Raw genomic sequence first — 72,089 nt, forward strand, 5'->3', positions numbered from 1 at the left:
CTCCCCACTCATGCTCTCTCTCTCCTCTCTCTCTCTCTCAATAAATAAATAAATAAATAAATAAATAAATAAATAAATAAATAAAATCTTTTAAAAAAAAAGACCGGAAAGAGGCTTAACCTCTCCATAGACTACTCACAACATGGTGGATTATTTCTCAAAGTCTGAGAGTGTGTGTGTATGTTAGAGAGAGAGAGACATTAAGAGAGGGAGATTGAGAGATTCTTTTTATAACCTAACTCTAACTGATATTCCATCACTTTTGCTGAATTGCAAGGAGTACTAGGTCCATTGCATACTGAGAGGGAGGATATTACATAGGAACATCAATGCCAAAACACTGGGATTGCTTAGAATCCATCTACTACAGAGTTATTGTAAAAAGTGTTCTTGAATCGGTTAGCAGTTTATATTGGCTCATGGGTAAATTTAAGTGCTAGTACTTTTTATTAAATTTGTCATTGAAATAGGACATGGAAAAGGTTTTTAATTATATTTAAGACACATTTTCAGAATAACCCGTATCCTAGTAGGGTCATTTGCATCCAGAAAGACTCAACAATTTGAGTATGCCAGTTACATTCCTTTCTTCTTTCCTTCTTTCATTCATTCAGCAAATACTTGCTGAGTACCTACCATGCTAAATGTTAAGTAATGAAAATATATTGAAGAAGAAAAAGATGGAAGTGTCCAGATTCATGGAAGTTAATAATAGTGGGAGAGAATCACATTAATCAAATGTTTAATTGCATTTAGACTTTTCTGGATAAACCCATTGGAACCTTCTTCTGCTCCTGCTGTGGCTGCTGCTGCAGCTTCTCTAATTCCACAGATTCAGATACACCAAGGGGTTAAATTGTGTCTTTAAAACATATTGATAATGCAGAGTGAAATCACATCTAAACTTGGTTAGTTTATAAGTGAATGATAGATGCTTTTCTTGGACATTCACATTATTAAGATGTTACATTGTATCATAGTATGTATTTATTGCACTGGTAAATGAACAACAAAACAAGCTGTGGTAGATAACATTTACTCCATATTGGTTCGTGACTAAATGTTTTTGATGGGCTATGAGTCTCAGTTCATGGATTCAAAGTATAGCAACATCAAATAGCCTTGAGGCTCATATAAAGCATCATCAAAATTCATGGTAAACATAGCAGGAGAGACTGTAGATATGTTTAAACTCATTGTCAAAAAAGTATTGCCATCTTGCCTGAAATTGATAAGACTCATATAAGCAGATCAAGGAAAAGCTCTTTCCATTTGCTTCATTTATTTATTTTATTTTTTTTAAAGCTTACAGCATATGTGGGGGAATAAATCTTCAGATACAAAGAAGTGTGAATCGCTGATAGTTATTCAGCAGGCATCCTATGACTTATAACTTACAGCTTTGTAAATTTCAGAGTATGTTATTTCTTATCATCATTGCTTGTGTTGTCTTTTCCCTTAGCCAATTTTCTAGCATATTCCCAGTGGAATCGATGAAACTAGCCTGCTTGAACTTTTTCTGTGATGTGTTTGACAGAAACTTTTGTCTTTCAAAGAAAAGTAAACAATTGTGGAGGGATTGATCATATTTCCAGGCTCATTACCATGCATATTATGGACTGAAAGAATGACCTAAGAGGTCTTTCAATTGCTTATATTTTTAATAAAAGGGGTCTTCATTTTTTAAAATGTTTAATGACTTGGGATTTCATTTACACCAAATAATGAGAGCCTGTGTGAGACTGCAAATTGTATTTTGGGTGTTGTCATGCACTGCTGCACTTGATAGATAATTTATTCAGAGGCCTGGAAGAGAGCTTCTTAGAAATAACTGACTTTGAGGATGCCAATAAACATTGATGCCATGCATGTGCCAGCTGTGAAGTCATTAGTAGGTGAAACACCCTACAGTGCTTACAGCTTCAAACCGATTTGAAGAGGGATATATTTTAGCCAAAAGCATAAATGAATTCATAAATTTGTCTTGCTTTTAGTTCCCTATCTCAGTTCTGTCTTTTAAAAATTATATTTATTCTTTTTTGTTGTTGGCATAGGTTGCTGGATAAAGCAGAGTGTTCTATTCTTTCATATTTCTTAACAGATGATTGTTATTAGTCTATTAATGAAAGATTAACATTAGAAATCTGCCTTTCTATCTAGGTGGTAAATGAGAAGGCTGGTTGGAATATTGCTTAAAACTTTTTATTAAGACAAGATGAGATTATAGGAAGCCTATTCCTACATATTGGTACTAGTTTGTTATGAGAAATATACACACACGTATTATTTCATTTCTGCTATAATTAACCACGAGGAAGGAAAAGAATGAACTTGGTCTACATATCTGCAAGGATGAAAACAAGACCTAGGGAAACAAAGTAAAATATCTCAGATTTTGAATAACAAAATATTTCTAAAAATTTATCTGACCAAAGGGTTTCCATAACCAGTGAATTTCCTGTCCCTGAAATATTCCAATATATGCTGGATAGCCACTTGGTAGCAATGCTGTACTGGGAATGTACATTTCCAATAGCAAGGATATTTTGCCAGATGACTTTAGTATACTTCCCAACTTTGATTTTTATCATGTTTCCACACAGAAAATTTCCTCCAGGCGAATTTTAGCTCTATAGTTTTGGATGAAGTAAAATAAAATATTATGGCAGACAGAAATGCAAAATAGAATTCTCCACACTGTAATTGATGGTACTTAATTTCCTTTCTTTATATTCTATAACAAAATCTGCCAGAAAAAAGGAAAGAATACTGAGAAAACAACTATGAATACTGGATTATTCTTGCAGTTAAGAACAGTGCCCACTCAACATGTCATTTATTTTAATTAATTATGATTTCTATTCCTTCTCTTATTTTCCATTTCTTTTCAGAAGTGCCCAAATAAGCAAATGATAATTTTTAAGATTCATGTTTGTGGAACCACAATATTATCAGCTAAATGCAACCAATTTCACAGTTAATAGTACACTAATTAGCATTTGATTATATTAAGCATTTTAAAACATTTAATACTGCAAGTGAGGCCAGGAAATGTAGAGAAGTATTTGGCTGTTGTTCAGTGAGCTGTGAATATATCTCCTGAAAGTACACAGATACTGAGAAATGAAGCCTGAAGATCCATATGTAAAAATGTCTGTAGAGGAAGCACTGTTTCTGTAAGTTGAAAGGCCGATGTGATTATGATGGAGGCAAAGCATCCATTTAAAAATAAAATCTGAATTTATAAATATGCACTTGGTACAATATAAAAAATATTAAACTTGTCATGAATATTCTATATTGTACTTGACATTCCAGAGCATACTCCAAAATGAGACTTGAGCATTCTTATCTTCAGTTTCAGTATTTGTTTAAAAAAGAATGATAATTAGTATTTCAATTATGGAAATGTAATTCACCATAAAAAGATAAATATTGTGAATATATAATGATTCTATATAAAATTAATTTTAGGAACAATTTTTGCAGTACTTAGTTGCTCTATTATTATCTGAGCAAAAATAATATCAGGTTAGGAACAAAACTTGTGAAACTGGAAAGAACATAGTGGTAGGAACTATTTTATTAGAAATCAATGTTGTATGTGACAAATAACTTCCCAAAATTTCAGAGTCTAAACACATATCTAATTTTTAAAACCCAAAGTGAACATTTCCATTTGAAATATTCTAAGTTTAGTAAGTACTAGGAGAGATAACTATTTTTATTAAGGTTGTAATAACACATTGGAAAGAATTCTAGATCTATGATTTAAAAAGATCACAAGAAAACAACAAGGCCATTAAAACTATGTCTGAGAAAAAAAATAAAATAAAATAAAACTATGTCTGAGGAATAGAACATTCACGCATTGCTCTGATTTCATAGAAAAATCAAAGTGTTTTAGAACAAAAATTGGACGTTGGAGAAAAATTATAGCAATCCAATTTCATTCTATATTTAGAGAAGTGAATTGCAAATAAATAATCTTTGGAGAAACCATAGAGAATATTGTATCATCAAATGTAAGGCATAAGATGGCATTTCTATATCTTAGTAACTGAGATTTTTAAAATATTTCACCTGATGAAAAATGTGCTTTGTTTAAAACAGAAATTAAGCAAAAAATACAGAGTTATATGTAAGCATACATTCCCCAATTATGAAACATTTCTTAAACAATGTTATTGTATATATAAATAGTTGTCTTCTTTGATTTTTCCTCAGGGAAAACTTTTTTACATAGATAGAGATATATATTTGTGCCTTACATACAAGTTATTTTTAAGTGGTCTTTTGAATTATAAAGAATGTCATCTATTGACAGTTTATATCAATTTTGCAGTGCTGGATTTTTGCAACAAATTTATCAGACTATTACTTTTAAGAGAACGTATGCATGCCAGTGTAAATGCAAAGGGCTTTTTAATTGTGTCTTTTTGTTTTGTTTTTTACTTTTATTATTTATTTATTTATTTATTTTAATTTTTATACATATATATTTTTTATTGGAGTTCGATTTGCCAACTTATAGCATAATAGCCAGTGCTTATCCTGCCTAGTGCCCTTCTCAGTGCCCATCATCCAGTCACCCCAACTCCCCGCCCACCTCCCCTTCCACTACTTCTTGTTCATTTCCTAGAGTTAGGAGTCTCTCATGTTTTGTCACCCTCTCTCATCTTTCCTCACTCATTTTCTCTCCTTTCCCCTATAATCCCTTTCACTATTTCTTATATTCCCTGTATGAGTGAAACCATATAATGATCGTCTTTCTCCACCTGACTTACTTCCTCAACATAATACCCTCCAGTTCCATCCACGTCGAAGCAAATGGTGGGTATTACGTCGTTTCTAATGGCTGAGTAATATTCCATTGTATATATATATACACCACATCTTCCCTATCCATTCATCTGTCAAAGGACATCCTGGCTCCTTCCACAGTTTGGCTATTGTTGACATTGCTGCTATGAACATTGGGGTGCAGGTGTCCTGCCGTTTCACTACATCTGTATCTTTGGGGTAAATCCTCAGCAGTGCAATTGCTGGGTAGCTCTATTTTTAACTCTTTGAGGAGCTTCCACACAGTTTTCCAGAGTGGCTGCATCAGTTTATATTCCCACCAACAGTGCAAGAGGATTCCCCTTTCTCCACAACCTCTCCAACATTTGTTGTTTCCTGTCTTGTTAATTTTTACCATTCTCACTGGTGTGAATTGTATCTCATTGTGGTCTTGATTTGTATTTCCCTGATGGTAAGTGATGTGGACCATTTTCTCGTGTGCTTGCTGGCCATGTGTATGTCTTCTTTGGTGAAATGTCTGTTCAGGTCTTCTGCCCATTTCATGATTGGATTGTTTGTTTTTTGGGTGTTGAGTTTAATAAGTTCTTTATAGATCTTGGATACTAGCCCATTATCTGATAGGTCATTTGCAAATATCTTCTCCCATTCTGTACGTTGTCTTATAGTTTTGTTGACTGTTTCCTTTGTTGTGCAGAAGCTTTTTATCTTGATTAAGTCTCAATAACTCATTTTTGTTTTTGTTTCCCTTGCCTTCACAGATATATCTTGCAAGAAGTTGCTGTGGCCAAGTTTTAAAAAGGTGTGCCTATGTTTTCCTCTAGGATTATGATGGATTCTGCCTCACATTTAGATCTTTCATCCAAGATCCATATGATCCTCTCAATAGATGCAGAGAAAGCATTTGACAAAATATGGCATCCATTCCTGATCAATACTCTTCAGAGTGTAGGGATAGAGGGAATATTCCTCAGCATCTTAAAAGCCATCTATGAAAGCCCACAGCAAATATCATTCTCAATGAGGAAACACTGGAAGCCTTTCCCCTAAGATCAGGAACAAGACAGGGATGTCCACTCTTACCACTGCTATTCAACTTAGTTCTAGAAGTCCTACCCCCAGCAATCGACAACAAAAAGAAATAAAAGGCATTCAAATTGGCAAAGAAGAAATCAAACTCTCCCCCCTAACAGATGACATGATACTGTACATAGAAAACCCAAAAGCCTCCACCCCAAGATTACTAGAACTCATATAGCAATTTGGCAATGTGGCTGGATACAAAATCAATGCCCAGAAATCAGTGGCATTTCTATACACTGACAATGAGACTGAAGGAAAAGAAATTAAGGAGTCCATCCCATTTACAATTGCACCCAAAAGCATAAGATACCTAGGAATAAACCTAACCAAAGAGGTAAGGGATCTATACCCTAAAAACTACAGAACACCTCTGAAAGAAATTGAGGAAGACACAAAGAGACAGAAAAATATTCCATGCTCATGGATTGGAAGAATTAATATTGTTAAAATGTCTATGCTACCCAGGGTGATTTACATATTCAATGCAATCCCTATCAAAATACGGGGATCCCTGGGTGGCGCAGCGGTTTGGCGCCTGCCTTTGGCCCAGGGCGCGATCCTGGAGACCCGGGATCGAATCCCACGTCGGGCTCCCGGTGCATGGAGCCTGCTTCTCCCTCTGCCTGTGTCTCTGCCTCTCTCTCTCTCTGTGACTATCATAAATAAATAAAAAATTTAAAAAAAAAAATTTATAAATAAAAAAAAAAAAAAAAAAAAAAAAAAAAAAAAAAAAAAAAAAAAAAAAAAAAATACCATGGACTTTCTTCAGGCAGCTGGAACAAATAATCTCAAGATTTGTGTGGAGTCCGAAAAGGCCCAGAATAGCCAGGGGAATATTGAAAAAACAAATCCAGAGCCAGGGCATTACAATGCTGAATTTCAAGCCATACTACAAAGCTGAGATCATCAAGACAGTGTGGTACTGGCACAAAAATAGACACATAGGTCAATGGAACAGAATAGAGAACCCAGAAATGGGCCCTCAACTCTATGGTCAACTAATATTTGACAAAACAGGAAAGACTATTCACTGGTAAAAGAACAGTCTCTTCAATAAATGGTGCTGGGAAAATTGGACAGCCACATGCAGAAGAATGAAACTGGACCATTCTCTTACACCAGACACAAAGATAATTGTGTCTTGATTAAACTAGAGAATGTGTTTCCCATAACCCCCTTTCTTACATAGTTCTGAGTTAGACTTGGCCACAATAACATCTCGTGAGAGAGTATAAATTTAGTGCTCAAGTCTAGTATGATTTCTACCCCAAATTGCACCTCTTTGCAGTAATTTCCAAGGATAATGATAACCAGAAAGACTCTGGTATATGGACTCTGAATTAATCCATGTAGTTGAATCCAGACTCTACTACCTGTCTGTGGTAGTCAGAATAATACCTCCAAAGATATGCATATCTTAATTCCCAGAACTTGTGAATAAATTATATGGCAAAATGAACTTTGAAGATGTAACCAAGTTAAGGATTTTGAGATGGGAAGATTATCCTGAATTATTCAGGTGAGCCCAATAAAATCAAAAGGAATCTCATAAGAGAATGAGGGAGGCAACAGTGTCAGAATCAGTCAGAAAAGGAGTTGTGCTTCATGTAAAATTATCCGATGGCTTCCCATCCCGCTAAAATAAACCCCACCCATTTACCCTAATATATCTGGGTCTCTTCTGACTCTCCTAGTCTTTTTTTTTTTAAGATTTTATTTATTTATTCATGAGAATACACAGAGAGGAGAAAGAGTCAGAGACACAGGCAGAGGGAGAAGCAGGCTCCGTGCAGGGAGCCTGATGTGGGACTCGATCCCGGGTCTCCAGGATCACGCCCTGGGCTGAAGGTGGTGTAAACCGCTGAACTCCCTGGCCTGCCCTCACAGTCTTTTTAATACCACTCCTTTCTGAAGAATCACACTGTAGGCACACCAGTCTTCTTCATGCTCCTGAATCCATTGAGTTTATTCCTACTTAGGTTCCTTGTATTTCTCTCCCTCTCTATTGAAAGGTCTTTTCTCATTTTCTAAAGGTATAGCTTCCTTTTTTTAGTCATTCATTTCTCAGCTTAAATATTCCTCTTTTATATATCTGAATATTTGTAATCCCACCTAGGTTCATTGGCTATCTGAGGGCAATGCTCTGAGGAGGGAAGAGGGTGACTTCCCCTCTATTTCTTTAGACAAACATTTTCTCCATTCCTGTGGCTGAGGATCCTCAAATTCTGGCAATGTTCCTGGATTTTTTTTCCTACCAACAAACAGCCCTTCCTCATCTTCTCTGATTTAAAATTTGTTTTTTCCATGTGAAATGTATTCCTGAGGGTAGACTATGTATGGGAATCACCCTTCCTTTATGGCTATGGCATAGAAATCTTGTATTTTCTAGGTCATCGTATACACACTGTCTTTCTCAAAGATATTCTACTCTTTTGTTTCCCCTTTTCCAATTATTGATCACCATCTCATATTTTCTTTGTATGTTAACTTAACTATCATCCTTGCTCTGTCACAATAATGTAAGCTCCAGGAAGCAAAGGCATGATCTTTCTTATTTACTGTTGTGTTCTGTGTGCCTGATACAAGAGATAGAGCATTAAGTGTTTGTTAAATAAATAAGTGTGCATGTCAATTTAGTTGATTAGACCTCTTCTGAATCAAGTTGCATAAGGATATTATAGCTGAGAGAGGATGACAAAGTTGTTTAGCCTGAGGATAGTTCATTAAAAAAAAAACACAAAAGCAAAAACAAAAAAACAAATAGCCAAGCTTCGCAGAACTTGTGTACAATCTCTAGAGAGAGAAGACGCTTCATGAAGAAAATGAATACATTATAGGGGTGGCAGGCTGTCAGTTGTGATCTCTCAGATATGGGAGCAAAACAGTGTTAACTTGGTGCACGATTTGACATAAAAGTAGGAATAGGTGTTCTCCTTGGATATAAAGTTGAATGACTGTAATGGCTGCTCTGTGGGTAAAATCTGGAGAGATGACACTTTCAGTGAATGCCAGTATTGTCACTAATGAGAATTTATCACGGCAGAATGCAACTCTACCTAAAGGTCATGTGAGGAGTAAGGGAATACAGGTGAAAGTGAATGAGAGGGCCACACAACACTGCATGTGAAAAGAATGCTAACTGAAAAGCACTGATGTGACAACGTGTTTAAAATCTACATTTAACTCTGATTTGTGCTCTTGCTTTCAATACATTTGAATAAAGAGAATAATGGTCTTTTTTCCTTGATGCCATCACTCTAAGTTCCAAATTACTTTGTGTGGTGTGGTAACATATTTCAATATCTAAGATGTTTGAATAGATGATATAAAGTTAATTGTTGATTCTTATTAATTTTCTGTCACTGCAGGATGCTTTTATGCCTCTTCATGTAAATGATTGACTTTCATAATTGCTTGTGTGTCCAAGTACTGCTTTTAGAGAGATGACATCAATGAATTTTAAGATTTTATTTGAGATTGCCTTTCAAAATGATTTCAAATACCGTTTTATATATAATTATTCTGCTTATGCTGAACAAAAGTGGGCAAAATTTATGCTAAGAATTATGACACTTTATTTCTTTGACAATGTATACTACTATAAAGAATTTCTTTTTTGTATCTAGCTTTCTATCATAATTTTCTTTAGGGGGAACAAATGCATTATTCTATTCACTTACTAATCTATTCATCCACCTACCCACCCACCCACCCATTTATTCAGCCATAAGTTTTGGAGAATTATCTTTGTAGCAGACACTGAGGTTTGCATGGTGATTCCAATTATGAATAACACATGGTCTCTTCTTTGGAGAGGTCAGAGGTAGTGAAGATGTGAGAGACAGATAAATAATTTGAAAACAATATGATAATTATTATAAACTATATTATACACACAGTCCTCTGCCCAGTTCTTTGGTTTTTCTTAATGCTTGTAAAGCTTTATGCAAAATGAGGTGCCCTCGATATTGGACATTAATTGGACACTCTGGAAGTCTAGGGGACGTTAGATAATTAAAGGAAAATAAAACACATGTGTATGTATTTATTAAAACGGCTATTAACATTTCGGAGAAAAAATCTTGAAGTTTATTATCATGCTCACCACTCTTATAAAGCTTCATAAAATATGCTCTACTATCTAAGACCATTATAATGAGAGAGAGAGAGGGAAGATTAGTTAAAGGAAGGGAAGAAATTTGATAGTAAAATGTATATTAAAAAGAAAATGCAACTGAATATAGATGAACTCTATCAGTACAAGAAAATGATAGCTTTCCACCATAATTTACTTTGGCAAACACTTGCATGTATGCAATGGGAATATAATCTAAACACCTTATTAGAATATGTATCTCTTTGCTGCAGCTTGCTTTATCATACGAACAGATATATAATGCTTCCAGGAATAATTTGTCGGTAAATGTGTTTTGTTAGCTGTTACTAAGAAAACTGAAGGGAGAAATACATTTGCCAAAGTACTTAGAATATGATTTCTTAAAAAAATACTCATATTTAGGAGACCCACATTGATAATTTACATTACTAATTTTCTATCAGCATCATATGTGATGAAAACAAATTAATGATTTCTACAACAAAAAAAGATTAAATAATAGCTTTAATCAAGATACTTTTGTTGAATGCATTAGTCCCATTAGAAAGTAGTCAATGACATACATATGCAAACAGAAATTGTGTGACTATGACCCTTCGTCATATAGGTAATACAGTTAAAATTATACTATGTTCTTAATATTATCTAAGATGGAAAAAAATTGATGAAAACAATTCTGCATTTCTCATTAGGACAGTACGTTCTAATAAAATAATGTAGCAGTCATTTCTTTTATACAAAATTTCTAGATTTTGGATTTCTGTGTTTTAAAAACAGTTTCTTTGACATAAATATTCATGTGAAATTCAATGACAAAGAGAGGCAGCCTTTAAAATGAATGCATTATATTTCTCTTGTCATTTCTCTGCCATCCTGTTCTCATCAGGGTGATCAGCTATCTATCCATCTCTATTTATTTTAGCACTCCTGTAGGGTCACTTCTCTATGGACCACATTCTTAAACTCTACTCCTTGCCAGTCATTTTACATGTATTTTATGAGTTAATGAATATCTATCTGTAGTCATTACCATCAGCAAGGTCCTCCAGTACCTTGTCAGTGACTGGAGGTAAAAAAAGAAATACTTTGATGGGAGATTTTGTCCAATATGTAGAGTTCACAGCCTGGAAGCATTTCAGGATTCATGTTGATTTATAGTTAGCATTATAAACAATGAGATTCTGCTAATTTGGAAAATGTTACATAGTAACAATAATTTCATTTTGGAAATCAACCAAATTAGTTGGAACAGAGTTTCTCAAGCTAGAGTCTACATAGAGTTTGGAAACTGTGGTGTTAATGTTACTTGCAATGGTATATGTTTTGTAGATTTATATGTGATTTACATGTTTGACTTAGCTTGCTAATTGTGTAACAGTAAATATATCGAACTATACCAGATAAACTAGTTACACCTAGTTTCATATATCTAAATATTTGCATTACATTATTATAAGAATAGATATTCTAGGTGTCCAGGGTAATCTATGCATTTCAGATTTTGAATTAAGAAAATGCTTCTAGGATGCCTGGGTGGCTCAGTGGTTGAGCATCTGCCTTAAGCTCAGGATGTGATCCTGGAGTTCCAGATAGAGTCCCGTATTGGGCTCCTGCATGGATCCTACTTCTCCTCCCTCTGCCTATGTCTCTGTCTCTCTCTGTGTCTCTCGTGAATAAGTAAATAAAATCTTAAAAAAAAAAAAAAAGAAAAGAAAAGAAAATGCTTCAGGAGCAGCTGGGTGGCTCACTGGTTGAACATCTGCCTTTGATTCAGGTTATGATCCCAGGATCCCAAATGGAGTCCCACATCAGGCTCCTTGCAGGGAGTCTGCTTCTCCTTCTGCCTATGTCCCTGCTACTCTCTCTGTGTCTCTCGTGAATAAACAAATAAAATCTTTTGCTTAATTTATATCAAAAAGCAATTATCACTTATTGTTTACTTTCAAAATTTGACCCTTTAATATGTATCAACAAGAATAGACTATTTTTAAAATCACACACACCTTAGAAATTTGGTTTCAGAATCACTTTGTTGTTGCTAGCAAGATTTGTTTGTTTGTTCTTAATACTGTTTTTGTTTGTTTGTTTGTTTGTTTGTTTGTTTTAGAGCAGCTTTAGGTTCTCAGAAAAATTGAGAGGAAGGGACATCTACCCTCTATGTAAACCCACATATCCCCTGCTTCCATGCATGCAAAGCCTCCTCCCTTTATCAACATCATTCACCAAACAGGTATACTTATTATAGTTGTTGAACCTACACTGACAAGTTATAAACACTCCAAGTCCATAGTTCACATTATAGTTCCATCTTGTGGTGCACATTCTTTGGGGTTGGACAAACTTGCTCACAATTTTTTGAGTTCATAATTCAGGGAAGGTTTGGCTGGATGGGTTTTGTCTAATTTATGCATCATAAACTTGAATGCCTTAAAGTAAAAGGTCCATTTTCATTATTATTTCTTCCTTTACATATCTAGTGCTTTGGTGAACATGACTGAAAGGTTGAACTGAGCTGGACAACTTTCTTTGTCAATGTCCTTTTCAGGTTTTTCCATATTTTCTCTTACATGGTAGATAAGGTCTCCAAGATCCCAATGCTGAAGCTACTAGTCCTTTTCAAAACTAGCCTGCAATTGATATGGTGTCTTTGTCACCAAACTATTAAATATAACAGTTAGGGGAAGATCACCTTTATTCATAGAAGTAGTGGCAAAGAATTTGTGGCTATCAGTAGAAAAATCTCAATTTTTATTTCAAGTTATAAAGTTTGGTAGATATTCTGTTGAATAAAATAAGATAAAATGTATATAAAATCTAAATATAGTTAAAAGAATTTATCCTGTGCTATGATTAGAGATAACTTTATTATCCAGAAAGTTAACCTCATTTATAATTTTTTTTCTCTTTTATTTTAACTTAATAATGTCATTGGAAAGATTTATCTCATGGTGTTTACCAGAGACTGCATTCACATACCTATGGTGTTGTCATGGCCACTTATACATGCTTATCAATAGTCACACAGACAGGCAAAGTACAGAGGGAACATTTTGCCTCATTATAAATATATCTAAAAATAAATTCATTAAAATATTTCAGAATATGTCAAAGTTTTGATGTCAAAACAGTTATAAAATTATAGATTCCGAAGTTCAAGGAAATTTAGAATTATTTTAGTAAAAGATAGGCTGCCTCATTATCTTTAAAGAATTTAGGCATTGCTTTTTTTAAGTAAATAATAATACATTAGGATTTGGACTATTATTTCCCCAAAACTTAGATATTAAATATAACACATTTTATTAATCACCAATAACAAGTAATTGATCATTGTAAGATTATTTAAGTCATTCATACATAGCAACAATTAATTGAATGGTATTATGTACCAGGTACTCAAATATGTACGCTACATACATTATCTTATTTAGCCCTTTTACTCTATAAGATATGCATCATTTTCTTCTTTATTAATACATTTTGAAATCACTAAGATTAGCTTAAAGTTGCTGCTAGAAAGTAATTTCTCTGTTTAAACAAGAAAGTATGTGGTTCCTAACCATGGAGGAAAATAAATTATATTCGTACTGGAGGGAAATGTAAAACATGAAAACCCAATAGCACTGTGCAATTATTTTTTTCTGTCTTTCAACCCGGAAGGACTTTCTTAAAACACCAAATAACAATAACAAAAAAGATAAAGACTAAATTATAAAGGAAAATATGGGTAGATTCTACTGCCATATAATAAAAATCCTACAGACAATAGAGACCAGAACAAATATAACTAAAAACAAAACAAAACAAACTTAAGGAAACACACTAAATGCAAAGAACAGGAAAAACAAAAACAAAAAGTTGAATATACCATTCTCACCCCCCATTCCTCCCCTCCTACCCATACAAATGCTGAAGCTTAGGGACATAGTAACACCTAAACAGGGACTTTAGGTGTGTACAAATGTCCAAACAGTTAGGCAGAGCAAAAATATATTTTGATTTCGGTTTTAACTGATACCAAATCCATTGTTCTTTCTAATTAGAGCTCAATGCTTCTCTAATATGCAGCTCTCTCTATGTCTAGCCCATCTGTTTGAATATTGATTCAATAGTGATAAATGGCTACATTTTGAAAGTTCTTTAGTATTCAGTCATTTTTCTTTCCTAAAGTTTTCATTTTATTACTTTTCTCCCCCAGTAAAGGAAAACTTGCTAAGATACGGAGGAGGCAGTAGAGAGAGGGACAACAAACATAAATATAATCATGATGATGATGATGATGATGATGATGATGATAGTCTTAAGTTTACTCACCCACTCATGATATTTTATCTTTCCAGAGATTATTGTGAGTGTATGCATATGTGATGCTGTAATACTGCTTAACGATTTTTTTACTTGATATTATATCATAAATGTATTTACAAATATTAAAGATTTAATTGTCATCTATACCTATCTATATATATTAATTATTAGGAAGTTCCTCTGCATACCCTTTATTTTGTTTCTTTTGTCTTATTGAATTGGAAAAGCTATTTACATATGAAAGCTTTATCATGTTACCTGCCATATCTTTTGCAATTATCTGTATTCAGTTTGTAATTTTCATCTTTAATATTATTTCATGGTATTTAAAATTTTATGAACAAAAATATGAGTTTTTATAAGGTATATCAACTTTTTCCTTTATTCCTTTGGTACTATTTCTCCAGCTACTCAATGTGTAATAAGGGTGATAGTACTAAAATGAAATCAAATGCACATGAATGCATTTAGCATAAGGATTTAGTGCTTCTAGTTACATGTAAACTCAGGGAGTGATTCTTAACTGCACTTATTTTGGTTTGTGGATTGATCCTGAATTGGCAGTGATAATCTTGCAATATGACCTTTCTTTTCTTTTCCCTTCCTTCCACACATATTTATTGATAACTTTCTGCATAGTAAGCATTTATAAAATCAGAAGATAAATGGGACATATCCTCTAAATTTAATGAACATACAATATTAAATTGGTATTATATTATCACTCTTCCTTTTGATGTCAAAGTATGATGGCACTGAATGACAGTTATTTATTTATTTATTTATTTATGTATTTATTTATTTATGATTTATTTATTCATGAGAGACACAGAGAGGCAGAGACACAAGCAGGGGGAGAAGCAGGCTCCCATGCAGGAAGCCTGATGTGGGACTTGATCCCGGACTCCAGGATCACACCCTGGGCGGAAGGCAGGCACTCAACCACTGAGCCACCCAGGGATCCCCTGAATGGCAGTTTTAAATTATATGTGTCTGCTAAATATATTGAGTTCTAGTTGACTATTCTGGAAAAAGTTATAGATGACATCAAATACCCTGACTGGGTATTTGACTCTTGGTCGGGCTTTTAACTTCTGTGTATCTACTTACAAATTTGGAAAATATGAGGATTCTTTATATTTTAAATCACTACAACTAAATTTTACAGTGCTTAGACTACTATGAAGTAGTAGCTGGCACAGCATACTCTTATTAGACTGAAATACAATATCTCTTCATGTTTTCTATTAATCATTCAGTCATCACCATATAATCTTGTTAGAAGTCCTCACAATGAAAATTATCTAAAAATACCAGAACTTACTTTGATGATGGTCTTAGTCTAGCATCTAATTTCCAAATGTAGAGAGTAAAGTTTTATTAATATCCTTGGTCCTGGTTTTAGATGCTTTCATATTTATGGTACTCTCATTTTTGTTGTTGAAAACTTGGTACTAACAACCTCTGACTCATCTCTGTTCTTTTCCCTCCTTATTCTTGCTCAGACCTTAGGGATCCCAAGGTTTGAAGTGTTCTTAATTTACACACTCATGCTCAGCATGTATTCCCAAACCTTTAACTCAGTGACAGTATATCTGGATGTTGAAGGTGTTCTACCTCAACCTCTGTGGGCTGGATCTAGCTCTTTCCTATAGACCTCTAAGCTTGGAATCTTGTTTTATTTTATTTTATTTCATTTATTTTATTTTAATTCAATTTGCCAACATATAACACCCAGTGCTCCTCTCATCACATGACCTCCTTAGTGCTCAACACCAGTTACCCCACCTCCCCTTTTGTAACTCTTTGTTTCCTAGAGTTAGGAGTCTCTCATGGTTTGTTTTCCTCTCTAGTTTGCCCATTCAGTTCCCCTCCCCTTTATAGTCCCTTTCACTATTTCTTTATAGTCCATATATGAGTGAAACCATATAATGATTGTCCTTCTCTGATTGACTTATTTCATTCAGCGAAATAGCCTCCAGTTCTATCCACATCAATGTAAATGGTAGGTATTCATCCTTTCTGATGGCCTAATAATATCCCATTGTATAATAGACCACATCATCTTTATCCATTTATCTGTCAAAGGACACTGTGGCTTCTTCCACATTTTGGCTATTGTGAACATTACTACTATGAACATTGGGGTGCAGGTGTCCCGTCATTTCACTACATATGTATGTAAATGACGGTAAATTATGATTTACCGGTGTATGATTTCGGGTAAATCCCCAGCAGTGCAATTGCTGAGTCATAGGGTAGCTCTATTTTTAACTCCTTGTGGATGGAATCCTGTTTAAAGTCAGTATACATAATTTTCTTTCTTGGTATGCCCTGTTTGAGATTTTTTAATTCTTTCTTGCTAATACTCACCAGTTGGAACCACTTCAATTCATCTGAGTCTGCAGTAGTAATATTAAAGCTTAAAAAGGAAATGATTTTAATTATTCCTCGGAGACAACTCCAAGTTTGGCTGCCTCCAAACTGTGCCCCTCTCCTTCTCAGTGAACAGTCAGCATATAATTTATAATTGCTAACTCCACAAGAAGTTATGATAGCCTTTTCTTCAGGAATGCTATGACGACTACTGTGCTTACCTTTGCAAGATTAAAAGTTGCTTTTCAGAGAACTCTAAAGGAAAATTCTAGAGAAAGCTTGTCTACATAAACAAAAGTACATCTGGAAGTAACTTTGGGGAAAAATGACTTCTCTGGGACTCCAGCTACATACAGAAGGTGAAATTGTTTCATATGAAATTGTCTCATATTTCATATGATTTTAAAAGCACATACATGCAATTTGCATCTTCATACACACTAATTTTTTTCATGAATTAGTAAGTATAAATTAAACAAAATTATTCTTCTGTTTGTGTAAATTTTTCTCTCCACTTGTACGAGGAAATTTTATAATTTATATGCATAATTAAAAATTGTGATTAAATTGTTCTTTAGAGTTGGTACATAAAAGAACTGAAAAAAAAATCTACATGAAACTGGGAGCTGATATATGACTTTGGTTCTGAGGATTTTAAATTTTATACTCTATCATCATGTACTGATATTTTCCTCATTTAAATTGTTTCTTACCTGTGATTACTGCCTCTATCAATCCCAGTCACCCTCAGCTTTACATCAGCAGAGCACCTAGGTATAACTGTAAAATTAAAGTTTTTATGTGAATTATTAAACTATGATTTCCCAGCTCTAAATGTATCTTTCTAAACTCTGCTTTGTCATGCTGGCACTGGCATCTACAAATGCCATCTCTTAGCAGTTGGCTTCCTACTAGGGTCTGCGGTCAAGGAGGAAGATTGAGGTCAAAGAGGGAGATTGGAGGCTGAAAAAGTGTCTCTGACTCTGTTGTCATTGCCCTAGTGAAAACCTTCTCCCTGACAGCAGTACTTTGCCCTAGTGTTGTTTCTTTTCATTCTAACAGAGCTAGTCAGTGACCTGCATTCCCAGAGGCACCAAGAGCATCACTGCAGTGTTGCCATCTAGATGCCTAAGTTCCAGTTTGGGAACCCCTTCCTCCAAACTCCACAGGTAGCCACACAGCACCCTTCAGAGATTTGATTTGCAACATACAGGTCTCTTTCTCCAGTCTTCTAGATTCAAATACCACAACCCTATCTCCTTTGTGCTCTTGAACTTATGGGAAATGGACCTTTGGGAAATGGCTACTTTTTTGCAGTTACTACTTCTATAAATTCAGTCTTTTGCCTTTTTCAATTCTCCATGTCCTGCTTAATAAATTTCTATTTTTATATTCTCTTAATTGAAAAAACTATAGTAGTTTATTTCTCCCCCATGGAAGCCTGATCAAATACTTTTTACTGTAAATCTCATTAATAGCTGTATTCCCTGTCACAGAGAGAGATAAACCTTGGTAACCTTGTGTGCATGGGGCAGCAAAGTCATGTGGTTAGCCATAAATTAGTCCCAAGACTCTATAAAATCTTCCACGAACATGAATTGGTCATAAAGAGGAAATATTCTTGGACAGCTTTAACTTTTTCTGTGAGAATTGGCTCTCTGCTCTATTACTTTTCCTTCTCTTTGTTGGGAAGTATTATGTAAATTATTTCAGAAATTGGCAGGAGATTGTTTATTAATATTTCATGTAGAAAACAAAAGTTTGGAGTTAATTGAATCCTAAATTGATGAGCTTTAAGATTTTATCATTTTGATTGCATGATAAACTAGAATAATTTTAAAGTAAATTTTATCAATTAAAAAAGTGTTTTTTCCCCATTTTAAGACGAATAAGGCAATAATCCTGTTATATTTTAAAATGCTTAATTCATCCAGCTATTCTAATGGGGCCTGGCAATTTCCTGATTATGCTTATGTAGACTTCATGCCAACCACAGATTGGATTAGAAAGAGATCAACAATTCAGATCAATATTTTTTTTATTCTATAACAAGAGATTGAATGTGAATGATGAGGTTTGATAGTAATTGCCTGATAATTTTAAGGCACTAAAACCCCTGCCATAACCATTTTATAAAACATAGATTTGCCTTGTATTGTGCACTATAATAGGCAATAAAGAAAAAAATACATGAAGAATAGATACTCTCACTGAGAGTTTAAAATATATTCAGAGAAACAAAAAAAATGCAAAGTGTGTTTAAAATGGCAATATTATGATATTGCTAATAATAACTGTCACTGAGGATTTAATAAAATTAAAAGAATGGATAAGAGTACTAAAAGATAAAGCAAAATAACTGAAATAATAAGACACATGACAAAATATCTATTGTGTTATTTTTTTTAACCTATAAAAACTCCCAAGGAAGGATTGCAGAAAAATGTTGTAAGTGATGAAGAAAAACATGAAAACTATTTGAGGGCAGAATTGTGAAATATGAGGGTGGTGAACAGTATGAATTGTTGGGGAAAGGTTTGTTAAAATAAAGAGTGAACCAAGGTCAATGGAATGTGATTTTGAAAGTTTATTAATCATAAAACATCTCAAGTTGAGATAGTTACCAATGATGAGAAACATCTGGGGTGGACTTTGGTATGTTGAAATCAGAAAGTTTCAAATTAATATGCCATTTAGAAATAAGATCTCTAAAAAAAAAATGCAAGTTTGTGAGAAAATGACCTACCAATGGGAATTTTTTCCTTGGTGTCTGTGACAAAATGTGAAGCCAAGTAAAAAAATACAGATTATGGATATAAATTGTCTATATAGGTATAGTAGAGGACAAAATTATTTTCTATTATGACTCTTTCTTCTAGGGTATCTATATAAGCATATAAGCAGTTAACATGATTTAAAAATAAAATATCAAGTTCTAATATCCAATATTACATTTAACTTTTTATATTTACACTCACAAAATATTGGAATTGATGAGACTTGTGAGCACAGATATAAGCAAAAATTATGTATATGTATATGCACATATATAAACATATATAGCATACACATGTATATGAGATTATATATATATACACATGTGGACTTTATAGTTTACACACACAGGCACACAATCACATAAAATAACCTGTAAGCAAGCATTAAATTTAAAAAAAGATGATAAATAACAGGTAGCACAGGAAAAGGAAACACTAGATGATCCAGATTGTTTTTGCAAGTAAATACAAAACATATTTTAGATATCCCTAGCTGCCAAATGCAAAATAATTCTAATAATTTGTAACAAAAGATGCATAAACTAATTAAATAGACCTATAAATTTAGCTTTGAAATACTTTTCTACTTTTGTGCAGATAATATAATTAAAATTCTAATTTTGTACATTAAATTCTATTATAAAATACACATAAAGAAAAGCAAAATCAGAGTGACTGGGGAAAATGAAATTACTTTATTAATATTTTTATATTAATTCTAAGCACATTTTTTAAATACCAAACTAAATTGTACCGAATGCAGGGGGAACTGACATGTTACATTACAGGTATATAAATTTCTGATGCCCTTATTTGATACAGCAATTATGGATGAAACTCTAGAGAAATTAAATGAAAGCATTTTCACTTATATAAGTTTAATATAAGTCGTTTCAGTCAAGCTGAGGGGTGTTATTAGGTAATACAGAATTCCAAACAGGTGATTGAAAGCAAAGGTGTTTGCTTTACACATTAGCCACATGGTTGACCAAGTTATCATTTTTCTGTATAATTAAGGTTTCAAATACCATTCAAAATGAAAATTAATATACAGTGGTCTCATAAAACAAAGTATAAAGCCTTAAAAACATAAAATTGAACAAATACTTTTTCTGCACCTATTGAGAAGATCATATGGTTATTTCCCTTTATTTTATTACTGTAGTGTATCACAGCATCCTTTCTGGATTATAACTCTTCACAGTGTACAGATAGAGGGAACATACCTCAATATCATAAGAGCCATATATGAAAACCCCACAGCAAATATCATTCTCAGTTGGGAAAAACTGAGAGCTTTTCCCCTAAGGTCAGGAATACCACAGTGATGTCCACTATCAACACTGTTGTTCAACATAGTACTAGAAGTCTTAGCTTCAGCAGACAACAAAAAGAAATAAAAGGCTTCTGAATAAGAGAAACAAAAAACTCTCTTCATAGACATCATGATACTTTATGTTGAAAACCCTAAAGAGTCCACCTCATAATTGTTAGAACTCGTACAGAATTCAACAAAGTAGCAGGATATAAAGTCAACGGACAGAAATCAGTTGCATTTCTATACACTAACGATGAAGCAGAAGAAAGAGAAATTAATGAGTCCATCCCATTTTTACAATTGCACCAAAAACCATAAGATACCTAGAAATAAACCTAAGCAAAGAGGCAAAGGACCTGTACTCAGAAAACTATAAAAAAAAAAAAACTCATGAAAGAAATTGAGAAAGACACAAAGAAATGGAAAAATATTCCATGTTTATGGATTGGAAGAACAAATGTTGTTAAAGTGTCTATGGTCCCTAGAGCAATCTATACATTCGATGAAATCCCTATCAAAATACCATCAACTTATTTCACAGAGCTGGGACAAAGAATCCTAAAATTTGTATGGAACCAGAAAAGACCCCAAAGAGTCAAAGTGATGTTGAAAAAGAAAATCAAAACTGGTGGCATCACAATCCTGGACTCCAAGCTCTATTACACAACTGTAATAATCAATGCAGTATGGTACTGGCACAAAAACAAACACATAGATCAATGGAACAGAATAGAGAACCCACGAACAGACCCTCAATTCTATGACCAACTAATCTTCAACAAAGTAGGAAAGAATGTCTAATAGAAAAAAGTCTCTTCAACAAATGATGTTGGGAAAATTGGACAGTAACATGCAGAAGAATGAAAGTGGACCATTTCCTTACACCATATGCAAAAATAGACTAAAAATGAATGAAAGATATAAATGTAAGACAGAAATCTATCAAAATCCTAGAGAAGAACACAGGCAGCAACTTCTATGACCTTGGCCACAGCCACTTCTTGCTAGAAACGCCTCCAAAGGCAAGAAAACAGAGGCAAAAATGAACTATTGGGACTTCAACAAGATAAAAAGCTTTTGCACAGCAATGGAAACAGTTGACAAAATCAAAAGACAACTGACAGAATGGGAGAAGATATTTCCAAATGTCTTGTCAGATAAAGGACTACTATCTAAAGTCTTTAGAGAACTTATCAAACGCATCACCCAAAAAACAAAGAATCCAATCAAGAAATAGGCAGAAGACATGAACAGACGTTTCTCCAAGGAAGATATACAAACGGCCAAGACACATGAAAAAATGCTCAACATCACTCAGCATCAGGGAAATCAAATCATAACTACGAGATGCCACTTCACACCAGTCAGAATGGCTAACATTACAAGTCAGGAAATGACAGATGTTGGCAAGGATCCTGATAAAGGGGAAACCTCTTGCACTATTGGTGGGAATGCAAGCTTGTGCAGCCACTCTGGAAAATAGTAGGAAGGTTCCTCAGAAACTTGAAAGTAGTGCTACACTATGACCCAGCAATTGCACTACTAGGAATTTACCCCAGTGCTACAAATGTGGTGATCCAAAGGGGAACCTGCACCCCAAAGTTTATAGCAGCAATGTCCACAATTGTTAAACTATGGAAAAAGCCCAGATGCCCATTGGCAGATGAATTGATAAAGAAGATGTGGTATATATATACAATGGAACACCACTCAGCCATCAAAAAGAAAAGAAAAAGAAATTTGCCTTTTGCAATTATGTGGATGTAACTAGAGGGTATTGTTAAGTGAAATAAGTCATTCAGAAAAAGACAATTATCATGTTATCTCACTCTTATGTGGAATTTAAGAAATAAAACAAAGCAGCTTAGGAGAAAGAGAAAAAGATAAGACAAAATCGGGAGAGAGACAAATCATGAGACTCTTAATCATAGGAGATAGAGAGTTGCTACAGGGGAGAGGAGGGAGGGGATAGGGTAACTAGATGATGGATATTATGGAGGCCACATGATGTAATGAACACTAGTGCTATATAAGACGATGAATCACTGACCTCTACCTCTGAAACTAACAATACATCATATGTCAAATAATAGAATTTATTTTTTTAAGATTTTATTTATTTATTCATGAGAGACACAGAGAGAGAGAGGCAGAGACACAGGCAGAGGGAGAAGCAGGCTCCATGCAGGGAGCTGGCGTGGGACTTGATCCCGGGACTCCAGGATCACTCCATGGGCCAGAGGCAGGCGCTAAACCGCTGAGCCACCCAGGGATCCTAAATAATTGAATTTAAATACAAAAAGAAGAATAAATTAAAAAAAAATAAAGTTGAACAAATAAAACACCTTCTAATACAAACCATATGTGTCCACTTATATAAAGTTTCCAAAACAAGTAAAATTATATGTAGTATTAAGAAATGTAAACATGGATGCTATTTAAGAAAAAAGAAATAATGATACTCATAAAACCAGGACAATGCCTATTTTTAGGGTGGTGAAAAGGAACTGTCGCTGGGAAAAATATTGAGAGTCCTTTGGGATCTTGGGAAAGTGCTATTCCAGACTTAAATGATAGATAACACCAGTGTGTACAATTATTTTTAATCATTTTTGCATTATATTTACACCATTTAACAAATAAAAAAGTTTTAATTGTATTCTCTGCACAAAAAAACATAACCATTTCAAAGCAAAGCCAAAGCTTTTGTGATCTATTTAAGTTTTGGAACATATACTCAAACAAAACTTCAGAATCTGTTTCAGAAAGTATAGAGGAGAAAATTCCAGTGCCATTTGATGCCAATGCTTAGGTAGAGATGCTAAAAATAATTTTAATATGATGTTAAGTAATAATGTAAAAATAATGTAATGTGCATAACTTTTTGCGCACAAATTGATCTGTACTTTAAAATTTATATATTAACTTCATGAAATGTGTTAACAATGAGCAAATTGGATGTTGCAGCAAATCAGTAAGAGCAGTGACATATACTTCAGCAATGCTACTATTAAGCTCTTCTACTTGGTACTGTTTGACCAAAACAAACAATTTGTTTCCTGAAGGCAACTATAGAATACAACCATAAAACTTACCACAATAGATGGGCGCCTCTGTGGCTTAGCTGGTTGAGCATCTGACTCTTGATTTCTACACTCAAGTCATGATCTCATGGTCATGGGATCAAGCCCCAAGTTGGGCTCTGCTTAGCAGAGACTCTGTTTGAGATTCTCTCTCTCCTCTCCCTGTGTCCCTCCTGCTCGCACCCACCCTCCCCCTCAAATAAAGAAATAAATCTTTAAAAATAAAAAAAAATAAAATATACCACACTAGAGGATTTTTTTCTTGTTCTCCCATTTCATGCAAGAATGTGGAAAAAATGAGACCCTAGTTTACCTAAATTCTGAGACTATCTTTGAGCATAGGTCTTTGTACTTCTTGTCATTTAATAGTGAAAAATCTTTTCTTAAGAATCCTGGTGACCCACTTACTTTATCAAGATGTTACAGGAAAAAAAAATCCTGAAAAAACATTTAAAGCTTTGGCTTTACATATCTGCACAATGCATTCTGCCCATAAGTGTTACAATCTGAGAAATCATAAAAAAATCCAATAAATGCTGTAAAGAGTTTAAAATTGTTCTAATAGGGTTTTTAATTAGATGAAACTGAGCATAGCCATAGTCAATTAGAAAAAAACCTGCAACTAGAACTGCCTGTTCCTCATAGAGTTATTGGAGACTCAGCCATGCAGTTTATTGAGGAAAGGAAGCAAGGTGATTTGAATGGATATAGATTATTTGAAACTCTTTATTATGTGTGTGAGAGCAAGTATACACTTGGAAAAATATTAATATTAAATTGACTTTGTATCTCTCAACCCCTAAAATTTTGTTAAAAGCATGACATTTATTTGTAAGAAAAAATAAATAGTAATGTAAATGATTTATTTTCTTTCATGAAATGTGAATGTTGTTTATGCTAAGTTGCTTTGGAAAAGTAGGTATTATCTGTTAGTTATTTATTCCTCAAATAAGGTCTAATTTACTGTTTGGTAATATTGATATGTGATGTTTTAGAAAACTCCTTCTTAAAAATATATTTAAAACCTAAGTTTCTACTCTTATTTTTTTAAAGATTTATTCATTTATTTTAGAGAGGGAGAGAGAGAGAGTGAGAGAGAGCATGCAAGCATGGGGTGGGGGGTGCGAAGGGATAGAGAGAATCTCAAGCATACTAACTCCTAATGAAGAGCCTGACTCCGGGCTCAGTCTCATGACCCTTGAAACCATGAGTCATAAATCATGAGCCTAAATCAAGAGTCAGACACTTAACCGAATGAACCACCTAGGCACCCACCCCTCTTTTCTTATTTTTATTACAGGAAAAATAAATTATTTATAACAATTCATAATTCTTAAGGGGTCATTGTTTTAACCACTTGACTTTTGAATTCACTTATACTCATCGTGATTGTATGTTTCACATTTTTTCTATAATTTTTAATGAAATAAAATCATTACATACATACTTTTGGTAACTTTCAACTTTCATTCAACATTAAAATATATATATGATATATATATGTATCTTACTTCCATCTATTTAAAGCTTATTTTTTCATATGTTCCCTCACTGGATAGATTTTGAAATTATTGTTAGGTACTACATATATTATTGAACATACTGCTAACACACTTAAAATTCAGCATTCTTTAGTGATTGTTATTTGGAGGAGTCTATCATAAATTACTCCTGAAATAAGTACTCTTCACGTTTGATTGCACTATATGAGCATGTGTTAAGTTTCATTGGCTTTAAATAATCATCAGATGAATGAAGTTTCTGAATAAATAACTCCAGGTATCATAAGAGTATGATGATTTTATAATACTGCTTGAAATTGAAATCCAAATAAAATCTGTGTGAACTATATGTTACTTTAATTGAACTACACAATGCAGGGTGAATGTGAAGCTAAGTGGAACCCTATGCTTCTCCTCTGACAACTTTACCTCAATGTTCTTTGTCCTTTTATAGAATCTCTAGGTTACTACTAAAGAAAGGTGGAAGCAGTTAAAAGATAATTGTAATATTTACTTTAATCACTGGATTTAGTAATCATACATCAACCTGATATTGATGTTGTTTGTACAAGTTGTACATATTTACAATATATAGGGCTCAATTAAGGAAACAAAAGCCATTCTAAGTACTTCTAGTAGAGAGAGATTTAATACAGCATAGGGAATGAGAGGAATACTCAAGAGTTGGAAGGGTTCTGGAAAACAAATATCAGGAGGCACTTTTAGGAGATTCCTAAGTCCAAGCGTTGCCAGAAAGCTTCCACCACGGTCTACAATAGAAAATCTGCAGCCAATTTTCAGAGGACTCCATGGCTGGAAGCAACAGTCAACGATCTTAGCTACCTGCTGAAAATGAATTAATGCATTATCCTTCTCTTCTAACTTCCAAATTGTGTGCAATTTTCCAGATGGCAACACCTAACCAGGAAGGATAGAATTAAAGGGATTTCTGGGAAATATAATTCAAAGTTCTCGCCTGAAATAAGGAGAAAAAATTTATAAGGGACAAAAAGTACAAAATAGAAAATACAGATCAGCTTTCAAATATTGTAAATCTAAAATGATTATTTTTTTCCTGGAGGTACATTTTTATTGCATCTTAAAGTTGATTAATTGGGATTACTGCTTAATTCAGCAGCTGAAAATAAAATTGTATAATGTTTAAGCATGTAACAGGGACACTTCTTCCATAGCAACATTTTAAAAGATAATAAAAAATGATGTGAGAGTGACATATTACATAATTGCTGTATATATATATATATATGTGTGTGTGTGTGTGCGTGTATTTTAATTATTTGTAGCTGAATATAAGTCACTGACATAATGTTCTTAGAAGAGTATATACTTGTATTGAATTTTACTGTGATATGAGATAGATGAATGTATCCTGTTCATTTTCTCGTGGAATTAAAAGATGTGATGTTTTACTGGTGAACAAAAAAATTTATTTTAATTTAGTCAGCATAAATGAATTTTTTATGAACCTGAAGTAATCCTCTGATTTCAAGATGGTGAACTAAGTATATATTGCAGTCTTTCTGCTTTACGTCACATCCTAGAAATTACATAAAATAAATAAAAAATAAAGAAATGGATACACTAGAAATAAAAAAAGAAGCTTTTAAAAGCCAGAAATTGTGAGTCATTCTTAAAAGGCCATTTTAAAACTGACCATTTGTAATAGAAACCATAGGACAGGGCAAACATTTTAGTTTTCTGCCACATAATGTAGGTTCAACAGCAAGGGAGTTCTGACTGTGGAGGTGATGAAACATAAAATCAGGATGGGTGGAAAAAAATTAAAAAGCCCAATAAGTTACTTAGTTTGGTTACAGTAATGGGAGGCATTAATAAAAAGGAAGGAGGTCTGTCACCACACACAAACAGTGACAAGGAGGTTGGTTGAAAGAACTAGAATGAAGCTAACAGGTGACTGGTAACACATTTCTTTTTATGAAATTGAGATAGGGGATGTCTTCTTAGCAAGATAATTGAAATTGTGGACTTGTGGGCATGGATATTTGTGCTTTTCCCCCACTGGGATTGTCAGTGAATTCCATACAGTCTAACAATTGATCTTAAAATTTCAAAAGCAAGAGGCACAAACTCATAAGAAAAAGTTAATACTGTGAAAAACAGAACAGGCTCAAAAATTGAAGGGTACACTTTAGAAACAGAAATAATAAACAATCAGAAGAGAACATAAAAATAAATTATTATCAGAAAGAGATAAAGATATATTGCACATATCACAGAATAATAGATGCATAAGAAATAAAGGATATATATATGTATATAATATATGAAACTAGATATCATAGGCATTGTATATACAATTTATAAAATAGATACAGCTAAAGTAGAGATCAAAGGTTAGGTGGAATAATTCACTTAGAAAGCAATACTAAAAGGAAAAAATAAGAAAATGTTTTAAAAGGGAGTTAACAGACAAATATTTGGCATCTTTAAGGTTGTCCAATAATCAGTTTCCCTTTTCTCTCTCTCTGAATACAAAACAATTGAGAAATGAAACTAGGAATAAAGTTGATGAAGGCCATATGTTTACCTTTTTCACTGATAATAACTGGGATGGATATGGAATTTAATGTGCAAGCCAGCTGTAATTGCTATGAGAACATTAGAGTCAGGCCTCTTATGCACCCAGACACAGGGGACACTGACTGCTGGCCATCTCCTGTAACCTCAGCTTCGTTGACAGTTTATGGTACCTTGAGAGTATCAAAGAACATGTTTTCTGCAGTCAGATTAAATGCCAAGTAGAAAGAGAAGAGATTACCAGGTCTTTTCTAAAACTAACATATCAGGTAAACTGCTCCTGAGAGAAGTGTTGAAGGTGTCCAGGCACATCCCAAAAATTTAGTCCCTTCAACATGGCAATATATATCAAAGTTTTGGAGAAATATCTTCTCCAATCAATATAGTCTAGATATTTAAAAACAGCAATCTTATAGGACTTCCAGAGAAGACAATATACAGAATAGATGAAAAGTAATATTTGAATAAGTATAGCCAAGTATATTCTGGGCCCCAAAAACAAGCAGTAGTACAGATAAATGCAAATATAGACATCCACATGCATGTGTGTGTGAAGATGTGTATATATATACATATATATATGTATATATACACATACATATACATATGCATGAGTATATACAAACTCACGTGCATATAAATCCTAAATATCCTAAATATATCCCACATGCATATATATATGTCCTATGTACACACATACACACACAAGCATTCGTTGACACCCACAGTAAATGATAGTTCAATTTCAGATCATCAGGAAAGAAAGCAAAATGTTAAAAATTGCCAGGGGAATGCATGTGGGGGAAGATTGCCTACAAACATATGATGGCTTCATTATCAATGAATAACACAAGGTGAGAATGAAATAGCATCTTTAAAGTTGAGGGGAAATTATTTTGAACATAGGTTACTAAATTTAAAAAAGCAATCACTGCAACAAGAGGACAAAATAATCATTTTTTATAGAAATTAGGAAATCAAAGAGCATTACCTGAAATCTTTGTTTGAAAGAATTATTGTGAATGTTCTCCAGCCAGAAGAAAAAATAACCCGAAAAATCTTTCCAAATATGGTATTGAGACAGATAATTTCTTTGAAGTTCATCTCTAGTCTTCCTAAGTGGTACAAAAATCTCAGGCTAGAGGCTTTCAGAATATTCTTACTACCTTGGTCTCTATATTTCTAGGAGTATGATTTGCCTTATAAATTTAATTTTAAATAGAATTTTCTGTTAAGTGTTAGCAATCACATACTCTCTCATAAATAGGATTGTACTGATTCTGCATCATTGTATTTAGATTAATGCATTGTTGTTAGTGCTTAGTATTAAAACTGTGTGCAAGAAAATATATTGCGAAATACAAATTCATATCCTAAATAAGATATTTTTTAATATCTGGCAAAATAAGCCATTAGTGGATAGCAGGGGAAAGTAATGATATAGAAATGTTACCTTTTTTCTTATTTGAGGACTTATCATTTAAATATTCACATGGCCATTCATATTTTATCAATATTGTGTTGAGGTCCAATGCCACACAATGGTTAGACCATTGCTTTAGTGGTAGCTATATCTGAGTTCTAGTCAGATTTATAATTTCCTTGGACTAGTGACTCAACCTTGCTGAATTCAATGCTTTTTCCTAAGAAAGATATTTCAGATATGCATCCCTCAGTCTTATCCCAAGTTATCATTATTCTTTTACCCTTGCTTTATTCTTCTTCTTAGTAATTTTGACCAGACACTTTAGGAAACACTTGTCACTTTGCTTATTGTTTCTCTCTCTAGAATGTAAATTCCATGGGACAAGGACTTTGTCTTGCTCATTTCTGTATCCTGGGACCAATTAGTAGCTGAAGCATAGAAATCACTCACTCATTATTTAGCAAAGGGGTGTATGCATTCATAAATATTCCAAAAAAAGGGGTTAAAAGAAATCATTTCTCCTGTTCCTAGAAACAGATAAATGCAAACATACAAAGATTGATCATTTCTTTTTTGTGGAACTTGAAGAAAATTCCTCTATACAAAAATAACACATTACACTTTTGAATTGGTCTCGTTACATGTTTTAGTTAATATAAACCCTTCACACAGGATCTGAGGCAGAAAGCGATTATGTGTTTTACTTTGTAAAAACTGATTCTCAGAAAAGTAAAATAGGGGTATGTGTGCATGTGTGAGAGTATATGTGTCTGCATCTATGTTTAGAGATAAATACATAGAGACATAGGTAAAGATACAGATATTCAGGAGGAGTTCAACCCAGAAGTGAATACCAGGACCCTTTAATCTGAGCATATATTCCTCCTTTAAGTTATCTTTAAAATAAAATTTGTTTTCTTTCCTACATTGCTTAATTGTAAAAATTGAAACATAAGATAGTTTTGCCAGGCAACAGCTGAAGCCATGGCAGGAGGAGCATTATCTTAATTATACCACTGGTCTGACTGGTAGAGACCAGTGGTGGCCAGAGTCATAGGAACATTTGGTTATGCCATCTTCCCAGGCCATCTGTATCCTAATGAGGGTGGTGATGCCAGCACCAGGCTAATGGCAATCAGAGTTCTGCAAGTAATAACGCTTTGGGCTGATCTTTTGGGTAGAGTTATTTACAGAATATGCAAATCATAAAGTCCTTAATTAGCATTCTTGAATTCTCTTTTCTCCTCTCTATGTAATCCTTCAGCATCATTGTTCCCTCTTGAATATTCACATGTAATTCTTCCAATATTTTTTCCCCAAAACAACTCTCGGAAGTAATTCATATTTAGGGTTCTTAATCACGGAAGGATTTTATTTTTGTGTGATTGCAGGGATGACACCAACAGGGCAGACTCTCTAAAGCAACTACTTTCAAACAGCTACAACTCAGCAGGACATAGGGTGAATACATTTGATAATGAAAGATTTTGTAATTTACAAATCATTTGTTAAATTGACAATCTCTAAGAGGTTTTCTATTGCCACTCTTCACTCCTTCTCCTCATTTTATTATTTTAGCAATTAACCTTATTTTGTTAAATTTAAAGGAAAGAAAATCAATCTGCATGTTTCTCATGTTTCTATTCTTGAGAGAGGGGATGGATTTTGAAATATTTGGTTCCTACAACAATAGAGATTTGTCCTGGCTATGCTTCTGAAAGGTACATTCGAGAAACATAAAAATTATGATACAATGATTATCTTACTAACATAAATTTGTGACCCGTGTTCAGTCCCATGTTAAATAGAGACAAAAAAAAAAAAAAAAGGAATAGAAGACATTGGATAAGAGAGACTAAAAGCAGTAATTTTGAACCTATGATCATTTAAATGTATTGAGTATGGCCTCATAATAATTAAAATCATTTTATATACAATGGATTATTTAAAATTTTAATTTATATTTCAAAGTTCAAATTAATTTTTACTGGAATGAATATCATACTATACTCTCATACAGCCATAAAATTGTGTTTTTGCAGTAAGCTAAGAAAATTTTTTTCAAGCCATAAAGGAGACATTTAGTAAAGAAACAAATAAATTTACCTATTTTATTTTATTCTGTAGAATATTTTATTTATTTATTCATGAGAGAAACAGAGAAAGGCAGAGACATAGGCAGAGGGAGAAGCAGGTTTCCTGTGGGGAGCCAGATGTGCTTGATCCGGGGACTCGAGGATTACGCCCTGAGCTGAAGGCAGATACTCAACCACTGAGCCACCCAGGCATCCCAAAATTTATCTATTTTAGAAACAATTTTTTTTTAAGATTTTGTGTATTTAGTCATGAGAAACGCAGAAAGAGGCAGAGACATAGGCTGAGGGAGAAGCAAGCTCCCCACAAGGAGCCTGATGTGGGACTCGAGCCCAGGATTGTGGGATCACAACCTGAGCCAATGGCAGATGCTAAACCATGGAGTCACCCAGCATCCCTAGAAGCAAAATTGTTTACAGGTAAAATTATTTGTAAATTCTTTGCAAATTATATCCTCTCTCTTTGTGATTTTAGCCATCATACATAAACAGACAAATACTTAATATCAGTAGTTTCCAGAAATGCAACAACCTATTTATTAATGCCATAATAAACTTAACAAATAAATAAATAAACAAATAAACTACTTTTTCTGTAACTTGCCCCTAATGGGCATCCATGCTCTCTTCACAATTTTCTGAATATCAGTTGTTTTTATCAGCCACCATCAGAGTCTGATGATGAAGTTGTTTGTTTGTTTGTTTGTTTCTTTTAGTAACAATTTCAGCCTTACTCCAAGGATCATATGTCAAAAGATGTTTTGTGGTAAGTATGTGGTATTTTTGTAAAGTGGATAATAACTCTGTTCTGATTTTTAAGCAACTGAATTTTCTAATATTGGATTTTTATTGTAGGTTACTCTTCACAAGATAGTAGTTTAATGTCACATGTTGACACAGACTTGAGGCACATATTTTAAACTCTTCTTTTCACTTCGAATATTAAATAAGTTATATTCCTTCTTTTTCAAATCTATCATTGTAAACCACACATATTCCCTTTCTTCTATTTGTTCTATGAAAATAAGGTCCAAAAAAGTCCTTATTTTTTATATTTGGAGAATATTAGTATAATTTTGCAAGTTTCTTTTAGAATTTATGGCTTATAGGGGTGCCTGGGTGGCTCAGTTGGTTAGGTGTCTGCCTTCAGCTCAGGTCATGATTCCAGGGTCCTGGGATTAAGCCTCGTGTCCATCTCTGTCCAGATAGGGATCCTGCTTCTCCTTCTCCCTCTGCCTGCTGCTCCACTTGCTTGTGTCAAACAAATAAATACAAAACCTTAAAAACAAAAATATTTTATGATGTATAAAAAACTAAATTTCAAGTAATGAATATACTCATATAAAAAAACACATACTATTCTATGCAAAGATGTCTTATACTATTCTATGTCAAGATATATATGTACACCATTACCTGGATTGAACTAAGGTATTGGTTCATTTAGAAATATTCTCAGGCTACCATCATCTCCTTCAACATGGTTCACACTAAGAATATCATTAGTAAACTGTAGTATCATGCTTCATTCTGTTGTATTAAATACGTTGGTCAACATGAATAATCATCTCATACAATTGTAGGGAAAAGAGTCACGAACAGCAAACATTTCATAGTTTTCATACTTGTCTTTCATTTGAAAAGTTTGTGACAGTATATAAGAAAATCTGAATATTTCCTCCTGTACATTACCTGTAGAATCCGCAGTGAATGTTGTTGACCTTGAAAAAAAAGCAGAAACTAGTGATCATGAATGTAGCATAAACCTGTCATCAGATAACACTAAGGGAATTTAAGAAAGAAAACAGATGAATATATGCGAAGGGAGGAAAGAAAAAAGAGAGAGGGAAATAGGTCATAAGTGACTCTTAAGGACAGAAAACAAACTGAGGGTTGATGGAGGGAGATGGGTAGGGGGTGGGCTAGATAGGTGATGGGTATTAAGGAGCACACTTATTATGATGAACACTGGGGGTTGTATGTAAGTAATGAATCGCTGAATTCTACTCCAGAAACCAATATTGCACTGTATGTCAACCACCTAAAATTTAAATTAAAAAAATAATGAAAAAACCCACTAAAGGCATCCAGTTTCATAAATGAATGACTTGTAATCAATAGCATTGCCTGATGCAAAATGGATTCTATATGCTCTTCAGAGGTTTGTTTTCCAAACTCCTCTTAACTAAAAACTACATTGTTAAACACTGTCTTCACAGGCTTTATCAGAGTGCCTCAAAGAGGATATATGTAGATAGTTAATGAATATAAGTTGTTGATGGTATTGGAAAAGTCCATTCAAATCATCCCCACTTTCCCCTTCCCCCAACCATGTAAAAATATTTGGTCTGATTTATTTATAGGATGAATTAATTTCTGTATTTCTGTTTAGAATTATAGTTAATTCTATTTGTTTAGTAAATTCATTTGCAGGTTCTTAGGGGAGGATCTTTTCAGCTCTGTAGAATTTGTAAGTAATTTTAGTGTATTATGATTTAAGGTAATAGTCATTTTGTATTGAGCCACTTTATTTAAAAAATTTTTTTAAGAATCCTTTTTTTAATATTTATTTATTTATTTATTCATGAGAGATAGAGAGAGAGAGAGAGACGCAGAGACACAGGCAGAGGGAGAAGCAGGCTCCACTCAGGAAGTCTGACATGGGACTCGATTATGGGTCTCCAGGATCATGCCCTGGGCTGAAGGCAGGCGCTAAACTGCTGAGCCACCCAGGGATCCCCTACTTAAAATTTTGAAGTCAAAATATTTTTACCTGCACAAGAAAAATTTAGGAATGGTGATAAATAATTTTAACAGCTTCTATATTAACACTTCTAAATTCCCATAATATATGCTAATACAAAAAATTAAATAGATATTTTAGGTACTTCCAGATAAGGAAGTAAAATTATAATGATATAAATTGTTGAATTTTAAATCATAAGGGATGCTAGCATTTTGCTAAATAGATATTAAGTCATAGATTTTGACAATTAAAAATATTTATGCTAGGAGTACCTGAGTGACTCAGTCAGATAAATGTCTGACTCTTGGTTTTTGGCTCAGGTCATGATCTCAGGGTCATAGGATAGAGCCCGGTGTCAGGCTTCATGCTCAGCTTGGAGTCTGCTTGGGATTCTCTGCCTCTCCCTCTGCTCTTCCCCTCACTTGCACTCTCTCTCTCAAATATTTTTTTTTTAAAGAAAAATATTTATGCTACCTGGAATGAGTAAGTTAACATTCAAATCCTATTTGAGATTATAAGCAGAGAGAAATTGTGTACTAATCTAACTAGTGCTGCAAGATGCATTACATTTGATAATGTGATTTTTCTTCTTTAGTGAAGATGAGCTTTATTCATGAAAATATATGTATTACTTCCAGATAGCTCCAAACTTGAAAACTGGTTTAGGTATTCAAGTTAAATTAATATAGGAATTAATGTATTTCAATATACTATATGCACAGAACATATTTTAGGTCAAAATTTGTTCCACAGAATACCAACATCAGAAACATTTTTGATTCTTCTTTAAAAAGCAAATTCTTGGAAATTTTCCCAGAAATAATTAACAAAATCTATATATGAGGGCCCAGGAAACATTTTAAATGTTTCCCTACATTTTTTTAAATAAAGTTTAAAAATTTCTGACCCCTTTTGTTTTTTGGTTATTCTTTATATTCTTTCAATTTTACACATATATGTACTTAGGCATAGTTGTTTTTTATTTACATGAAAGCAAGTAAAATTATGACTACATTCATTAATCAGAAATAATTATAACAGTTGTTATTAGGTGTCTAACTGAGCTTAATATTCTATATACATTATCTTAAATGTCCATAGCAATTTTAAAGAGGTTAAAAGGGTTAACAAACAGAGCCCAGGGTCACATGGAAATACAGTGGTGAACCAAATCCCCAACAGATCCATTAATGTAGATGGTGAGTACTCCTCAAACCTATAATATGAAATGTAAAAATGTCCTCTCCCAACATTCCATAATATGCTATTTCTCAATTTCAATCTTTTTCATAATTTTAGTAAGGACATATTTTCTTCAATATAACACTGATACCTTCTTGTCTCAATATAACTTGGAATTTAACTACATAAAACCCTCATCAGTTTGGATCTTTTAATAAACAGGTGCCAAGTTGTCATTAAACAAACACAATATTTATTGGTAGAATTGGTTTTGAAAAATAAAGGGGAGGAGACAGAGTGAGTCAGGTAAGACTTCAGACAGTGATGTATGGAGGAAAGGAAAAATGAAGGAGAAAATGTTAAAAGTAATCTTACTCTGTTAGGCAGCTCCGTGGGATTTCTTCCCAGGTCCATGGGAAGCCCCAGAAAAAAAAGATTTCCAGTTACATGATTCCTGCATTCAGCAGACATAACCCAGTTCTGTTAACCCACCATCCTTGTTCATTGGCTGGGGCATCCATGGAAGACTATGGCCTTAAAATGAAGCATAGTGGATCCAACGGTCCTACTAGCTGGAGAGTACATGCCAACTTACACACCACATAGCAGATTCTCTTGATGAGAAGGATGTGTGGTACACCTCCATGACCTCCTCAATAGCATTCTGGAAAACCCTTGACTTCATTACACTTTGGCATATTCAAGAGCATGGGTGAAATACTATTTTCTTTGCATATCCAAATCCTACGAGATGTGATGAATAGAGTTCACAAATACATGTTTATTGGCAAACACATATTTCTAGAAAGAGGATTTGAAATAGAAAGGATATCTTCATTTTTTAAGGCAGGTTTGATTTAAACTACATGGTGCATAAATTAAAATTAGAGGGAAATAATCAGAAAATATTACTTGATTTTAAAAAGAAAGGAATCTAAAAATATGAAGATGACTTAATTTCTCATTTTATGATGTATTTGGAAGTAAAGAAAGTATTTTAAAAGATCCTTTATTATTGAGATTATTGATGTATTCTTCCAACAAGAATAAGAGAATAAATAAGGTCACCTCTAAAGAAGAATCATCACTAGTTAAAAGAATATAAATCTAGTATCTACCACTAGAATTAAGTTTTAAATGATCACAATTCTGAAACAATGTTCCTATTATGAATAACACTAGAGACATGGATAAAACAATATAATTGCATAATTTAAATTTTTCATGAGTCAGCAGTTTCTGGAATTCTGACCCATAGCCTAAACCACTGCCAATTTCTTCCTTTGTATCCTGATCATTTTATGTTTGACATGTTCAAAAAATATTTTTTTGACACATGAATAGCGCTTAGCAGTAGGTAACCAAAATGAGGTTATAAGGCTTCTTTAATGCAATAAAACTCAGTGGAGAAATAACCAAAGAGCAGGAATGAAACCATTATTCTGTTACTGTGAGCATAAAAACAAATTAAAAGTTTGAAGCACCAGTAACTTTCAAATTCTCTTAGTATAACACCATATGCTCATATCTCAAAAATATAATCTGGAATATAATTGGGCATGTAAGAAAATCTACACATATATATTATTATAAAAAAAAAGATTTGCTTTCATTGAAGTTCACAGCGTTATAGTCAATGTTATAAATTCTATTTACAAAAATATTTATTAAGTAGGTATTAAAAATATCCAATTGAGGTAATTTACAGAAAAAAGAGTTCTATGGAGAATTGAAAATTGAAATAATTTAATACTGAAAAATACTAATTTATAAAAATGTGACTATTCACCTAGCATGCTATAGTACATGGAAATAAGTAGCAAGCTTTATCATATGCTTTGTTGTTAAGTCTCTCCAGAGCTAAGACATATTTTAACTTTAATAATAAGTTATATTTCTGTAGAAGAATGAACAGCATTGTCATTCTGTACATCTTCCCTTCTATTTTAGAAATAAATAAATCAGAAGTATGGTCTTTACTGGGATACTTTTTTTTTAAACTATGGCAATTACATATATAATAATGGCCATATATCATATATTTTCACATACATATATGATAAAACATATATTATACTAATAAGATCTGAAGACCTAAGTGTTTCATATTTATTTTTACATCGACCCATGCATTAAAAAAATTGTATTTTGGATACCTTAAAACATAATGAAGAGCAACGCTTATTACCCTTGTTTCAAAATTGCCAGAAATTCCCAGAAAGGAAGAAGAAGAGAGAAAATTAGTAAATTTGATATTTATATTTGTCTGATAATGCCTACCTAACTGCTGGTAACTCCTTTTTTTTTTTTTTTTTTTTTTTTGGTACTGCTGGTAACTCTATACAAATATATCTATCACATTTCTAGTCCTGGCAGAGGAGAACTATGTTAATGAGTGTTCCCAGAGAAACAGAATCAATAAAAGTCATATACATATATATGCCCTCTCTCTAGACTGAGAGAATGAGAGAGGGAGAAAGGGAAAGAGAGAGACAGCAAAGAAGAGAGAGGAGTGAAAGAGAGAGAATGAATACAAATATTAGGTCATTCCATTATGGAGCCTGAGAAGTCCCATGATTTGCTTTCTGCAAGCTGGAGACTCAGTAAGGCTGTGGTGTAGTTCAAAAGCTGGAGAGCAAGGGTATTGATGACGTAGATTCCAGTCAGATTCTGAAGGTTGAGAACCAGAAGTGCTGAGGACAGGAAAAGATGGATGTCCCCACTCAACCAGCCAGGCAGAGAGAGAGTGAATTCTCCCTTCCTCTACTCTTTTGTTCTATTTCGGTCCTCAAAGGATTGGATAATACCCACCCATACTGGGAAGGCAATCTGCTCTCCTTCAGGCTCCTAATTCAAATACCAATGTCTTCCAGAGACATCTCACAGATACACCCAGAAATAACATTTAACAAAGTATCTAGGCATCTTGTAATTCACTCAAGTTGGCATATAAAATAAAGGAAAAATGAGCTGAAGTTATGGGAGGATTTTTTTCTAAAACATCTATGAAAAAGACTCACAAAAATGAGATTGTGTTAGCTAAAATCCATACAAATAGTTAACTGGTCATCAATGGCTCATATTCTATATCTATAAAGCAGAGGATTGGATATACACCTACATCTTTGCTTCCTCTAACTAAAATGAAAAAAAATGCAAATTATAAGTATTATAAACCCACAAGGAAAGATAAAATGAGCTATTATTATAGCAAATAAAAGGTGTCAGTAAAATGTTGGGAGCAAGCAAGCAAGTACTTTAGCAGGGAAGAGAAAGTTGAAAGCAAATTGCTTGCAATAAAAAAACGAGCTTATTTACACAAAGTAATAGAATGTCTCAGCAAATAGAACTCCTAAGTACTTCTAAAGGGAGAGGATATGAAATTAAAAAGATTGGTTGAAAGTTTACTTAAACATCATTTAAAATGCCAAATTTCGCACTTTCCCCATGTAGGCGGTCCTTTTACCACACTGGCAAGATAAAGAAACTATCTCCTCTGACCTAGCTTAAGCAGGCAGCCTTCATATGTAGGGAGAGAACATAGGAGGGTGGGAGTAATGTAGGAACAGTTGATTAAAAATCAAAATGCAGTAGTGATATTCTTCCAAACTTCATGTCCCACACTGGGTTTCTAGGCACTGACACTTAATCTTGTACTCGCAGGCAGGGTCATATCCTCACGCTTTTAATTGATTGCTAAACTTTATCGATAAAGCACAGAGATGCACCTAAGTAGCCATATAAGAGAAATCTATGTGGCTGGGAGTATTTTTAACAGTATAGAATAAGTTATTTGAGATAATCTTTCAAGCTACATGGGGGATCCCTGGATGGCTCAGCGGTTTAGCACCTGCCTTTGGCCCAGGGTGTGGTCCTGGAGTCCCGGATGGAGTCCCGGATGGAGTCCCAGATCGAGTCCCGTATGAGGCTCCCTGCATGGGGCCTGCTTCTCCCTCTGCTCTGTCTCTCATGAATAAATAAATACAATCTTTAAAAAAATATATTTCAAACTACAGAGGAGGTAATTTTGGAGGCAGTTCATTTCTTCTGTGCATTGATTATTCATCTGTTAATTTAAACAACACTTATCTTTCATCTATCATTGCAGACATAATTATTTCAGCCTTTAAAGTTGGGACCTAATAATTATAAGGCACTATAATGAAAAATCAAATAGGATTTTGTGTAAAATGCAATTGGAGCAAACATCTCCCTAGATAGTCAGGGACTGTAAGTCTTGGGTTTTTACTATTGAATACAGACTGCCCTCAAGCCACATAGGAGTAAGATACAATGTTTTAAAAAAATGAGAATAATTAAATGAGATGAAAGTTGAGTTGACGTCTTTAAGCAATGTAGATAAAATTTGACATTTCATGACCACAGAATCCAAGGCCTTTCAGATTTATTATCATATAGACTATCTCATTATGATTAGTAAGAACCAATTTCGTTAAGGATAGAGTCACAGATGCATTTGGGAAACAAAAGTGTGAAGACAAAGAAACAATTAGAAATTGAGGTCAGATAAACAACTTTGAATGAGAAATAGGATAGCCTAGGGAGGACTCTAAACTGAGTCTGGCTGCTGAGCTATAGCTAGACACATGGGAGAGGAGAGTTATGAGACTAGTGGAAGTGTCTAGATACATTCTATGACAGATTGGGAACTAGAACAAGAAATCTTCATTGGAGAAGCGAGAGTATGCAACCTGTACTACCCAGCTAGCAGTGCTACACTCAAGTGACTGCTTATTGGGTCTAGTCCTCACAATTCCTGATGGCATCAAAAGGTATTGAACTTCTATATATCTTTTAAGAATATTGTCACAGAGGTAACATGATAAGAAATTGTTTATAAAGATTCATGGTCTGAACCTAAATGGAAAAAATACACTGTTTTATCCCCTATGAGTAAATTCTCCTTATCATTCATTTTTTTTTTCAAAATATGCTTTTTCTTTTTCATTTAGAGCACTCTCTTATTTGTTAACTTGTTTATTGCCTTTTCACTAGAATTTAAAATCCATATAGGTAGGGATTTTTTGTTTTAACCATATCTGTATAGGGAGCATCTGGAATAGGAGCCAAATATATATGTTAAATGGAATGAATAAGTATGTATTGAGTAAACTGTGGAGATAAATATTCACTTAAGGAGTATTATTTAGCATTGTTTTTCATTTCTAGAAGGCTAGTTCTATAATAACAATCTGTTACTGTGTTTTGTTTAGCGTTGTTTAACCAGAGCTTATCAGAGGCCCAGAAACATTATAGATGATGTTTTCATTATGAAATGCATCATTGCTTGGAAATCTAATGTGTTTAAACATTTTTGTTAGGACCTAGAAAAGATTATGTATTCATGAAAGATTATGATACTCTGGGCTTAAACAGTAAAGCTCTGGAGCTTAGGGGAGAAATTGTGACACAGACCGGAGAGGAGGCAAATTTCTAGTCCTCCACATCCCAGTCTCAGAACAGTTTTCCTATTTTGAGAATTTAGAGTTATGTTCCCTGACACAGTAATTATTTTCCAGTTGGCCTGGTCAGAAGAAACACTGGTGGAAGACTTGAACAATAAACCGAAGTGGAGGCTCTTCTGGCTAGTTCTTCCCAGAGATGGATGAAACACCGCAAAGGTCCCAAACAGAAATTTGGAAAAAAGTTTGAATTGGAGGCCTGGAGAGCTTATATTCCTACAGTTACATAGTATCAGAAAGAACAGTTTTAGCTGTTAGAACCTAGAGGATACTAGAGTTACCTATAAGATAGGCTCAGATCAAGTCCAAGGGACTACAATAGGATTTTTTTCTTAAGCATGACAACTCACAATTCATTAATAATAATAATAATTATTATTATTATAAGGTAGAGATATATGGAAGAAATTCAAGTAGAAATATATTGTCCGTATAGCAAAAGAAAGCAACTCATTTACCATGGAGAGTTCTCAACTGAGCACTTCCACAAATCCCCATCAAGTATTCCCAATATTTACTGCAGATGACTAATGTTTTGTGATGCTGTCAAACCCAAATTAGTCCATATCAAACATGTTTATTTTGTTTCTATCCCAACCCAAAGGCCTCCTTCAGCTATTTTCCTTTAATCCTATTAACACCAAACTAGTCAACACATTTGGGAAACGTTACTGCCTCCTTCTACTTTTTAATTTCTCATATCTAATATTTCAGAAAGTCCTTGGGTTCTACCACCTATTTCCAATTTAAATAAATCTCCTCAGTTGATTCAATCATCCGTATCCTTTTCACAAATTAAAGGTCTGATAAGAAAAACACTAATTAATAATGGCTAACATATATTAAGTGCTTATTCTGTGTTCGAAGATTTACATAAAATACATCATAGCAGTTCCTGAGTTTACAAAAATGGGAACTGAGCTTCAGAAAGGTATTTTTGTTTGCTTATTTGTTTGTTTGTCTTTTTTTAATGTTCACAGTCACAGCTAGTAAACATTATAGCTAGGATTCTGAGGCAGGCAGTCTGAGAACGATATTACTGTAGTACCAATGATGTCGAGTTTGTATGTAAAATTTGCCATAACTCCCCACAATTGGGAAGCTACAGTTGTCTCTCCCAAGACAGCTCCTTGACTTCAAGACATTGAGAATGTAGAAGTGGGCAGGGGGAATAAGTATGGAGGTCAGGCCAGAGCTCTGTGTGTCTGTCCTGAGACAACTGGTTATTAACAGTTACTCAAAAGGTCCTTTATTTTCATTTTGCATTTAAATAAACACTAGAGAGGCCTCTGCTTCCCAAGGACACTGCCTCACTGTCTTACTTAAATTTCACCCTGTTGTTTTGGCTGATAGGGATTCTTGGGTAGTCATCTTGATCACTAGCCCCCCAAGACTGCTAGAAATCCGAAGGCAGGCCAAAAAAAAAAAAAAAACACCACCACCACCAACAAAAAAACACCAAAGACCTAAATGAAAACTAAAGAATTTGCTTAAATGGTAGTTATATTTGGAAATAGTGACACAAGAGATTGTGAAATGAATATATTAAGCAAAATTTCTTACTTTTTCTTACACGAAGCCTAATATTGTGTGAAGAAAATATAAGAGATATGGGTTCCTGAGTGGCTCAGTGGTTGAGCATCTTCCTTTGGCTCTGGGCTTGATCCTGAAGTCCTGGAATGGAGTCCCTTATCTGGCTCCCTGCAGGAAGCTTGCTTCTTCCTCTGCCTACTTCTATGCCTTTTTCTCTGTGTCTCTCATGAATAAATAAAATCTTCAATATATATATATATATTGAAGATATATATTTATCTCATATATATATATATATATATATATATATGAGATAATAGCAATTGGAATTGTGCTCTACTTCTAGCTCCTACCATCATAGAAAATAATTACTATAGGCATGAGCTATTACGTTAAGGTAGTATTTCTTTAAAGGACCTTATTTTGCAAAAATAAAATAATTGTTAGAAATGCAAAAAAAAAAATCATTTTCTGTTCTTTTTGATTAACGTTCAAGGCACAGAGTTTATCTAAGTACCAATAAAAAGTTGTATGACAAATATTTTTTTAATGTATTTTCTTATTGGAGTTCGATTGCCAACATATAGTATAACACCCGGTGCTCATCCCATCAAGTGCCCCCCTCAGTGCCCGTCACCCAGCACCCCATCCCATGCCCACCTCCCCTTCCACCACCCTTGTTCGTTTCCCAGAGCTAAGAGTCTCTCATGTTTTGTCAACCTCTCTCATTTTTCCCCACTCGTTTTCTCTCCTTTTCTTCTATAATCCCTTTCACTATTTCTTATATTCCCCATATGAGTGAAACCATATAATGATTTTCATTCTCCAACTGACTTACTTCACTCAGCATAATACCCTCCAGTTCTTTTTTTTTTTTTTTTAGTTTTTATTTATTTATGATAGTCACACACAGAGAGAGAGAGGCAGAGACACAGGCAGAGGGAGAAGCAGGCTCCATGCACCGGGAGCCCGACGTGGGATTCGATCCCGGGTCTCCAGGATCGCGCCCTGGGCCAAAGGCAGGCGCCAAACCGCTGCGCCACCCAGGAATCCCAATACCCTCCAGTTCTATCAATGGCAGGTAGTCCTCATTTCTGATGGCGGAGTAATATTCCACTATATATAGAGACCACATCTTCTTTATCCATTCATCTTTTGATGGACACCGAGGCTCCCTAAAAGCAACTTAACAAGGGAAAAGAAGATAAATTATTATTTTACACCATAAGCTATATTAGTGTGACCACATCAAATAATATCAAGAAGTTAAATGAAGAGTATTACCATCTTAAACACACTCACAATTATCTTTCTCAGAGAACCCTTTGGGGAATTATAAAATCTCTATCAAAGGCACAATTTTAATTCTACAGGTATAATGGGACATCATTCAAATATGCCTTTTTTCTTAAAAAATATTTTTCAAACATGATGAGGTCATCTCTGGATTTTCACTGTTTGGAATTTTTGAGGCATATATCTTTTTGCCAGTCGTTTATCATTATTTCTGCTGCTGGAACACACTAGTATCTTATCAGAAAAAAACTAACTTCTCTCCACTGCTACTCAAATATCTTTTTTAAATGATTCTTGTTTGAAATATTTTAACTCACAGTCCATAATTCTTATATGAATTAAAAGAAGACAGATGAGTAAGATCATGCTGGAAACAGTTTCTTATGGTTTAGAGAAATATGTCTTAGCAAATATCTCAAAAATGAAAGATTATTAAAGATACATCTGTTAGGTTTAATTATTTGAATGTATGACAAATCGTTTTAGATCACTAATGGGAGAAGACTATTTCTTCCTAACTTGTATATTAAATACAACATTGAAAACGATTCATATTATTTAATCTTGTGGATTAATACTATGACAATCAATATATTATCTTTTGTTGTTTTGAATTTCTGGATTCTTGGTAGAACGTTATATTCCAATATAATTTTTCTGTCTCTATATATACACATATGTATGCATATCTATGTATCCATATGTCTTTAGATGGAATGTAGGTAATTTGTGGGACAAAAAAAAAGAAAATTTTTGGAATAAACCTTCTGAAAAAAATTCTAATATTTTACATACAGTGATAATAGTTGAAGTAGTATAGATAAACTTTATGATAACTGCTCACTGAAGCCAGGTTAATTACTTGTGGTTTATGCTAAAGTTTAGCAAAGTAATTAGGCCATAGAGAAGTATTAATAGTTTTTAAATGAATGTAGAAGTATCTGGAAAAAAGGGTAATTGCAAGGAGAAAAGTGTTTTAAATGTATCCGAATATTTTTATGATAATTTTCAGTAAATGTAAGCATTTATTGACCTATTATATTTCCTTATCTATAATATATTTTGAAGGTAATAGAAAATCTGAGTGTAAATTGTGAAATCTGAAAATTAGATGATGAGAAAAAGGTTTTCATTATGTTTTATAATTGATTGTTTAACATCCACATTTAACATTCACATTGCTTTATTAAAAACACTTTTGTATGGTTAGGGAAAGAGGAAAAATGGAAAAAATCAGTCTAATAATATCTCTTTATTTTAATAAACTATTCGACAAAAATACTCTATGTTCTATGTAATATTTAGGGTGCTGATCATAGTGGAAAATTAAGAATTCTTTTAAAAATTAATCCAAACAATTCTTTACTTTTTCATTTATTTTAAGTTTGTACTTGTGCCTTCTTTGCCTACTATCATGTAAATATCAACATACATCAACTGTCTCTCCATCAACTTCTTCAATCTCTCTCCCTCACAGTTATTAATACCAAGTCTTGATTTTGGAAATTAAATATTTATAGATTTGATACGTTTTATAATAAATAACATAATTAAATATTGCACTGTATATGTTACATATACATATTATATGTCATGCCATTCCATGGTACAAGGATGAATTTTTAGTTTTCAATATTTACAGAGATAGCAGGAAAATACAGTCTAAAATAATCTACAAATTGACAGCAGAGGGCACCCATTTCCTGCTATGAAGAAAAACTGAACTAATTCCCTGTGTACATTTTTCCATAATCATATGTTGCTTTGTCAGTTTACTTAGAAATGAAAAAAGAAATGGTATGTGCTTTTTCCCTCAAAACAGAAACTGAACTGAAAAATATCTGAAGTGGAAGCAATTATGAAAGAAAAACACTCAAAGTGAACAGTTTTTAAAGAAAATACATGTACAAGAAAATATATGTACAAAATCTGTCTTCCTATCTATCATCCAGCTAGCTAGCTCTCTATCATCTGTCTAGCTATCTAGCAATCATTTATCTATCATCTAAAATTTATCAATCACATTTTCTCTATATGTATATTTATATGTCTAGAATTAGTTACTTTTATCACAATTAATATAATCTGTCTATAATTATTGATAATAGTCTTTGAAAATATGTAGCACAACTGAATAAAAATGACTTGTTTTAACTTTGACAATTATACTTATTTATTGTACATAAATGCATAGCTAAAACTGTGTATGTCCTCATGAGTGTGTGTGAGAGAGACAGAGGGGGGAAGGAGGAGAGAATTTTACAACTATAAACCATTTTTGATGGATTGATGTTACTGGAGTTTTCTTAAAATATATATAAAGGAAAAGAATGGAGACTTTAATGCAAATGATGACTTTTTAGCACATCACTAAAATCAAGATTTTGGATCTAATATGGAATTACAGCTTTGTACCTTTAAGTTTAAATAACTGCCTTCAATTTACATTATATATGTGTATATTTTCAAGTGTCTAAGCCAAGAGCATTTTATTTTTGTATATCAGCATTTTTTTAAGTTTTAATTCCAGAATAGTTAACATACAGTGTTCTGTGAGTTTCAAGTGTACAATACAGTGACTCAACACTTCCATACATCACACCTGGTGCACATCACCGACAAGTACACTCCTTAATCCCCATCCCCTGTTTCACCCGTTCCCCCATCCACCCCCACCCCTGTGAGATCAGTTTGTTCTCTATAGTTAAGACTCTATTTTTTTATTTGTCTCTCTTTTTCTTTGTTTTGTTTCTTAAGTTCTACATATGAGTGAAATCCTGTGGTATGCATCATATTCTATTTGTACTTATCTAATAAAGAATAGAAGTGAATATTACTGATCTGATACCCATAAGGCTTCTATCATGTAAATCATTTCAGTCTCTCAGGGTTTTGGAATTGCCGTTATCTTTTTATAATAAAATTGTGTGCCTTCATTGGTGAGCATAGAAAATATTATTTCAATAAATATTTAATGAAAAAGGTGTTTTATCTATTCATTAGGCTTCTTAGTAATATATGTTCATCAGAAGAAGATAAATAAGAATATTTAATGTTCTTTGTTTACAACAGATCACATGAAAGAATATATGAATAATTAGATTGTGATCTTTATACTTTGCCAGTTTTAGCAACAATGTAAGTAATCTTCTAATACTCAATTCTACATTTCATTCTGATTTTTAAATAAAGGAAATAAATTCACCTTTAATGATAATGATACATAATCTATAACTAAAAATATCAATGTTTGAAAATGTTTTTCCTTAAAACTTAAAATTTAAGGTTTAAAAATATATTAATTAAGAATAAATTTTATAAGTGCTATAATCTATAATGTGATGTTTTTGAAGTATTGAATTGATACAAAAAGTTCTCTATAGAATAACCAGTATCAATTTTAATAGAAAATTTCTTTAAGATATAATTTTTAATTTAGAAATTGAATTTAGTTTCATGAGAAAAATAGAAAAGGAAAAAATACATGAATTTAAGTAGAAATCAATAGTTAATATTTAGTTAATATTGTATACCAAAATTTTATTTTATTCATTTTCATTAATTTTTATAGTTTGAGTATTTTAATTTTTCAAATTAGTATTTTTTAAGATTTATTTATTTATATTAGAAAGGCAGAGTAGGCAAGTGAGTGAGGGAAGGGGCAGAGGGAGAGGGAGAGAGAATCTTTCAAGCAGACTCCCCACTGAGCTCAGAGCCTGACAGAGTGGAATTCAGGACCCATGAGATCATGACCTGAACTGAAACCAAGAGTAGGACACCCAATAGAGCTCCTTTTTCAAGTTATTATTTAATAAAATCTATGTTATCAGTAATATGTGTTCTCTAGTTCTCAGCTACAACTATAACATTTATTTATTATAGCATTTAATATAGTAATAGTATTTATGGGTTTTGTTTACTTAAAATTAAAATATTGATGATTAAGTAGCTTTGGACAGTTTTCAAACAGAGAACTTTTTCACAAACATCTGAAAAATCCAGAACATTTAATTATCTAGTTAATTTTTTTGTCTATATGCAAAAGAGTTGCTGATAAGTCAATCAAAACATTTATGGAAATATTGCTTTAGAAGTAAGGAAGAGAAAGATTTAGCATTTGGATTGTTCAAAAAAATAGAAATGGGTTAAAATCAAAGGAAATAAGTTGCATTGTTGATTGAAATATCTGGTTATTTTAAAGATGTTGGAGGCAACACTTAAGGTATACATATTTTCACATTGCTGTTCTCAGAGGTAGATATTTTTCTCTGAGTAGTGAACCAACAGCTCCCACATCCTCAATAAAAATTAATAATGTCACTCTAGTCCCACTGCTCACACAACAGTTTTTTTTAAATGAAGTTGATAAACTAAAAAATTCCTTCACAGATGTATTATTATTTCTCACAAATACACAGTAGAGGAAACCAAGATATGAGCTCAAGTTTTCTGAAAAATTAGTTTTGAACTTTAGAATCTTATCATAAGAAAAATTATTTTCTGCATACTAGAATTGAGGCAAACACACACAGTTTTTGGTAGAACATGATCTTAAAAAGCAAAAAAGATACAAACTCAACTGTAATATTTTCCTCATCAATTTTATATTTGAGGTTTCATAATTGACAGGTCTTATCTGTACACATTTCACTGAATATTTTCTGTTAGCTCTATGGTTCTAAATACCTTTCATTGCTATTATCTGTCCACATATTTTCAAAGCTATCGTTTTAAACATATTCAAGTTCCTTGAGCAGTACCATAGGTTTAGCAATAAAAGTATGTTTAGTTGTCATGGTAATGTTGGTAAAGTAGTGGTATTATTTTTCTTGTTCATAGATCTCTTTTTCCTTCCCTCATTTGGCTTTTGTTTTCCTTTTGCCCTCTATTTAAAAGAAAGTTGATTTTAATCATAGAGGTTTTGGCAATGGTTTTTAATGCAAAATGACAGTTTATTCAAATTGTCAGCATTCTTACCGATCAATGCAGATGGCTACATGATTGATCCAGTTATTGCAATCAGTATAGATTTTCAACAAAGCATCAGCTGTGCTGCAATCTATTTGGCCCCAGAAACTGCATCTTTTTTTCTAGGTCCTACCTTTAGAAAGGGAGGTGTTAGATTGCATACAAATTCACAAAAAGTCATTTAATCAATAGAGCAGAAGGCGATGAATGACAAGTAAACCTGTGGGGACAGAAGCAAGCCAACTGCTCTCTATGGTGGTAAAAGTGGGACAAAATATCAGAGGGTTTTAATAAAAGAAATTGCATCTTAGAATAGAATAACTCAGTTAATTGGGAGAAATTAGCAAAATCTAAATGAAGACAGTCACTGTATGGTTAAGAACTAGCAATGCAAACTATTTGAAGAACAGGTATAGATCTTTAGTTCTATGTTTAGTTTAATGCCTTATCACCCATTTGCCTTGCAAGTTTTTCTGTTCCTGTTAATAACTCAATTAGAATGGAAACTTCAGTCACATTCAGTTTATTCTTTTGCCTCTCCCATTCATTTAATCACCCATTAGATACTCTACTACTATCTTCACCATCCACCTCTAAAAGACGTTGTACATTTTTCACACTCATCTCATTTTATTTCCCCAAGTCTATGAGGTAGCTCCTATTATTAGTTCTTGGTCTCAGAGAGGAAATGAAATTTGGAGGTCACATGAACAATAAATGAAAAGCAAGGCCCTGAATGCTGACCTTTCTGCCTCCAAGTTGGTTTGAACCATTGTGCAATACGGTACTGGGGCAGCAGGGTGGGGGTTCCTACCAAAACTGTTCTCCTCCATTTATAGGGCTTCTCCATTCTTTTTTCATCACTAACTTAATCCATTGTGTATCGCATTTTGAAATTGTTTATCAATCTCTAGTTTCTATTAAACTTTAATCCATCTTACTAAATGCTGTCAAAACAGTCTTTATGTGTCATATCTCTGTTCAATAATCTTTAAGAATTGTCCTTCTATATGGAGTGACGCACAAATTTGTCTCAGGAGCTATCTTCAATCAGATGCATCCTGATTCCACATCATATACCCTGGGATTCTACTCAAATACAATTGAACCATTTAACTTTCCCTGAATTTGACCTTTGTCCCCCTCACCTTTATTGCTTTTCTTGACTCAACTTTTCTTTTTGGAAGTTGTCTCCCTTTCACTTTTGTTTATAAGAATACTTTATACCCTCTAAACCCCAATTCAAATGCCCTCTCATCCATGAAACATATCAGAAATCTCCTAGAGGTGTATGACTTTCATATATGTATATATATATATATATATTGCATATATTTAGTATGTATCTTCCATATTTTATCTCTCCTATCAAATAAATGTATATTTAAAAAATATTTCTCAATATTATACTCACAGTAGATACATACTTCTTATCATATATGAATAACTATGTAAATGTGCCAAAAACAAATTATTTTCATAAAACTCTAATGGCACCCGGGTGGCTCAGTCAATTGAGCATCTGCCTTCAGCTCCGGTCACGATCCCAGGGTCCTGTGATGGACCCCTGTATGGGGCTCCCTCAGCAGGGAGCCTGCTTCTTCCTCTCCCTCTGCCTGCTGTTCCCCCAACTCATTCTTTCTCTCTATCAAATAAATAAATAAAATCTTTTAAAAAGAAATAATATAACTTTTCCAAGGGCAGATGTATTCTCATTTTTGTATTTCTAGTACAACATAGCTGAACAACGAATGCAAAGGTTCATTCAATGATAAGCAATGATGATTTATTCACAGATGAACTATGAATGAAAAATAATGCATAATTTACGTTTTCTGCTACTATAATCTCTTTGAGTTAAGGTAAAGGATCATTACTTCATCTCTGTTTTCTATAGCATCTAATAGAGTGTCAAAATAATAGCTTGTACTTTAGTAACTTTTACATGCTTAAAACTAATGATCACTAATAATATTAGAGCTATTGATAGTCACACAAAAATTAAATAAAACTTCCTTTAAAACTATCAGTTTTCCATTTTTAGAAAATAAATATTATCAGAGTGATATTTTAGAGTTAATATCTAAAGCAAGTACTTTCTCTCTTATAAGATACTTAAATGTATTCATACTTTTTTTCTGAACTGGGTTTAAGTTATAGCAAATATTTTATAATGTTTTAAAATGAGGACTTCTTTGTCAGAATGATATAAAACATAGAGAACAAAAGAGGAAATGTAGCTCTCTAATCTGGCATTTGAAATAAAACAACCAAAAATGCCACATCATTTATATTATATTCAAACCAGATTTTACACGATATGAAATTTTCTGTTAAGAAAACCGTTTGCTATAAATAAGCTTAAAACAATTCGGCTTTTATGTTTATTAAGTAATTATCAAAATACCAACATTTTTTAAATAGCCCTCTATTGCAGGACAAACTGGAGAAGTTATTTACTCTCTTGTCGTGGTATTTTAGATAGTTTAGGCAAAATAATTTCATATATTATCATTATGAAAGTGAGTATTTTCTCTGTAAGTTTATACATCCTATAAACTTGGAAAATAATTGGGCATTGTCAAAATTTCACTTCATTTGGTGCTGTGTGAAATGGGCTTTCATAAGAATAATACCATAATTTGAATAAGTGGACTGTGACATTTGAATTAGAAAAGACTACATATTAAAATATCAAATCACCAATCAGCACTGTCTAATGCAAATATAATCCTCTTTGAAAGTATCTGAAAGGTTTCATAATAATAAGAAGAAAGCTAATTTGACTTTTAATTGATGCCAAGTCCATCTGTCAAAATGTCATTAGTACTTCTTGAGCAGTGAAAACACACAATGGTACATTTGGGTTTTTAATTAAGTCAAGTGTACATGCTATTTAAATTTGAATTATTCTTAAATTAGATGTATAAATTGTATCTATTATAATAGGAATAAGTGAAAAGTAATTTTTAATTTTATTTTTAATAACAAGTAATGTTTTAAACTCATTTAAGATCTTAAGCATACAGCTAAATATTAACTGTGACTTATTTTTAATCCTTTTGAATACCTACTCATGTTTAAAATAATACATATTTACTCTATTTTTTTATTTTTTAAAATATTTTATTTATTTATTCATGAGAGACACAGAGAGAGAGAGAGAGGCAGAGACACAGGCAGAGGAAGAAGCAGGGTGCATCCAGGGAGCCTGATGTGGGACTCAGTCCCGGGACTGTAGGATCATGCCCTGAGCTGAAGGCAGATGCTTAACCACTGAGCCACCCAGGTGTCCCTACTCTATTTTTTTTATTGATTAAGTCTGTAGGTATATCTGTATAGTCAAGTGAAATAATGATACCCCAGAAACTATTTGTGAACATAATCTAAAATAATATTTATCGAGTGTCTAAATATGTGCCAAGCTCAGGACCATGTGCTTTATATATGATGTCATATCTTAAAAACAACTGAATTAAGTAAATGTGACTATTGTACAGGTGTGGTTGCTTAGAGAGATAAATTTCTTTAATTTTGCGACACTTATAAGTGAGAGAAATGATATGTATTAAGTCTGTCAGTCTGTGTCCAAACACCAGACTATATAATGTGTTACACTTCTATTAACAAACAACCTCATCTAAAACATATAAAAAGCTTAATAAATGCTTTTAACACATTTTTACTGTTTTAACCAAAGGTGATCTACCCCTAGACTAATAGGCCAAATTCTGTCCACTGCTTGAGTTTTCTTTTAAATAAAGTTTTATTCGAACACATCTCTGCCCACTTAACATATTGCCTATGGCTGCTTTCAGTATAGTAACAGAGTTGAGTAGTTACAACACAAAGCCTAACATAATTACTTTACAGAAAGAGTTTGCAAACCCCTGATGTAAGCTATATTGTGCTATATAAGATTCTGTGTATAAAGGGACTGGGTGACTTTACATCTACAAAAGGGAAATGGCCACTTAGAATTTATGATTTTAGGGATTACACATAATCTAACAACCTTTCTAAAATATTTCCCTATAGGGTCAATAATGTCCCCCCAAAATATCCACATCCCAATCCTCAGAATCTATTAATGCTACTTATATGACAAAAAATACATTGAAATTGTGATTCAATGAAGGATCTTGAGATGGGAGAAATTATCTTAGATTATTCAGGTAGGCCCTTGAAGTAATTACAAGTGTCCTTATAAGACAGAAGATCAGAGTGGATCATGAGAGATAGGATGACAGAAACAAAGGACTTAAGTGATGTATTTTGAAGATGAAGGAAAGAGCCATAAGCCAAGAACTATAAGTAAATCTCTAGAAGCTAAAAAAAGCAAAGAAATATATTTCCTCTGGAGCCTCGAGAAAAAACTAACCTAGCTAACACCATGACTTTTGCTCAGTAAAACAGATTTCAGATGACTAGCCCCTAGAATTATATGAGGATAAATCTGTTTGGTTTTAAGCCACTAAGTTTATGGTAATTTGTTATAGCAGCAATAGGAAACTCACATATCCTTCTGACTGAGATCTGAAATCTTTTTAATTTGTCAGATACATATGCAATAAGATAATTCTTAAACTTTTGAGGACCAGTGATCACTCCTCTGATCAACCTGATAGGAACGATGGACATTCAGATTAAAAAATTCTGAACATGCATATATACACAAATTTTTGCATTTGGTTTCAGAGGTTAACACACCCCCAAGCATACTGGAGGTATGCTTTACCTGGAGGGACTTCCTGGAGTTCAGTGGACTTTAGATGCTGTTTCCTGAGATCATGGGATTGTTGTGTGTGTGTGTGTGCGCGTGTGTGTGTATGTATGCGTATCAGTCAATATGTGGCACCCAGAACATTGTCTGGAACTTAGTAGATATTTAATAGGTCTTTGGGGAAAGGAAGAAAGAATAGATATATTGGTGAGCAAAAAAAGAGTTGTTTTTGGACTTTTTTGATAAATTTTGAAAATTCTTAGAAAATTATTAAGAAAGGAATGAGAATGAGCTGAGCTGCTTAGTATTTTATAAAGATAACTTTGAGGGTAGAGAACAAAACATATGAAAGGCGCAATGATAGGATATAAGTTAGGTAGTAAAAAAATAGATGAAAAAAATTAAAAACTGTTAGGGTCCTAGGCAATGAAAATTTAGTTATTTGCTTACTAGGACCTTTCCCTCTGCTTCAGCTCTTTAAAAAAGCCTCAAATTGAAGATTTCCAGAGAGTGCTAATAAATATCTTATCTGGGAAGCTTTTAAAAGATGAAAATCCTTTCAGTTCCTTCAGCAGATACTCTGTAACAAGGTTCCCAAATCTGTGTTTTAAAATTTTAGCAGGTGATTCTCAATGAACAGGCAGATTTGAGAAGCAATATTCATAATCCCTTCTCATCCAACACATTACTAATTATTAGCAATCAAAGCAACCACCAAAAAGTAATCATTATGTATTTATATTCCTTAGAAAAATATTTCCCAAATTACTCTGAGTGTAAGACTTATCTGGAGAAATTATTACAAATACAGAATCACAATTCCTTCTTGAAAATTTTCATTCAATAACCTGAAATTGAGCACAGAAATAAAGAATTTTAGTAGAAATCTTAGGAATTTATAATTACCCATAAACTTTGGTCATTATACTCCAAATAGCATTTTTAAATGATATAGTTGGAATATATAACTATGCTCCTCATTTTGTCTAGATAGTAGATAAAATACAAAGCAAGGCGTGTCTTTTTTAAATTTTAAGACCATAGTGGCTGAATGTTTTCAGCTAAATTATTGTTTCTAAGTAACAAAATCTGCAACTTCCCACTAATAGCAATTGAATGTGAAGTGGTTTTATTGTGCACACAAGAGCACAGGCACACACACACACACACACACACACACCTTCACATCTTTTTCTTTTTTTAAATCAAGGCTTTATTCTTTTCTTAAATAACAATGTTTAAAAGGGCAATTATTTAGAGTTACCAGCCTCTTAGGCAAGTATGAAAAAACTGTAGCTTCTATTTTTAAAAAATGAAAATTGTTTAGGTTGCTTGTAAGGCATATTCTTATATATCCCTCTTATACTTTTTTATATAGAGTTTTATTCAAAAATGACCTCAAGATCTACTTCTATTGCGCCTTTGCTACTTTCACTAGTAATTTTTACATTTTATATACTTCTCTATACATCTTCTTCTACTAATATATGAATTTTCATAGTGTAGGACATAATCTTTTAATATTTCGATTTTCAGTCACTAATACAAAGAGTCTGATTTTAAGAGGAGATTTAAAAAAGTGTTTATGGGATATATGGACTCATTCCTGATTGCAATTCTTTACCTCTATCATCTATTCAGGATATTGACCAGCACTATAGAATTTAAAACTTTATATTCTCAGTACCAAGTGTTGGGAAATAATCATTAATTATTTGTTCTCGCAGAACTAACTTCCTAATATTTTAAGTTCTCTCTCTCTGTTTTCTTTCTCCATTATAATGGACCATCTTTGAAAATGATGCTATTAAATATATGATGAACAAACAGTGAAGTCACTAGAGTACAGCATCTTAGCCTATAAAGAACAGATAGTTGTTAAGGTAACTTCAGTTAATGTGAGTTTATTGAGGATGGTAAGCAGAAAACTACCTGCCCTGCCAGCCTGCCAGCACTTAAGAGTAGAGGTTGTTCTTAATGGAACAGTGATGTATGTCATATTCTAGAAGCTCAGTGGCCGTACTGCAACTGTAGAGATTTTCCTCAGAAGATACTTCCCCTCTTTTCTGCAGTGTTCCTCCTTGAGATAATTAAGCAATATATGTCTTTGCTCACTGTTGTGGATCCTTCCTTTCTACCTTAGGGTTGTACTTACTTCAGGATTCCTGTACCCTGCACTTCTGCTTCCAGCATTCTCCACTTTCATACCACTCAGCCATGAGGCTGGGTACCAGCCTTCATCACAGGAGCTAGAGTAGGAAGCTGTGGTCAGGATGGTGGTGTATTGATGTTGAAAGAATAGGAAGCTCTGCAGGAACAATCCCTCAAGAATCAGCCTATAAGCATGATCAGCTCCTGCATTTTCTCAGATGGATAAACATAAGTAGTAAAACTGCTACATAGTTTCTCCAGAGCATTTAGTATAATCTCTCTATTTTTCTTGTAAAAAGTATGCCACTGGGTAAATGATTGAAATATTTTTACAAAAGCTCTAATGCAGAAATCACATCTGCATGCATACTACATGAAGTGATATTTTACTGAGATGAAGAGGTCATATCATATTAGTGATCAACTTAATGATTAGAAGTGGACATGTAATCTCTCCTCTCATAATCTAATAAAATATAGAAAATCACCATAAGCTTCCTTGAAAAAAAATCAATAAGATATTTTGGGAAAAAGTGCTTAAAAAAGGAACAAGTGTAATGTAAGGCAACTGTACTACATGTGGCCCTCTGAGATATATATATAATCTTTGGAAGATTCTACTTGGAAGTCTTTGGAGATTCTACTTGCCAGAGAAAGGCTAAATTGTCAGTGATTTAATTGCTCCAGGGATTGCAAAGGTGATCTTGTAGTTTGCCTCCAGTGACAGGTGCTATCCCTTTATTATAATTTGAACCCCTGGGTGTTAAAACATTCATGGCTTTTCTATTAGGAAATCTGCATACTCCTCCAGTCATGTTTATTCATAATCCTGTGATGAGTTGTAGACAAGCTCATAGAGAACTTAAGGCTTTCACGTTTTAGTCAGAAATTACTACCCTCACACATAAACAAACAAAAAAAATATTAGTCTAATTTGCATTTATATTTTTAAAATTCATTAAATATCTTATGTTAGTATTTTGGGTCTTTTGGAGTTAAATATGTTGTGAATTGTTATATTTACTAATGGAAAATTTTAGCAATTAGTGCTTAGAGAATATATATGAAGAATAAGTATTAGACTGTTTTTAAAACATATGCACACCAGAGGGCATCATAGCTTTTACTCAAATCTAGAAATTTCCTTTAAAGTGAATTTTATTTTTTAAACTTTTTTCCCTTAATAATTATCACTCATCTTCTGCTTTCGTATTTATGATACATGTTTAAACAATACTATTTATCCAACTGTGTTGAGCAAACAGATGCATTATAATTAAATGAGAAAATTAAAGAAAGTGAACCATTTTAATGAATTTTTACTAGTACCTTAGATTCCTTCATATTTTTTGGTCTTCTTTTTTTCCTACCTCAGGACAGTCACTGTTATATATATTTTTTCTATGTTCTTTCTCAAAATAATGTATAAATCGTTTCCTTGACTACTCTTGATTGTTTTTTAACCTCCTTTGTACAGGATAAATTCTCCTCCTTGTAAAAGAGCTCCATTTGATTGATCCATTCAGAAAACATTTATTGAATGTCAGAGGTAAAAGACTCAGATTTAGCCTTCCAGGAACTCATTTTCTAGTAGGGAGAAAATGGAAATACTTATGATGTCCGTTTATTGTGGTAAGTACTGTGGTCCTGAGTGCTGAGAGAACTCAGATGAGTCCCTACCACCTCTGGAGGATGGGGTGATACGGACAGATGGTTAAAGCTGAGCTAGGGAGTACAGAACAATTAGAAAGTTAATCAAGTACTATGAAAAACTCTATTTTAAAAATTACTTTAAAATGAAATATGGGGCAGCCCAAGTGGCTCACCGGTTTAGCGCCACCTTCAGCCCAGGGCCTGATCCTGAGGATCTAGGATCAAGTCCCGCATCCGGGTCTCTGCATGGAGCCTGCTTCTCTCTCTGCCTGTGTCTCTACGTCTATCTCTGTCTCTGTGTCTCTCATGAATAAATAAAAATTTTAAAAAATCTTAAAAAAATAAAATGAAATATGGGGCCATTAAGATATAAGGACAGATAATCAGAGATAAAGGAAGGGTTATTTCTTTTAAGTTGGTTAAATGATAGTGGTGTAAAAATCAGTATGATCAAACAAAAGGCTAGAAAATCTCCTGAAACCAAGCAATTTTATTATTCATTTTTTTAAAAAAGATTTTATTTATTTATTCATGAGAGAGACACAGAGAGAGAGAGGTAGAGACACAGGCAGAGGGAGAAGCAGGATCCATGTGGGGACCCCGATGTGGGACTCGATCCAGGGTCTCCAGGATCACGCCCTGGGCTGAAGGCAGACACTAAACTGCTGAGCCACCTGGGCTGCCCTATTCATTTTTATAATGTTTTCATAACATGATGTGATTGTGGCTTTTATTTTATTTTATTTATTTTTTAATGATAGGCACGCAGTGAGAGAGAGAGAGAGAGAGAGAGAGAGAGGCAGAGACATAGGCAGAGGGAGAGGCAGGCTCCATGCACCGGGAGCCTGACGTGGGATTCGATCCCGGGTCTCCAGGATCGCGCCCTGGGCCAAAAGCAGGCGCCAAACCGCTGCGCCACCCAGGGATCCCTGATTGTAGCACACTGAAACTCCTAGGTGATTATATCTTCATCCAGAAATAAAGTACTTACAGCAACAACAAAGAGGTGTGAGGGGTAGTGTGAGTGGTAGCACAGCAGTATCAACCTAACATGTTCTTAGGAGGAAGTGTAAGCAGCCCAATGAGCTATAATAAGCTTTCGTCAAAGAGAATATAAATCCATTTAAAAAATACTTCTCAGTAATAAATCATCTAGGAATCTTTTTCAATGGCCTTTAACTAAAAGTGATCTTTCCTCTTACAGAATGCTGTGCCTATTTTATAATCATCTTATATTCTTATTCTTTCCTATTAAGTGATAAGGTCTATGAGAGTGCTGATTTCTGAGTGTATCTCCCCCAGTGTTTAGGTCAATGCTTTGAACAGAAGAGGGGCTCAATAAATATGCATAGTGCTTAACATGAAAAATAGAGATAGATATGAATAGGAGAATTAAACATACTTCTATTTAAAATGACAAATTTCAAAACGCTAGAAGCAGTACTTCTAATCCATTTTGTTGTTAATTAGATTTGTTACTTTAATCAAGTAATCTGGCATTACTATGCCTTACTTTACCTGTGAAATAATGGAGTTGAACTTGTTAATAACAGATTTGGTCATTTAATTTGACCCAGGCTCTGGTATAAGGAATTTGTATGCATTATTTAATTTACTCTTCATAACAACCCTTATGAGACGGTGTGGTAATTATCCGAATTTATTCCAAGAGCCCTAAAGTTACTTGAATCATACTGTCAAATAATTTACCAGACATCACACTTGTAGTATCTGATGGAATCACCACCAAGGTTGCATCTCAGTTCTTATCGGAAAGCCCACTCTCGTCCTCTAATGTCTGAAATTTATATATATAATCTTGCCATTGCTCAATAAAAAGTAATTCAATTATCCTGCAGTATGTTTCTCCTTCCCTCTGTATATAATGTTTTCTCTGTTATTAATTTTGGACAATGAGACCTTACTTCTTGAAATCTCAACTATTGAAGTTTAACATTTAACTAGCCTAGAATTTTAAAAAAAGGAAAAATGCTTTCATCATTTACACTATGAAAGTTGAATAGAAAAAGTATTCATAAATAACCTCCATATTGGACTAGCAAGTGCTTTATCTTAAAGGTTTTCTTGTTACAATCAAGAAAAGAACAAGAGTATCTCCTTGCTGATTCAGTTTGCAGAGCGAAAGTCGTTGCCCTTCACAAAGAGGGAAAAAGATGTATAAAAAAAGCCATGAACACTATTCAAATTCATTGCCTCTTCCAGGTGTGGGTAATTGAGTTGCCTCAAGATCAATATGAAACTGCCTAGGATACAGAAAGTCAATAGCTACTTCCAAAGGCAGTCCGTCTAGTTTAGGTATCTATAAAAGTAAAACCTCCAGCTGCTGCTTCAGAGCGCATCTAAATCTGCATTAACGAAACTTGGAAGTGAATTCCATAGAGCAGGCGTTCCCTAAGTATCTTAGTTTGAAACAAATAAGTTTTGGAAGAACCCTGTTGATTATATAACTTTCCTTTGATATTTGTCAGACCCTGGAGTGACATTGAATGAGCCACGTATTCGTTTTAGATAATTCCATCTAAAATCTGATTTAAAATACAAGGTCTCTATCCAAGGTTATCATCCCTCAGCTTCTAAAAAATACCTTAAAGTATCATCTTTTACAGAAAAATTAGTGCAAAGGTACCAAGCTTGTTTGTTAAAATACTTTTATCTTACTATAAGCCTGGAAATGTTGCACAATGATGGCTCTTTCACTAATAAAGAGTTGGGATTGACTGAGGTAAAAGCATATCTTAAAACAAAACAAAATAAAATTAATTTTCTGAAACTCTGGTCTTCCAGAGAGCACTGGTTATTTTTAGCAGTAAAAGACGCCACCACCTTCCTTACCCACACCGAAGGGTTCCCAAATTTGCCAGTGAAAGAACTCCTTGTTGAATCATTGCTGAGATTCACAAAACTAACTCTAATTCCAAACCATCTTCTCCCCAGGACCTCTCACTGATTGCCCCTGCAACCCCATATTGACATTGTCCAGTGTGGGAAGTGTTGGCATGAGCACTGCTTCCTCTCTAAAGCTCCAAACCTGCATCCACAGAACCAGTCTTGATTACACACAGCCTGATGAAGAAAGGTGAAGAAATCAAAACAAGCAATACACAGTTAGAATATCATGTAATAATAGTATAATTAATAGTATAATATTGCCCCTAATATTCTCTACCATACTTCTGAAGCCCATGGACACATCTTTCTCTAATTCCTCATCTGCAATTATAGGATATTGACAGAATATCACTTCGATTTTTTGAAAGAGGCTCTGAAAGCGTAAGAGTTAAAATATCATTACCCCACTTTCCATTCCCTGCGTTTTTAAATGATTCACAGTGACATTTCCTCATCTTGCAGGCTCCCCTCAATTCTCCTCAGAATGGTCCAGAGTTTGAAGTTATTGTGAGGCTTTTTGTATATTTCTCTGCGGGGCGATATGGGTATGGAGTGTAGGATGCAGCAGAGATGAGATCCCTCAATAAAAAACAGCAAATGTCCATGCAATGATCTTACAGTTGCTACAATTTCGTGATTCATTTTAAGAGGCAGCTAGTCAATTAACTCTTAACAATAAAATCTATAAACAATGCTTCCTGAAAGCAGAGGAACATTTTTTTAAAAGATTTTATTTATTTATTCATGAGAGACACAGAGAGAGAGAGAGAGGCAGAGACACAGGCAGAGGGAGAAGCAGGCTCCACACAGGGAGCCCGATGGGGGACTCGATCCCGGGGCTCCAGGATAGCTCTCTGGGCCGAAGGCAGGCGCCAAACTGCTGGGCCACCCAGGGATCGCCACATTTTTTTTTTTTTTTGATGTATAGTCTTGGGCAAAAAAAAAATACAAAGAAACAACCATCTTATTCATGAAATTTCCCTTAAATCACCTTGAGCAACTATCTCTGCTCTTCAGATTCAGAGCACATACTTTGTACACTGTGGGTTCTTCGGGTCAGATACACTAGTTTGCTATTTTGAGTAGCCTCTCTTATTTCTTAGGTACATAGTCAGTTCCTACAAAACAGGACAAAGCCTTATGTTTATAAACCCCTCGCTATCTCTATCAGTGTTTCTTGGGAATAAGAAAAATTATGGTGGAGAATTCATCAGCTCTGGCATAGACTTCCCACTGAATCTTGGCTCCACACACCAATTCATTATATTGGCAAGTGAGACATGCCTGAGTCTTAGTTTCCTCATCTATGAAATTAGAAAACTAACGACCTCACTGGTTTGTTGTGAGGCTTGAAAATGATAACACCAAATGCTTGGCTCAGTGTCTGGAACAAAATAGATGATGAATAACCATTTTTGAATAAATACAATGAAAGGAATATATCAAAACGGCATTTTATGATCTCTTCTGCTTATAACATTTCCATTCTTTAGTTGATGTTTATGATGATTTCCTCCTTTGTGTGTGAATTTCATGTTCGGAAGAAATCAGATTATTATTTTTTTTAACACTTGCCTTTTTTTATTAGTTAAAAAATATTATAACACATCTCTAATAAGGTTTACAGGACTCTTCACATTCTTTTATCACATGGAGACAAAGAAACTGCATGAGATGTTCTGAGAGATCTTCCTGCTTTATAAGGCTAAAATCAAGAACCAAACTCTATTTTTTTTTTTTCTTCATCAGAGAGAATGAAGACAAATGTGGGTGGTGGAGGTGTCTGGTTTTGTTTCTAGGCATGCATCTACATCTTGAATCAAAAGTAAAATTCTGAAAGATTATTCATTTTCTTAGTTGGATTGAAATTTCTTAATGGAATAATTTGACTCTTGGGTTTTTCTTGTAATAAAAAGGATTTTTTTTTTTTAAACCAGCAGGGCTGGTTTTAGGAACTGCATTTCTAATGGGAATAAAGAAGATCTTTTAATGAAGAATTTTAAAACATCAGGATTTATTGTATGTATACAATAAAAAACTGATTATCTTTTTATTACCTTGCTAAAACCATATATTTGGCATTTCATTATGGAATATTCTGTAACCACAACTTCATTTAAGGAATAGTGCTTACCACAACTACCTCTGAATTGGTAGAATTACATGTCCACATGTTACACTGCAAACCTATTTAGTATGAAACAAAAGTGTGTGTGTATATATATTTAAGAATATAATATGAGGGAATCCCTGGGTGGCTCAGCGGTTGAGCATCTGCCTTCGGCTCAGGGCGTGATCGTGGAGTCCCCGGATCAAGTCCCACATCGGGCTCCCTGCATAGAGCCTGCTTCTTTCTCTGCCTGTGTCTCTGCCTCTCTCTCTCTCTCTCTCTGTGTGTGTGTGTGTGTGTGTCTCTCATGAATAAATAAATAAAATCTTAAAAAAAAAAAAAAAGAATATAATATGGACAGGGCACCTGGGTGGCTCAGTGGTTGAGCATCTGCCTTTGGCTCAGGTCACGATCCTGAGTCTCGCACCTGGCTCCCCCCCCAGGGAGCTTGCTTCTCCCTCTGCCTATGTCTCTGCCTCTCTTTCTGTGTCTCTTATAAATAAATAAATAAAAAACCCATATATATATATATATATATATATATATATATAATATATAACATATATATGTATATATATATGTGTGTGATGCAGACAAATATATGGAAAGGGCCAATGAAGAAGAGTAGATTTGTAAGTCATTTGTGAGACAGCACCATTGACCATGAATAATGACGATATCTATTGAAAATGGATCTCCAGGTTCCCTTTGTATTCCAGAACACAGTGAGATGAATTGTCAGCAAAGACTGGTATTTTAATATAATAGAAATAATTAAAAACTTGTCATTAAATAAATTTTCATTCATTATATTAATATATAGACTGCATCTATCTTTATTTTTCAAAAGAATTCTTCCATTTTCTAATTTAAATCATTTAATTTTTAAATTATTAGTTTTAACAAATATCTGCAAATACAAAGAGAACTACCTTCCTCGATATTATTTTTTATTCTTATTTTCCTTCTTTTTCAACAACAACAACAATACCCTGGAGTTTAAATGATCTTAATTAGATGCAATTAAGATAGATTGCTTTATCTGGTAATTAGCAAACCTGGGATTTAGCAATAGGGCAAAAAGCATAATGTCTCTTCTATGAGAAGGTGTTACAGCTTTTTACATTATTTATATAAATCTCAGTTACTATGAATCCCCCTGAATTTCAACCTATTCTTTGATTCTAATCCACATCTCACTAAAAATGGATAGAGGATCAGTCATAGACTCTTCATCCTCAAATGAAAGTTGGCATTGTACCAAATCATCTACTTTAGAAGATGCTTTGAGAAAATACTAAATGCAGGTATGGTGCATGCACCCCACCTTTCCTAAATAGTTTGAATGTGAACAATATCCCAATGACTTGGATTGCAGTTTCGGTAAGTAATCTGTCAGGAATCTATGCTAGCACTTTTCAATTTGGGTCTTAGAGCTAGTACACCTTTCCTTATCCTTCATTCCTTGTCAAAGTTTATGTCATTGATCTGATATAGGCCACACAGGACCCCAGGACTCCAGCAACAGCAGGACCCCAGGGGTGCCAATGAAAAATAACTTCAGCATTATGTAAAGAATTGTGTACCTCATAGCTTTTTCTCCTATATCTCCATTTGTGTTTCGTTATAGAGCTTTTCTGATTTGATTTATTAGATTTATGCTGAAAATAGTTGAGCATTTTTAAAGCATATGATAAAATTTTTACCTTGAAGCCATTTATTGACTTTTTTAGTGAAATAATGCTTACATGCACAGTCCTTAGGGGATATTCCAGTCTTTTCGCAGATCTTGTTGCTACCTTTCTCTCATTGCCTGAATCCTTTCTATAGTCTTCCCACAAAATTTATCTCCTTAAATACACCTTTCTTACTGCTGTTCCTCTCTTTAAAAACCTTCAGTCATTCTACAGATCCTAGAACAGTTACTTCCTGGAGTGTTACAGGAATTGTAAATCCACATAGACACCACATACTGGATAGTGCAGTAAATAAATATCTCACACTAAGAGGTACTTGTATTTTCCAAATGTATATTGCTGTTAATTAAATAGTAATTTCAGGGCAGCCCGGGTGGCTCAGTGGTTTAGCCCCACCTTCAGCCCAGGGCTTGATTCTGGAGACCCAGGATCAAGTCCCACGTCAGGTTCCCTGCATGGAGCCTGCTTCTCCTTCTACCTGTGTCTCCGCCTTTCTCTCTCTCTCTCTGTGCCTCTCATGAATAAATAAATAAAATCTTTAAAAAATATATTAATTAAATACTAATTTCAAATGCTATTACACTTTTCAGTTTCAGAGATTATACATATTTCTCAAGAAACTGCAGTTCTATTTTTGAGCTTTTATTTTGTGCCAGTCAGATATAGATTAATCTCATTTGTTTCTGGGGCACATGCACACGTACACATATGCCCACCGAAGCACGTGCACACACTGACCTACAAACACACAGAAAATGAAACATAGAATTGCCACCTTCAATTTTCAGCTGAGAAGGTGAACTGAAAAGGAGTTAAATAACATATACAGTCTTATAAGTAGAGTCTTCTAAGTAGTACATTAGGATCTCAAACTCAGAAACTTCAACTCAGCTATGAATACTTTTAATTATATAATTAATAGTTATGTGGTGCAGCTAATATTTAATGGGGATCCATGAAACTTTTTGTTATTAAAAAATTCTCATGCCCAAAAGTTTGGAAGCCAATGTCGTAGACAATTAAGCACTATGTATTGAGAGTTATGCTACAAGTATTTCCTGAATTGAGTTCCAAAGAGTTACACTTCAGTTAATAAAGATGCATAGAGTTGTTTTGTGGCCATTAAATTTAGGAAAAACTGAAAATTGTATCTCCATGGTGGAGATTCACACTGTATATCAGTATATTAAATTATCTGAGAAACTCAGCACAGAGTTGTTCACCATTTCCCTATTTTAAGATTTCCTACAATCATTTGAGCTTAGAACTCTAGGTTTTTTTTTGTTTTTTTTTTTTTTTTTTTTTTTTTTGTTTTTTTTTTTTTTTTTTTTTTTTTTTAATTTTTATTTATTTATGATAGTCACACACAGAGAGAGAGAGAGGCAGAGACACAGGCAGAGAGAGAAGCAGGCTCCATGCACCGGGAGCCCGACGTGGGATTCGATCCCGGGTCTCCAGGATCGCGCCCTGGGCCAAAGACAGGCACCAAACCGCTGCGCCACCCAGGGATCCCTTGTTTTTTTTTTTTTAAGATTTTATTCATCCATTCATGTGAGACACAGAGAGAGAGAAAGAGTCAGAGACACAGGCAGAGGGAGAAACAGGTTCCATGCAGGGAGCCCAAAGTGGGACTTGATCCCGGGCCTCCAGGATCACACCCTGGGCCAAAGGCAAATGCTAAACTGCTGAGCCACCCAGGCTGCCCAAGAACTCTAATTAGAACTCTAATTATGAACTACATTTATGTGTGGAATAGTGCTCTATAGTAAAACACTGGGGAAATAAACACCCACAAGATTGAGTTTTCCATCTTATATCCAACCACCATCCCAAAGAATCTCCAAGTTAAATCTTAATCATACCTCCTTCTTCATGTACATTTTGTGTAATTTAAATTATTACTCTAATTCTTAGCACACAACACGCACCAAAATATGTACTTTTGTATTGGTGAATTGGTGAATGCAGCCAATTTCTATTTTGGTATTAAGACAATACAATTTGTGTGACTAGGGAAAATAAGGACTTTTAAATAAAAAGTGTTCTCTTTGGCTGTTTCAGTCAATCTATGCCAAGATCATAAGATCACAAGAACCCTAAGTCTCAAGGACTTCCAACAGAGAAGTTTGTCTATCTTGAGTAAGTGGTGATTCCACTACAGTTCATTACTATTTGGAGGTTGAACCTAAAGGAACATCTCCTACCTGGGATATTGCCTATATCACATCTCAGGAAAGTGAGAACTTTTTGGAACTAAAGAATGAATCTGAGGACTTCTGCTTAAAATTGACATATCACTACAGATCACATTTTGTGACTAATTCTGACATCAGTGAGTTCATGAATATAAGAAAGGCTATTTCAAAAATACTACGATACTACTATAGCCTAGTTTAGATCCTAAGTGTTGTCTTCTAATGTTTATTTTTTGAAACAAGTAAGTTGAATGGAAATATTTTTCTGTTTAATAAATGGTGCTTATAAAAGCCCAATAGAACTTTATTTCCAAAGTTATTTAATTGAAAACATGGAAAATTATTGATGGAAATAAATTGGTACAGAGGATAAGACCATTTTTGTTTACAAGCTTTCTTTTAAGCTCATTAGTAGTTTAAAAATAAGTCAGGATCGGAACACCTGGCTGGATGGCTCAGTTTGTTAAGTGGCCAACTCTCGATGTCCACTCAGGTCATAATCTCAGGATTGTGAGTTCGAGCCCTGCATCGGGCTTGTCCTGGGAATGCAGCCTGCTTCAGATTCTCTCTCTCTCCCTCTCCCTCTGCTCCACCCTGGCCTCTCTCCCTCTCTAAAATTAAAACAAACAATAAGCCAATATTTGTCCCTGCTCTGTGTCCATTACTGTGATAGGTCACACATGATAGAATTTAAAATATTAGAATCAGAATCTATCTTCAGATGAAGTATGTGAAGTATACGTCCCTGGTAGGATTAAGGGTGAGAATATTTCATATAAAAATAAAATAACAAATTGTTTGGAGTTTCATTGTTTGGAGTAAAACATTTAAATAAAATTTAAAAGATATTGGTTAGTAGAGCATTCTGTGGAAAACCCACAGCCACTTTTTCATAACTTAGTGTAAATGGATACAGGTACACACACTCATAGTCAAGATATATTTGTGATCCAGTTATATTGAACCTGGAAGTACACGTTGGTGCTACTTCTAGTGATTTCTATTTTGTAAAGAAAATAAATTAAGAATTTCAGAGGGACACCAAAATAATGGTACTGGAGGAGAGTGAAGAGGTTGGGCTTAAACATGTGTTTCTTCTTATATACAGAATAGTATAAAAAAAGACTGTGGAAATAGTTATATAGGTCAGTGATAGATCAAGTGCCTTGGTCGGATACTGATCATCCTATAGACTAATTAAAAAACAGCTCAGGTGGGGAAGAGAGGACGGAATAGTATGACGATGCAACTGGAATTTCCTGAATCTCACGAAAAATGCAATTGCATTTCTTCAAGTATTTCCAGGGATGACTTCTTTGCTAGAGAAATCACTATGAACTCTTTATATGTTAAAAATTGATGTATGGGTAATTTGAAAAATTAGCAGTAGTCACTAGGTAGCTGTGTAACTACGCATATCATTGTACCTCAGGCATCTCATGTATGAAATGAGAATAATAATTTACCTTGAAGTATTGCTAATATGGATTACTACACATACTTAATATTATTATGCTTTTTATTACATGCAAGTATCCAATAGTAATTTTATAAATATTATGATCTCTCAATATATTTTATGCATAAAATCACAGTGTCCAGTTTTTTTAAAAAGCAACAGTACTTCATACTCATGAATTTGAATAGAAATTCATAATTTGATTACTTTTTAAAGTATTTTGTGTGTTGATATGTTGGCAATGTTTTTATGAAGACAATTTTAAATTATTTGTAAAATTAGACATCAAAAAACTTATCCTATTTTAAAATAAAGTTATTAAATATTGAGTTTCTACAATGACTATATCAGTAATAGATGTAAAATCCTCTACACTAAACTAGCTGGCAATAGACATATTCATTCCAATCATAAATGATGTTAAATATGTCAGATGGGTAAGGACTTCTCAAAAATATTAACTAATAATGATAAAAACAATACATGCTTAATTACATGAATTTCAGGAGAAACTTTAAAATCAAAGTTTCTCTTTTAGCTATGAATTCAATGTCACCAGCATTTTTCCTGTTTCATTTGTCTTACTGCCTGAACTCTTTTGACTTTAGTGATGGAAATCAAACTCTATTGGAAATGACAATCAACCTGATAAGAGTGTATATCAATCTAGAAAATGTGAAAAAAGCTTGACATTTTTGTTGCTTAATTGAGTGATCTATAGTTTGGGTTTTTTTTTTTCTTTTTACTTTTTGCTTCAAAACAATTTTTGCCCACCCACATTTATGGAGTGTTTTTGAGTAAACTTATAGTATTTTTTTTTCTTAAGCAAACATACTTAAATGCCTTTGAGGACTTTTTTCCTTGTTGTTTCAATGTTTATAGGGTACAGTATGCTCATATTGAAATCTTAATATTTAAATAAAAGTAGATGCAATAATGACCACTTCCATTTTCTGATTAATAACAGGACTTTGAATCAGAAAGAAATTGCCACCCACATATACTATTATCCTTTGCCTGTAGCCTAATCACTCACTTGCGTTGTCTTTCTTGATTGATTTGTCATTTGGTGGCAGGGGAACTGTATGTTTGAAGATCTTTTGTATAGATTTAATCAGGAGATGGAAATCTACATCTTTGATTGACACTAATAATTTATAATCATTTCCTCAAGCTAGAACAGCTGCATATCTCTATGTCCGGGGGTGGGGAGAACCCTTTTACATTACCTTTTCCTTTTAATTTCTGATCATTCAGGTAGGATGTCATGGGGGAAGAACTGCTAATTTGGAATAATGTATATTGCACTATGAATTTTTTTTAATAGGAAGAAAACCATTTCCCTGTTTCTGTATAAATATATCCTAAATAATTCCATTAAAATGTTTATAGTAAAATCCAGAAAGATGGTAATGAAATGCACATTGCTAAAGAAGTCTTGCCTTGATAAAATGAATATAGCATAATTTTAAACTATTCTAAAAATAAAGAACATCACTTATTATAGTTACTTTAAATAAGGGTAGTTTTATTTAATTTGCTTTTTTAATAAGATGCAGATGTAATGTAGACAGACTCCCTCCCCAAACTATCAAAGGTTAATATGTAAGTACCATAGATTTTGACACCGTGTGTAATGAGACTTTCTGGTAGTTGTTTTGCCTTAGGACTTTTTCTTTGTTTAGTTATTATAAAGTCACCTTTAATTGTTTACTCCTTTTTAAATATAGACATATTTGTAGGTTGTACAACAAATATATTTTTATTGCATACTTTAACTGCATTAGATCACTGCATGTGTATCTGTGCATTTAGAAAAGTATATATACCTGCATATATTGCATATATTTTTATACTAATTACACATTTGAGGCCATAGACCTTTAAATTTATCTATCTGAGAAACCACTAAAGAGAATTCTGTGCAAATGTCTTCCTAAGATTTCCTCCAAACCTAATTGTTTTTGATAATTTGAGGCCAAATTCACATGAAATTTTATTATTATTAATATTAAAGATATTATTTATTTGAGAGACAGAGAAAGCAAAGACAGAGCAAGGGGGGGATGGGCGTGGGGAGGAAGGGCAGACTCCTCGCTGAGCCAGGAGCCCTGAGCTCAATCACAGGAACCTGTGATCATGACCTGAGCCGAAGGCAGACACTTAATCAACTGAGCCACTCAGGTGCTTCTCAAATATTATTTTTAAAATAAATTAATCTCTTCCTAAAGTACATCTAGTGTTCTGCTCCTTAGGGATCAAGTGCCTGTCTGATTTATTTTTGTCTCTTTGGCATAACATAACACCCTGCTCTGAGCAAATAAATATTTGCTTAACAAATGATGGCATAAATAAATCAGTAACTACATGAAGGTAGTAATCCTTCAAGATTCCTCTAGAATTGCGCAGTAGCAAAATGGCTGAAATCATTAGAAAATCTACTGTAATAAAGAAAATATTATCTGAGTGAATCATCTCTCAGATCATAGAAGCTGTCTCCCCAAGTAGGAGGAAAGGCATTATAAAACATATTTTTCATATTTATTTGGTTATTTGAAGATATTAGTAGACACATGCTGCATGTTCCCCTAATATGGAAATTTAAGACCTTTGATTGTTCAGTTTTTGGTATTAAAGAGCTGGATGAGGGGTTCCTGGCTGGCTCAGTCAGTAGAGTGTGTGACTCTTGATCTCAGAATTGTGAGTTTGAGCCCCATTCTGGTTGTAGAGATTACTTAAGATCTGGATGATTATCTTCTGAGTAATCATGGGGCATAAAAAGTTTGGTGTGTGTGGGGGGGAGGGTCAAAGCTTATTCAGATTACTAAATTACTTGTACTTTTCAATAAAAATATAAAAAAAGATAAGTCATATTTTTACAATAATCCATGCATTCATCTATTGTCAATTTTATAATAAAACAGTTTTACTTAAAACATTACAGAGTAGGGCAGCCCGGGTGGCTCAGCGGTTTAGTGCCACCTTCAGTCCAGGGCATGATCCTGGAGACCCCGGATCGAGTCCCACATCGAGCTCCCTGCATGGAGCCTGCTTCTCCCTCTGCCTGTGTCTTTGCCTCTGTGTGTGTGTGTGTGTGTCTCCCATGAGTAAATTAAAAAAATATTTTAAAAAATTACAGAGTATATGAGACAGTTATTAATTTCAACATTTTTTCAGTGTCCTTTCTAGGTCTCCATCTGTATTTTTCATCTAGATATGCTTTATTCTTTCAAAATAGCTTTTTCGCTGGAGAGGCAAAGAAAGTCAGAGTTCATGTTTGGTTCATAGAATTGCCTCGATTTCAACAAATGTTTGGACTTATGAAAAATTACACTTACGTCCCCAGACATTTCTTTCTCAGGGATTTGGGATGGCATTTTCAAGCTTTTGGTGGAAAATCAATAGCTTTTGCAGTTTCGTGCCCAAATTCAGAAAGATCTTTAATTCACCAATAGAGGATGTTTGAGGATGTTCAGTTGATATCATGAAGATATAAAGTAAAAACATAAAAATAAAATGAAACAATTCATGAAAACATGGAGGTAAATTGTATCTATCACTCCATCCAATTATCATGAAACATTCAGTTTTAAGAAATAATACTGAGATTTCCTGTGTTTCTCTTATGCAGTTTCCCCCAGTGGTACCATCTTGCAAAATTATAGTACAATATTAGAACTTTGCAACAGTGTAAATATAGGATAGTTCTATCCTCACAAGGATCTCTCCTGCCTCAGTTTCACAGACACATCTACCTCCCCTTCCTCATCTCTAATGCTTGGCAACCACTAGTTTTTGTTTTTTTTCCATTTCTAAAATTAAATCATTTTGATAATGTAAAATTTTGATAATGATAAATTGAATCATATAGTAGTAAGTAACCTCTGGGATTGACTTTTTCTACCAAGTATAATTTCCTAAAGATTCATCTAAGTTGCTGCATGTATCATAGTTTGTTCTTTTTCTATTACTAAGTATAGTATGGATATACCAGTTATAAACAATTCATCCATTGAAGGATATCTGGTTTGTTTTCAGATTTTGGCTATGAGTGAAGGTTTCTCTTCTTGCTTTTTATGGGTTATTAGACAATATGGGGGCAATTCTGTCATTATAGTTACATAGTTTCTTTAGTGGTTGTATTTTGCATTGCACTCTACACAAGCCGTTAATCACAATCATTTTATCACTTGGAGTGGAATGTGGAAATCTTATTTCCATTTAGGTCTATTTATTCTTCCCACTATTAAATACAATTATCTGGTGTATTGGGTAGTGTTATAGTTTTGTTTCAATCATCACATATTTTTTAAAAGAATTAGTATTAGTCTATTGTAATAACCAATAGTTCTGCTCTTTCAATTATATTTTCTTTTTTATCTGATGTCCCATGACTCCATTTATCATTTCCTTTCAGTTTTAGGAAGTCTCTCATTAGTTATTCATCAAGGTTAGGTTGACTACAGACAAATTCTTTTAGTTTTACTTCATCTGAGGATGTCATTCTTTCCCCTCAAATCTTCCTGAAGCATAGTTTCGCC

The sequence above is a fragment of the Canis lupus genome, chromosome 31 (genome assembly GCF_011100685.1).
Source record: "Canis lupus familiaris isolate Mischka breed German Shepherd chromosome 31, alternate assembly UU_Cfam_GSD_1.0, whole genome shotgun sequence".
Lineage (NCBI taxonomy): Eukaryota > Metazoa > Chordata > Mammalia > Carnivora > Canidae > Canis > Canis lupus.